Here is a 72,089-nt window from a genome sequence, read left to right as displayed (position 1 = left end):
GAAAACGCGGAACTTAAGAAGCAGCTGCAGCTTAAGATCCAGATAGATAAGAAACGACCGAACCCGAAAAACCCAGAAATAATACCCATGAGAGTACGATGGTGGTGGACAAATCCCTACCACCACCCAGCAAGAGCAAGTCGTTAGAGGGCGCACGACCCGAACTTACGCTAGAGGAAGTCTGCCATAAACTGGGGACCAACATTCAGGCCCAGATTCAGGCCCTGGATAACAAAATGCAAGCGCAATTTCAGGCATTGGAAACCAACATGCAGAGCCAAATTCAGTCGATTCTCTCCGCAATACAGGGACTCAAAGACGTAACACAAGGACACAGGAATGAGCTCTTAGCCATCAACATATGGCAGCAAACTGTGGAAAATACCATTCAGCAAATTCAATATGGCCATTTACACAAAGAATAACAACTACTCGCTGTGGCAATGGAACTGCCGGAGGTTTCGACGGAAACGTCCGATCTTCCAGCAGCTCCTTGCGTCTCTGAAGGTCCACCCAGAGGTTATTGCCCTCCAGGAAACTGAAGGCGCGTCAAAATTAATTGGTTATCAAGCTTTTAACTCCGCAGGCGACAAACCTAATGTTACCACATTCGCTAGAAGGAACATTACGGCCATTGAGCATGACACGGGCATCTGCTACATACAGCACGTCCTCGTCGAACATATTCCGGCCAAAAAGACCCAACGCAGTTTTTTCATTCTTAATATTTATAGCACTCCAAGTCAAAAGAAAGTTAAATTCGACTCGCTGTTCAGAAAAGCGATGCGTATCGGCAACAAGCACGCGCTGGTTATTCTAGGTGACTTCAATTCCCACCACCCTGCGTGGGGCTCCCCGCGGCACTGTACGAAGGGGAGAGAGCTATGGCTCGACATACAGCAAATGGGCTTCACCCTGCTCACGACCCCTCTCACCCCCACAAGAATGGGTAACAGCATGTGCGCTGACACGTCCCCAGACCTCACCCCGGTGAAGAATACGGGTACAGCTGATTGGTCAAAATCCTTGCTAAACCTCGGCAGTGACCCTTACATACTTGTCACGGAAAATGACGTTGGCCCTGCCAAGCGCCAAATGCGCTCCCCGCGTATTATCGAATGGGACGCTTTCCGCGACGCTCGTAACCAGGACGGGAGAAAGGCAGAAATCACCAACATAGAACAATGGGCGGAGGAACCCCGAAGTGATGCTAAGAATGCGACTAAAACACTCGACGACAATGCGGAACTTGAAGTACTAGACAGCCGCCTTCTTCATTTGTGGGAGGCCAAAGCTAGTATGGAAAAGCGATTAAAGCGACAAAAGTGGAATCGCTGTCTAGAAGACGCCTAGCGCGCCACAACAAAGAGATTGAGGAATATGCACTTAGACTGTGCGATCAGAATTGGGAAGCAATGTGTGACCAGCTTGAGGGCAATATCGGCCTATCCAAAACATGGAACCTCCTTCGCCACCTCCTCGATCCAGAAGGTAGTAAATTCACACAGCGACAAAATTTACAGAAATTATGTTATAAATTTGAAGGTTCGGAACAGGAACTCCTCGATGCAATTCGTTGTCGATATATAGGCTCCGCCACCAAAATTCCTTACCACGTTATGAGGGTAAATCCAACAGCAAACTTTACGCCCCTATTCACGAATTCGAGGTCCTAGCAGAAATACTAAAGCTGAAAACCAAATCAGCCCCGGACCCGAAGGTGTAACCAACAAAATTCTAAGAAACCTAGATGACAAATCTATAATAGCGCTGACCAATTTCATGCAAGAATGCTGGGAGAAGGGTGAGATTCCCAATCAGTGGGAAACCGCTGAGGTAATTTTCATACCTAAGCCAGGGAAACCGCTCAATCTAGAAAATCTAAGGCCTATATCCCTCACATCTAGCGTCGGCAAACTGATGGAACATGTGATACAAACGCGACTAAATTTCATCGAAGACAATGACTTATACCCCCCTTCGATGATAGGTTTTAGATCTAATTTGTCCACGCAGGATTTCATGATACAGCTCAAACATGACATATTAGGCAATAAGTCGCTCGATGCGAAAGTAATAGTGGGACTTGACCTCACTAAAGCTTTCGATAATGTAAAACACGAGGCGATACTAGAAATCTTGGCTCTTTTAAACGTCGGGGAACACATACAACTACATTGCCAATTTTCCTTCAGTCAGGATAGCGCGCATCCACTATGGTGAAAGTGAAAGGCAGCATAGGCACCTCGCAGGGTTCGGGACTTTCACCTCTTCTCTTCAACGTGGCTATGATACGGCTAACCGAAGGGGCTGGAGGGGATAGATGGCTTGAACTTCTGCATGTATGCGGACGACATCACCATGTGGATGACCCATGGACACGACGCGCACATCGAACGTACGCTACAGAAGGCCATAAATGAGGTAGAAAACTATGGCAGCCGTAGGGGCTTGCAATGCTCGCCGCAGAGGTCTGAACTTCTTTTTTATCGAGCGCTGCATCAAAGACAAACTAGAACCATCCCTAACATCAGATTAGAAACGCAAGGGGCGGAGATTCCTCATGTTGAAAAAATCAGAATTGTAGGCATGATTATACAAAGCAACGGGCATAACGGTGATGCAATAACTAAGATGGAAAATTGCGTGCAACAAACGATGCGACTCATACAGCGGATTGCCAACAGGAGACACGGCATGAAAGAGCAGAATCTCCTGCGGCTGGTACAGGCGTTCGTAGTAAGCTTTATCTCGTATGCTGCCCCGTTCCTTGATCTTAAAGTTTCAGAAAAGGAAAAGATAGATGGAGTTATCAGCGGTGCACGAAACAAGCTCTAGGATTGCCCATCCGTACATCCACTCACCGCCTCCTAGAGATAGGCATGCATAATTCCCTGGAAGAAATTACGGAAGCAGTGATTACGTCCAAATCGAACGCTTAGCCGGGACCACAACCTGTAGGGCCATTCTAGAAAAACTCAATCTGGGCCGAGATAACAGAACGAAAGCCAAAGTTGACATGCTCGGAGAAATTCGGGACAATATAGTTGTACCCCCAATACCGAGGAATATGCATCCTATTCATCACTCACTGCGCCGGGCCCAACGGACAGAGGCGCTAGAGAAACGCTTCCGTTCCTACAAAGACGAGGACGTGGTCTACGTGGATGCCGCTGAGTATGGTAAGAACACGATGACCATTGCGGTCGTCAATATTAAACAACTCCTCAAAATAAGTGCCTCCATACTCTCGGGTAACCCAGAGACTGCCGAGGAAGCTGCCATAGCACTGGCTTATGTAGGCACAAAAGCGAGGTACATCATCAGTGACTCCAAAGTAGCCATACTAAATTTCAGCAGGGGCCGGGTCTCCCCTCTAACGAATACAATTCTAAGCCGTCATGTAATAGACCGGAAGATTACACCAGTCTGGACACCAGCACATGCATCCCTGCCTGGCAATGAAACGGCCCACGAGTTCGCCCGAGGCTTTTCCTTCCGGGCGGACCCGACCGAGGTGGTCTTTACAGACAGGGATCGCATGGTGACATACACAGAAATTACACAGCACTATCGTTTGCAACGAGCTAGACTTTCTCCAGCAGATAGATCCTTGTCCAGATACCAACCGTCAACTGGCGCCGGTTACAAACTTACGCCTTTCCAAACCCGGCCCTCTGGAGTCTAATGTACCCAGGGCAATTTTCAGACAAATGCGCAAACTGCGACCTTAGGGCCACCTTGGACCACATACTATGGGAATGTCCTCAGGACCCCCGGGATGGACGAGGTAAAACACGAAAGATCAATGGGAGACCTTACTACTGAGCTCCGACCCGGCGACTCAGCTACAACTGGTCCGACTGCCCGAAGCCGCCGCCGAGAGTCAAGACCTTTCGGCCCTCGTCTAGGCGGGTAGCCCTCTGGCTACCCTCTGTCTGTTGGACAATAAGTTTTCCTATCCTATCCTATCGCCCCTTGACGCGGATTCACAGTTACTGGGATTCGCCGCTAGGGGGCCAACGGGAGCGGATGCCTGCAACGTCGGCTCCTGCAAACGGCACGTGCGTCTCCTACCCAATCTTTCCTACGGCCACTAATCTGCTCGAAAATCGTCATAAGTGTCTAAGGAGGACACGGAAGCCGCCCATTACGGGCAAATTCGGACCTTTTCTGAGAGAAGAGCGACTATCGGACCGAGACGCCAGGCCGCACAGCAAGGCCGAACTCGGATTCCTCCCCTCCGCCGACTCCGTCGGCGACGGCAGCCGTTGTCATGGAGGTAACGGATGAAGGCCGCACCATCACCGCGGAAGAGCAAAACTCAAGCGACTGGACACCGGTTATATACAAAGCCTACGCCTCCCGACCGGCCAGCTCGCCGAAGCCTTAACGCTCCGACAACGCAACCTCAGACGCAGCTCACCCGAACGCCAACAACGCGTCGCGCGACGCAGCAGCCGTAACCGGCAGCGGCAAGACGCCGGCCCGTCTACCACCTGCGACTAAGGAGGCTCGCCTCGCAGTGCAGCGCAGCAAGCGGTTACCACTGCTCCCACCTAACGCTATTCGAGTAGTCGTTCGCCCGCGAGGTGAACTACGACTCCAAGATGTCCCAAGACCCCGGCTCTTGAAGACAGCGCAGACCCAGCTCGATATCATTCCACGGACGACTTCTGCCTGCGCATCCACCCGACCAACAATACTTTCACCATGGCAACCACACATTTCCCAACAGTCGAGACTCTCAAGACGCTGGACTCCCTCACCATCGGAGACAAAACATGTCCGTGCGCGACATACGTGGCACCACCACCGGGGGCTGCCAGAGAAGTCATCACGAACGTCTATGACGACGAGACGCCAACGCAACTCTACCAAGGCATGGTCATCAGAAATCCGGAATACACCATACTAGCAGCACGACGCATGGGAAAGACACACTCCATCCCGATCATCCCCCTCCATCAAATACACGGGAGCCATCCACCGCTGCACCCCATACCGTGGCAGTCCGGATGCCTATACTAACTGCAGACAGCCGGGCCACCGCCACGACGTATGCCCGAGCCCCAAGACAAATATCTGCCCCCGTTCTGGAACACAACACTCCGAACAAGGCACTCTTTGCGCGCCCAAGTGTATTCTGTACGAGGGCCCACACCTGACAGGCACGGGATCCTGCAAGGACGAAACCTCCACCAGCCTCAGAAACAGCCAAACCACCAACAAACGCAGCTTGAAGACTTGGTCCTATCCAAAGACAATTTTCCCCAGTTGTCGTCCGGACTCACCCAGCCCAACCAAAACAAACAAGCGTGGACAGTACCGTTGAAACAAGTCTGGGACACTTCCCCCTCTTCACACAGGCACATGACATCCTTGACAGTACTACCCAGTCTGCAACAAGCCCTGGAAAAATCACGGGACGAGGCAGCAGTGTCTAAAGTAGAAGCTACAGCAGCCCGAGCACAAGTCGCTGCCCTCCGTCAGCATATCGCCAAGCTGGAAGCCCAGATAAGTGCTCTTGCCGCTGGTTCTACCATTCCACCTGCCCCCGTTCTACCACATCCCAAACTCCGCCCCCCCCCACCCCGCCTACCGCCCATGCCTCGTCCACCCACTCCGAGCCTAATTCCTCTCCTGATTTGCTAGCAATAGAGGTTGACACTGATTCCTTTACAAATTCACCTCCGTGCACAACGCCCCTTCCCTCCACACCCATCTCACTAAACAACATACCAACCCTGCTTAAAACCTTTGCAGCTCGCTTTGAGGCAAAATTGCAGGACGGTTTAACTCGCATCAACGAGGAATGCGGACCCCTCAAAGACGCAGTAATCCGCATAACAGAAGACAACGCTGTTCTTAACCATCGATTCGACGTGCTCACGCAAGGATTCTCTGACCGCTGTAAAGATCTTGAGTCCCGGCTCCCAAAGCGTGACCTCACACCAAACAGACGCAAGAAGCCCAAAGCACCAGAAGAACAGGGCAACCCTATCCCTTCCATAGTTCAGGGCTCCCAACCCCCCGCTACAGCTCCCTCCTCCATAGATTGTCCTGATGGCAGTTCCAATCCGTAGTCTTACCCTCTGGCAGTGTAACTGCCGGGGATTTGGCCAGAAGCGTCAGGTGATCCACCAAATGCTGTCCTGCGCTACAGGACCCGACATCCTTGCCCTGAAGGAACCCTCAAACGCACTCACCCTACTCGGCTATGCTCCTGTTCTGCCCACATCTCCTACACCCCCTCGGGTAGCATTTCTGGTTCGTCGTTCAATCACCACCATCTCCAACTCTAAAGTCATTGAAGACATTGACCACCTTCTAATTGAGCTTGTGCCGCAACACGCTCGAGAGAACAGTATCCTCATCCTATATGTATATAGCCACCCTAAGTGCCTTCAAGATAACTTCGAACACCTCTTTACCCTCGCGAAGCGCATAGCCAACAAGTGTCCCTTACTCGTCGTGGGAGACTTTAACACCCCACATACAGCCTGGGGTTACCCACACGACACACCTAAAGGACGACGGGTATGGTCAGCCGCTCAACAAGCCTGTCTCTCCCTGCTCACAGACCCCACCTTTCCTACACGCACGGGAAACAGTCTGTGTAAAGACACTGCGCCAGACCTCAGCTTCGCACATCGCCTCCCTCACGCCACATGGTGCAACACACAAGAGAATCTAGGTAGCGACCGCTTCATCATCGAGATTCTCTTAAACATTCAACTACACCGCAGGCCTCCCAGGGACTCGACTCTCACAAAGTGGGACTCTTCCCGCTCATGTAGAACAGCTCGCGCCCATCACGGACATAACCGAATGGAGCGAGCAGCTGAAAAGCTATGTCCGATCCGTAACTCGTACTCTACCCGAAGACCGCCCAAGCGACACAATTGACTCCCGCCTCCTCCATTTATGGAAGGCTAAAACAGGCCTAGAGCGACGCTGGCAAAGGCAGAGATGGAACCGGACACTTAAGCGTCGCCTCGCCCGCCTTAACAAAGAGATAGAAACAGCGTAACTTTCACATCAAAAGTGGGAATCAATCTGCAAAAAGCTTGATGGCAATATGAGTCTGCCTCAGATCTGGAACCCCTTTAAGCACTTAATAGGCTCTGTTAAGTGTAATGTTGTAGGTACGAATTGCGCAGAAAAGACACACACAGGAAAAACACGAGGGAGACTGAAAGAGACTGAAAGAGCACTCTTTCAGTCTTCCTCGTGTTTTTCCTGTGTGTGTAGGTGAAGGAGTGCGATGTTGAATAAAATAGGGGAGAGGATGGCTCCCTGGGGCGTACCTCGTGCTTCCAGCGTGATCCTTGGCAGGCTGTAGTCGCCGAAGGTAAGCGTGGCTGTGCTGAGGCTGAGGAAGGCTCGGATGTAGTTGTACATCCTGGCGCCGACTCCAAGGTTCGTAAGGTTTTCTAGGTTAGCTTAGTGTGTACCTCAATAGCAAGCTCAAATTCCCGACATCCATTTCAGCCTCTACGCCGACAACATCACCGTCTGGGCAAACCATGGTAGTGATGCCCAAATAGAAGAATGCGTACAATTGGAACTAACCACCATCGACGCATATGTACGGAGCGTGGCCTGACCTGCTCCCCTTCAAAATCGGTGCTCTTTCTCTTCCGGCCCAAGCAACAAGAGTCAGTCAATGCACCCATCTCCCTCGCCCTAGGTACCCATCCCATCCCGCTAGTACACAAAATCCGCGTGCTAGGACTGGTTCTCCACTCCCACGGTGCGCACGGAGAAGTCATAAAGACACTTCAAACACGCGCTGAACACACCACTCGACTGATTCGCCGCATACCGAACCGCTGGGCTGGCCTACGCGAGCGGAACACGACTCGCCTCACCCAGGCTTACATCATAAGCCGCACAACATATGCCCTTCCATACTTACCCCTCAAACAGAAGGAGAGAGACCGGGTTAATGCGCTCCTACGTAGTTGCACGAGAACGGCTCTCCGTCTTCCCCCCAGCACATCCAACGACCGACTCCTCAAATTCGGTGTGCACAACACCTTTTAGGAGCTCAAGGAAGCTACCTTTAAGGCACAAATATCCCGTCTATCCAACTCAGCGGCTGGCCGTACTTTATTGTCCCAGTTGAGCCTGACCCCAATTACAGAGCTACCGAGGGGGTCCCCATTTCTGTTACCTTCCGCTCTAACCCCAACGTAACCCCCATCCCCAAGAACATGCACCCTGAGCGAGACAGAACGCCGAGCAGCAAGGGCTCGGTCCCTCCACAAACAGTATAGCGAGGACCATGAGGTGGTCTATGTGGACGCAGCGGAATATACGACAGGCTCCCGTATGGCCCTGGTGGTAGCCGAAATAATGCAAAGCTTATAACCTCCAGCTCAATCATTACCAATTCGACCACGGAGGCAGAAGGGGCAGCCGTCGCACTTGCTCTCATTTCTACATCTACCATAAAAACTATCTCCGATTTCAAATCTGCCATTTTAAATTATGCCAAGAGCTACATATCCAGCACCGCTGCTCGTTTACTACGTTTCTGGCAGCCCCGGCGCCTCATAACCCTCATCTCAACGCCAGCACATGCTGACCTCCCTGGCAACTAGGAGGCTTATTCCCTAGCCCGAGATCTCACATTCTGGGCAGGAGTCGAGCCCCCTCTACGAGCATCGGAGCGCCTGCTCTCCTTCCGTGATATTCTCTCGTACTACCTAGACAAACGAAGGGAATACGCACCCCCATCTCCATCCCTCACCATAGCGCAGGCTGCACATTGGCGACAACTACAAACCCGGACTGCTCCATGCCCAATACTGCTGCATGCACAATACCCAGACCAATTCCCGTCATCATGCAAACTTTGCGGCAAACCAGGATACTTCTTATACACCCTCCTATATGCCCCACGTCCCTCATCCCCCATCACCAAACGCGGCGGAGTCTTACTGGGAGTCTCTTCTGACCAGCTCGTCCGCTGAAGACAAGCGCCGGATGGTGGTGAAAACTTTTATTTTGTGAAAAAGAGTTTGGGAGCCACAGAGTGGCCCCGCTACATGGTCGGCGTCCCTAGTCCGGGACACCGCATGACGAGGCCCCGTCTCTCGCCCGTTTCACCAGAGCCCTTTGGGACTCAAGCGAGGAGCAGTTGAGGAGGGCAGTCTGCCATGCCTCTCTGGAAGGGGTAGGGGAAGGGGGAAGGTGGGGATTTTGAGTACATGCCCACATCATGTGGAAGATATCACAGGCCTCCCCACAGTGTGGGCATCGCCCATCCGTGTTAGGATCGTAATGTTTTATTATTGCAGGACAGAGTAGAGTACCTGTCTGCAGGCGCCTTAAAGTTCGCTCCTCCTTCTTACTCAGCCCTTTTGCCGGGGCCGGGAAAAGGCGGTGGTTGTCGCTATAATGTGTTAATATTTCCCTGAATCGCAGCAGCGGCTGGTTAGTCTCCGAGCCAGAAGAGCTGGTATGAGGAGCCCGGTGAGTAAGCAAGCGCTCGGGCAGCCGCGTCAGCGGCCTCATTACCTCGTAAGCCCTGGTGGCCAGGAGCCCAAATGATTCGTTTGGGTGTTGGATCAGTGGCAGTCCGTCGTAGAATACAAGCAGCTAAGGGGGAGATCTCCCCTGCCAAGTAATGTTCACATGCTTTTCGGGAGTCCGTGATGATTATTCTCGAATTGGCGTGGGCGGCAGCAAGCGCTATCGCTACTTCCTCGGCCCGCATTGAATTCGGGGCTCGAAAGGAGAGTCCATCAACGTCCATTTCCTGGTGAACGACAGCGGCCGAGTAAAATCCCGTGGGCGATGGCCCTGCTACGTCTACATAGTATACACCGGGTCGGGAGCCGTGTTGTCTCTCAAGAGCCCGAGCCCGCGCTTGTCGTCTGTTTTCATGCATGTCGGTGTCCATGTTACGGGGGAGCGGGGAGACCCAGAGCATATGGCGCCGTAGTACTGGAATACGCTCCGCCTCCTCTGGAGTGCAGTCGTGTTGAATGTGTAAGCGGTTTAACAGGCGGCGCCCAGGAGCCGTCTGCGTGAGCCGCGTGTATTGGTTCACGAGGTGGGCCTCCCGCAGCTCCTGGTAGGAGTTTAGCACCCCCAATGCCTTGAGTTTGGCATTAGAGGTAGCCACCGGGAGATCCAGGGCTCGCTTAGTTGCCTTGCGGATGATGGCGTCTATTCGCGCCTCGTCTTGCTTAGTAGTGCGGAGATATGGACGGCGTAGAGGATCCGGCTAGTCACGAAGGCATAGACGAGCCGAAGTGCGTCCCTTCCCCGCAGACCACTCCGCTTGTTGGAAACGCGGCGGATCATGCGCCCTACCTGTTCGCCTACTCTCTTGAATTTCGCAATAGTGGAGTCCGGTCTGAGTCTCTGGTGAATGAAAAGGCCCAGAATACGGAGCTCCTCCACCTCTCTAATAGGACCTCCTCACAGAGAGATGTGTATTGCTGTCCTATCCTTTGGGTTCGCTCTGACATGCAGAAGCTCTGATTTCGCTGGAACACATTGGAGCCCACAGTCATTAGCATACGCATCGACTATGGAAGCAGCCTGCTGAAGGCGGTCCTCCATGTCCCCAAAGCTCCCCTGAGTGGTCCAAATTGTAATATCATCTGCATATAACGCGTGTTGAATGCCTTCCACCCGGGCCAATTGGCTTGGGAGGCGCATCATAGAAATGTTGAACAGGAGCGGTGATAACACTGCTCCCTGAGGGGTACCCCGTGTTCCCATCATGTAAGGGCCGTATTCCTCGCCCTCAATCCGAAGAAAGGCCTGGCGATTAGACAAGAAATCTCTTACATACGCGTAGGTCCTAGCCCCACAATCGGTAGAACTCAAGTTGGCCAGGATGCTTCCGTGTTTCACATTGTCGAAAGCCCCTTTTAAATCAAGGGCGAGGATGGCTTTGTCATGGTGTTGCATAGTTGTGGGTCGTATTACATCCCTGTGCAGCTGGAGAAGGACATCCTGTGCAGACATGTGAGGGCGAAACCCGAACATGGTGACTGCAAAGAAGCCCTTACTCTCCAGGTATGGAGAGAGGCGATCCCGTACCATCGTCTCCATAAGCTTGCCCGCACATGAGATCAGTGATATGGGCCTCAGGTTGTCCGTATTCACGGCCTTACCTGCTTTAGGGATAAACGTCACAAGTGACGTTTTCCACTCGGGAGGGAGTGGACGCCCGTTCCAGATCTGGTTGATGTATTCTAATAAATGAAGGTAGGCTGAGTCCGGTAGGTTCGCCAACAGGTTCACTGTTATGTGGTCCCGTCCCGGAGCCGTACCCCGGCGCATTTTTGCTAAGGCCGCCTTAAGGTCGTGCAACTCAAAAGGGGCATCGAGTGTTTCATTAGGCCTGCCAGAGTACATGTACTCTGGCCCAGGCGGGTCCTCCATACCACAGAGATATCTGTCGCACAGAGTGTCCGCAAGTTGCGCCCTCGTACCTTGGAACCCTTGCAGAGCCCGCCGGAGCTGCTTTTGCGTCTCCCCTCTCGTTTGGGAGGGGTCGATTAGACTGCGAAAGAGACGCCACGTCCCCTTCGAGCTCATCTGATGAGCTGCGGCGTCGCAGCGTGCTATGAAATTTGAATCTGAGAGCTCGGCAGCATACGCTGCAGCCTGCTCTGTGAGTTTGGCTATGCGGTCGCGTAATTTGCGATTAGTTTTCTGCTTTTTCCACCGTTTAGTTAAGCTCCTTCATACTGGTGAACAGCGCAAAAAAGGCGGGACAACAACAAGACAAGCGCTGACTATCAACTGGGTTTATTGAAGGATGGAAGTTAAGCTCCGGCGCGCCTCCCACAAATGCAGGAGTTGGGTGTCCACTGCGGGGATCTCTTCGGTGGTTTGTAGTGTTGTGACGTGTCGTTTCTGAATGTTGTATATGTGGTTAGCCCACTCCGCGTAGCCGCCGGAAAATAGTACGGCAGGGATAGTGTGATTCCGGAATTTCTGCCAATCGGTCAGCTTGGCCTGACCCCATTTTTTGCGCGCTGCCTTTGCCTCGAGTGTAATCCGAAGAAGGAGGTGATCGCTGCCTAGAGAATCTCCCAAGTTCTCCCAGGCAGCCTCTCTAGCATTTTTAACGAGAGAATGGTCTGGACACGTGTCGCGGGTTACCGAATTCCCCACTCGAGTGGGATACGCCGGGTCCGTGAGCAACGTGAGGCTGAGGGTGGAGATGAGCTCCGCCCGCTTACGTCCTCTTGCCTGTTCGAAGTGGTAGCCCCAATGAAGGCTGGGAGCATTGAAGTCTCCAACGATCACTAGAGGCTCTTTGGCTGCCAATTTTATCGCGCGAAGGAAGATTTCATTGAAAGTTACGCGCGGCTTACGCTGAGGGCAGTATATGTTGAGGATATGTATTGACGGGTCGCGGCGTCTGAGAGGCAGTACTCGGACCATTGTATATTCTTGCTCGGTACTCAAGTCTAAGTCGACCTGAACCACAGTGTAAGCCTTATTCACCAGGATGCACGTAGAGGGGCCCCCTGAAAGGTGCTGTAGCCTGATAATTTAGCGTCTATGCCGGGCTCCTGCAGGGCAATGAGCGCCGGCATGTCACCTAGCGACTGCAGGTAAAGCTGGAGGTGTGACCGCTTTTTCCAAGCTCTGAAACCCCTGCAGTTCCATTGGATGATCTGGAATTTTTCAAAATTTTTAGCATTCCTATCAGATCTGCTAGCCATCTTGTTGTATTTATTTAAGGGCGATCGGATTAGCTCTGGCCGGGAGGCGGCGCAACCCCAGTGAGGGGCCGCACCCTCCCACCAGCTGCCGAGCCTGAACCATGTTCCTCCGCTGCCTGGCGGGAGGCTGTCTTACGTTTAAGGTGAGGGGAATCGCAGCTTGTGGCGTTCTTAATTTGGGTGCTGACCCAGGGCTGCACGGCTTTAAGGACCGAGTCAGTGACCTGGGCCATAAGGTCGGGAAGTGCTTGCGTTAAAGCTGCCTTGAACATGTCCTGGAAGGACTCGCGGACTGCCGACATGATTTGATTCGGGAGGGCCGCCACTTGCTCCTCCAGTTGCTCGGTTTGGCGCTGCAGTGCCTCTAGGCCGGCAACGCGACCAGTAGATCCAACTACCGTGTCCCCGCTCTGTCGCGAGACGCTAGTGAGGCAAGATGCTATGGATGATCCGTCATCCTCGTCGTCTGGCTCAGCTTCTTGCAATGGTTCGGATGACCCGGCCTGTTTGGCCTCTAATTCCTGAATTTTGCGCGCTAGAATTTGGTTCTGGCGCCTGAGCTCCTCTACCTGCTGCTGTAGGGCGGTTTCGGTAGGGGAGGGACGGGTAGGGGAGGGACGGGTAGGGGGCCCGGAGACTGCCCTACTCCAACTGCTCACCTGTGGTTGGACGGGTGCCAAGGGCGGGAAGTCCCTGGCGTTGAAGACCGGGAGCACCGCCTGGGTCGCGGACTTGACTGGTTTCGATGGCCCGGCTTTGGCCTTGGTTTCCTGATCAGCTGGCGCTTTCTTGGCCTTGGGCGGAGGAGCCTGCTTGGGCCCCGTCTTTCTCTTCGATTTGGATCCTGATGGGGAGCTGGGTTTGATGGCTTTCCGGAACCGCCCGGCACAGCCAGGAGCTCCGGTAGGGTGGCCGCCTCTGCAGATGAGGCAGCTCGGAACACAGTCATGTTCCGCCGGGCCGTCAGGAGTGGCATCGGAAACCTGGACTCCGCAGCGTTTGCAGCGCCCCGGCTGCGGTCGCGGGCACGCATCGGCCCGATGGCCCACTGTGCCACAGCGGTGGCATGCAGGCACTGTTTTCTTGTACAGGCGAACAGGGAGCCGTTCGTAGCTGTACAACACCGTCCGTGGCACCTTAGTCCCCGCGAAGGTGATCACCGCAACCGGGGTTCCCCCAGCTTGCGCACAGACACCACATTTGGTTCCGCACAGAGTTTTCTTTTAACACTTTCAGATGTTTCGTCAGGCGAAACACTCACGACCCCGCGACAGAACGCACCGGAGAGTTTGGGGTGTCCCCGGAACGGTAGCTCGCGTTCCCCAACCCGCAGCACAATATCCCGGAGTAGCTTCTCCGCGGCGTCGACTGATTTCAACGCCATACTAGCACGTTTTGTTCCCAAACAGGCCACACCGCAAGTCCTGCATTTGCGTCGTCCCCGAGGATGCTGCGGATTGCAGCGCCGGCTTGTCCAGGACCAAAAGTTGCTCTTAGGTCGACCGTGTTTCGCGGTTTCAGCACCACGACGATGTCGTCTTTTTCGATACGCGGCGTGTACTGCGGCCGCCACCGGGGTTGCTTGGAGCGCTTCGAGGCTGCGTTCAGCGCACTCCCGCCCTGCGTATGCGTAGAGCTAGCCGGCGCCTGTTGCTGGGTGGCACCAGCACCAGCGTCCCTCGATGCCGCCGCCGCGTTCTTCTTTCCGCGCCAGACGCGAACCATATCTTCAAGGTAATCGTCCTCGGTTGGTAGAGGATCCTCGCCTTGAGTCGTACCCTGGGATTGGTTGGTATCCATCGTTACGATCCGCAAGGACTGCGGGTCGTACCCGGTGACTTGATTTGGAGCCGCCGGAGCCGAGGGATCTCCGACCGGGGCCATCGCAGGCCCCGGCGCCGTTAGGCTTAGCACCACCGCGGCGTGACGAAAACTTGAAATGCCCGAAAAGTGGTCAAAAATTGGCCCCACCTTTACAAACGTGGTGTATACGGGTGCCGCTGAGGTTCCTGGAGACGATGGTACCAGGCTTACAGGGGGAAAATTTGATGTATCGCAATTGATTGCGATCTATCACGGAGCCGACGCGGCATGCGACCGCTCCCGTCACCGACGCTCGTGGCGCCTCAGCGCCGGATGACATCTAGAGCTCACAGAAGGATTGCGCTCCAGGGGCTATCCTTCGCGCTGTGAGGGTGCCTCCTCCTCACATTGAGGAGGCATCTAAGTGTCATGAAGGGGGCTTCGCTCCCACGATTTACATCATTGGCAATAAACATATCCACCACCACGACCACCGCAGGTACTGCGCAATTTCCTTTCCTAAAATCCATTTTCTTCATTACGGCCCGCTTTTTGTTTGTTCTTCCGCTGCCACTTCCTCCCTGCCTCTACAAAATGATGACGGGTGTCCATTGAGATATGCCAGAAAGTTACTGCGTGATTTCCTTTCCTCAGATTCATTTTTTCCCTACGGCCCCTCTTTGTCTTTCTTCTTTCACTCCCACTTCCTGTCTTCCTGTACGGTGCGGTTCAGGTGTCCACCGCGGCGGTTGCTAGGCAATGGTTCTTGCGGCGTCTCCGGCGCACAGCTGCAGCCACGGGCATACGGCCGAGGTGCGACCGCGCTCGACGGGGCGAAGTGGCTGGCGTAGTGAAGCTATCGCTTTAATAATAGTATCAACACACGTCGCAGCCATCGACCAAGCTGAAACAATGACGACGACCAATGTGTGCAAGCCACTGAACTGCATTTAACCGAAAAGAACTGACTCGTTATGCAAATATACTAGCCTCAACGCGAAGGAGGCTTCGCGTCCACAACCTCGCGCAGATGTAAATGCAGAATGAAACTAAACATAGGCGCCATTACAAATGTACAAACCAATGCGGTAGGTCGACTACTCAAAACTCATGTGACCATCTTTTTGCAATCAAAACAACACCTTTGTGGACTAACGGTTGGCCTGCCGCTATATACTTCCCGATCACATATGTCCACTGTTCAAGCCGTTGCGGAAAGCACACTTTTATTTTGTTTTTCTTATTTGCATGGCCCTCCTAGCATAGAGTGAAGCCATCAGGCTCATTTTAGCTGACTCTACTAACGTTTTCAACCCGCCGCGGTGGCTCAGTGGTAAGGCGCTCGTCTACCGAGCCGTAGTACCCGGGTTCGAACCCGACCGCGGCGGCCGCGTTTCGATGGAGGCGAAACGCAAGAGGCGTCCGTCCGTGCGCTGTGCGATGTTAGTGCACGTTAAAGATCCCCAGGTGGTCGAAATTATTCCGGAGACCTCCACTACGGCACCTCTTTCTCTCTTTCTTCTTTCACTTCTACCTTCCTCCCTTCCCTTACGGCGCGGTTCAGGTGTCCGCCGATATATGTGAGACAGATACTGCGCCATTTCATTTCCTCAAAAAAAACCAATTTACAATTTACTAACGTTTTCATATTCTGTCAGGGAGGTAGCTTCAAGCCGCAGTCCCCTTCCCGTGTCCTCTTCTGTCTGCAAGATGAGCCTCGCTAGGCAGAGCTGTCGGCCTCCTCATCTCTTGCTTTCACGACATAGGCCGGCAAACCTCCTTCAGCCTCGAAAAGCAACTGAACATCTACACTTCTCCATTATTTGCGGGATTTATCGGACGTCCTTCAGTCTCCGCGCTGCAGACACCATTCCCATACTTTACCCTTCTGTCTGGGCCTGCTCACTTATCCGCTATCTCCTCCATCCCTCCCACTACAGGAATGCTGTGGGAGAATCAGCTGACTTGAGCGGCAACAAATCCTGCTTTCCGGGCGGCGGCGGTCTGCTAGCGCAAGTGAAGGCCTTGCCTCTGTGCTTCTCTGGCCTTTCTTTCACCAATATTTTTTTTCCACTCTTTCAAGCAGCCAGATATGTGTTTTTCATTTTGAATTCATTTATTTCGGCGAATATAGAACGCAATCCGGGGGAAAAGACTAAAACTGTTGAGAAGCACCTTTTTTCGCATTTTTCAACACATCTTTTACTTTCCTGTTTTTATTTTTTTACGTGCTTTATTGTGACTGTCTAACATCTGTAGCCGTAATTCCACTCCTTTTTTTTTTGTCTGGTAGCAGTTGTAGTAGCGTGATTCTCAAGTTGTTCGTATGGCGGCATTCAGAGCGCTTAGCAAGTATTTTGTTCTTTTAACAGCTCCCAGGTTAAAGCATTGTCGATGTTCCACATGCCTCTTTTGCCCGTTGCCTGAAATTTGCAGCCTCGCGTTCTTTTCTGTATTGAAAATTGAAGGCATAAAGAAATTATCTAAGGGCGGCAGTCCATTGCTATAAAATGACGTTATTGCGAAACTCTCACGTGGAATACTTCAGAGAGTAAGAAAAACTTAACTCCGGCAGTCGGTATAGCCCTTAGCTGCACCTCTAAACATAGTTTTTCGCCAAATAAATTGCACTCAAGACATAAAGACTCCTTCGTAAAAATCTCTGCCCGATGTACGTACAGAAGCTATGGCCTCGCTGGTCTTCTGGAAGCTTAGATGCCACGGTATCGTTTAGCAGATACGCCAGCGATTGTACCTCGTCACCTTGTCGTCTGTGTCGGAGATAATGCACTGAAAAAAAAACACAAGGAATTATTGAGGACAAATCTTTAGTTTACTCAGCTCGTGCCCATTCGAAATGAATGATAAATGTACGCAGCCTGAGAATAAAGTTCCAGTTTCGTTATCTGCGTGCGAAGATGCAATTTTCGTTGCACTAGATAACAGAATATGGAATTCAATGGCTTCTTTTTTTTTCAAAGAACTCACTCTTATCAGATCGCGAAATTTCTCTGCATCCTTCTCCTGAAATGAGAAGACCAGTATGCGACAAAAATTAAACCCAGTTTCAAAGCCTACGTGCTCACTCCGAAATCTTGCGGTATGAATTATGGCCAAAACGTGTTAAAACTAGCGATAAAAAAACAATCACTTACGTTGAAAGGGGTGCAAATATCGATGGTCTTGTTCTCGTAACAGTCGCTCTGGCAGAAAAGCGCAGTTCGTTAGACTGGAGAGTACATTTGCGTTGTGTATATGGGTAACGTCAATGTTCCGAAAATTGAACATTCGGAAGACGAGACTAGTTATTATCACACTGACTAAAAAGTCATTGAAACATTGCTTTTAAACATTACTTCATAGCGGCATTTAAAATAGTCAGTATTGTAGGTCATCATTCTGTGTTCATTAATAATAGCCAATGGAAAAGGGAATGCAAGATTCCTAACTTAAATGTGAATATTTGCTATATTTCTTGTGCAGTAATGAAGAGTTTCATGATTTTGCATAAATTAAATGCGTAAATGGACCTACCGCACTGATAGTAAGGAAATCAGGCGAAGTAACGGTAATGCAAGACGGTGCAAGAAAAGGAACCGTATGCATATATTGTAACGGCATAAGAGTGTCTAGGAAGCATGTTCGGACTTGATTTCAGGCGTAGTCAGCAGATATACATCGACCACAACGTAAGCACAAGGAATAGGCAACTTTCGGTTCAAAAAAGTAGCGAGCTTAGCCATTTGGTAGATGGGCACGCCCAACACAACCAACCGGAAGCTATCCCTTTGCTCTCGGTCATGGGAGTGTTAGTAGATCTTGGTGCAGAGCTATTTGGTCACTCATTCTCTTGAATTGAAGTTAGCGCTATTAGGAAGACAATAGGCAGAGGACGACGCAACGAAAACGAACTCTTCTTTTTGTCGAAAGAAGAACGACTACAAAGAACAACTTTCTTGTTTGCTGTGTCGTCCTCTTTCTGTGGGTTTCCTTACAGCACCAGCTTCAATACCATAGGAGTTACCACTGTGCGTGGAATGCCAAAAGACATTTTTGCTACCAAAGGTCTAAAGACGAGCCCTGATGAGACGGAATTAAAGATCTGGAAACACTCCATAGACACTAATTTTAACTGCATATTTTCTTCTTTCAAATAATGCCCTTCTTTTAATGCACTAGCCATTAAAATACATAGTTTACCACGTGGTATTCAGCTACAAGCACTATATAATTGAATTTCTTCTCTACGCTTTTTTCAGTTTCGTTTTCTTCAACCGACCGATGGCTTTGACGCGTAGTGCGTCACTTCAGCCACAAAAGAAAACATAAAATACTGTCTTTGATACGTACTTCTAATTCACTACAACACTTCAATTAACATGCATCAAGAGCTGGAATGACAATGAACGACTTATCATCAGTTATATGCTGTTTGTTTTTTTCTATCTGACGTGACCTAAACACTACCTATAACACTATCGTTCAGCCCATAGAGTTACTATGTTCAGCCACGGGGGTAAAGCTGAGCTAGCAAAGCGGTCCACGCTTGTAAGTTGCCATCTTGGACGCCATCTTAAAACACGCTTTTGTGGCCAGCATAGTTTTTTCTCGCAATGTCAAGGATGGGTGAAGTATGAACTTGAATTCGGAAAACTGCGGCAGAGAAATTAATTATATGTCACTCTTACTACGCATATTTTCAATGTTTTAAACATATTTTGTAATCTTTAGCTTACTGGTTGTGGTCATTTCTTTTAATGTCGGACGATTGTGAACATGTTCCGGAGTGAACGCTTTCGGAGTTTCGATTTCAAACTTCTGCTTTCGAATCTGATTACAAGTTGCTTAAGCTATGGAATCAAGGCACTTAATGCAAGGAGCTGCATACGACAAAGAGTAATTAGCGTCTCGTGCACCGCGCTGCAATCTTCGTGCGTTGATGCATGGAAAAAGCTCCAAAAGGATTGGGCATTTCGCATCATTTGTGAGTAAACGCGGGAAGTGATACAAATACACGTTTCGCGAGAACTGTGTACTGCATAGCGTGTGAACGAAAATCTCCCGCTCTCGGGACTTTCTTTAAAGGCGGATGACACCAGGCGAATGAACCTTGCTGCCGTTTACTTTTTCACGGTATTTGTGTTTCTTAACGCCATGTCCTCAGTCTGCTTGAAAGGGTACACATTGGTGCTACTTATAAAGGATGTAGGTGTTCTTGCTTAAATGCGTTTTTATTACCTTTACGTTTTTTAGCTGCATGCGGTAATTAAAGGCAACGCTGTTGAAAGACGCGGGTTCGATCCCGGCCGCGGCGGCTAGAATTTCTTTGGAGGAGAAATTCTAGAGGCCCGTGTACTGTGCGATGTCAGTGCACGTTAAAGAACCCCAGGTGGTCGAAATTTCCGGAGCCCTCCACTACGGCGTCTCTCATAGCCTTAGTCGCTTTTGGACGTTAAACACCATAAACCATAAACCAAACCGTAACGCTGTTGAAATGAACGGCCGCGCAACGACAACGGCGCAAGGACAATGCATGCGCACTCTACCAACATGTTTATTATACGGAGAAGAGGCACACTTATGATCTTCAGCTCAAGCATGTGACACCGCGCATTATCCCTCCGAACAGAGCCAGTGACAGGAAATGGGGCATGAAAACAAGACAGCATACATGTAATCGCAAGACCCATTTTATCCCATGCGTATAAAGCACTAGCGGCAGTAGATTCTCATAAATAGGCTTTGAAACCAGAGGAATAAAAAACAATCTCAGGAAAAACGTAGAGCGCTCCTGTCGTTCTTTTTTCGTACTTTGTGCCGTCTTTTTGCGCTTTAATTCTGGTCAGTGTTTTACCGTAGAGTCATACATTAGCAGCAAAAGCACACACACAAAAGCACCATGACAACCAACCAAGCACCCATAATTTAGTGCGCACAATGCTAGACATGAAACGGGAAGATTCCGGAGCGGTACATGCTGTTGCATACGTTTCCACCTCCACCTTGTTTCAGTCGTTCGTGATGAAGCTTTGAGCGTTGCTGCGTACTAAAAAAACCATTACGAGCTCGTCCCTCGCCAGAAAAAACACAGCACAGTCTTCCTCGGCGAAGGAGAAAGATAAAAAAAATGCGAGAGGCCCGCGGCAATTTAACAAACCTTCGACATTTAATATAACAAAATGCTGAACATTCAAAACAAACCAGGCAGAGCAGTTGCTCCATTTACCTTGGGCATACGTCTCTTTTGCGAATTGTGTTTGTCCTCTTGGGGCTAAAGCAAATTTCAGACGTGTATTTGCACTCGGCAACAGAGGACATACAAAATCCCACGCGCTCTACGGACGAAATACACTCCGAGCGCGTCACAATAGCGGTACTTGCCTTCGAATAACAACTCACTAGACACAAGCCACCTGTATGAAATTACGGTCGGTATGCGACACTACATGCAATTGGAAATGATCCAAACGCGGCGATTTTCGCGGTGTTTACAGCAGTTTAGCGCCGTCGAGAGCTACTGCGCATACCGCCATCTTCCCACGGATTACGTTGCCAGGTTCCAACTCCGTTCTTTGTCCAGATTTAGCAAGCGTCAAAACAGCTGGCAACACACGCAAACCATTGGATCATGGCGGCGTTCATGCGTTGCCTACTGGTACGCATGGGCTCAAAGTAAGCTTTCCCGTTCAGCTCATGAAAACGAAACCGAAACAGCATCAAGAAGTTATAAATAATTTAGCGGTCGTAGGTGGCTTCAAAAGGTTGATCACGTACACTACTCTCTAACGCGTCACTTGAAAGAAGAAAGCACCCAAGCAAAAATTTGTTGTCTCTGCCCCTTTCAGAAGCACAAGAAGCTTTAGTTCATTAGGGAATTGAAGCATATCTCAGTTCAGTTGCCTCAGTAGCATGGCGGTTATTCTTATGCAGGTACTTGGTTTATCGATTACTGGCCAATAGGCAAGCTTAACTCCAAACCATATTGCAGTGTGAAAAATAACGAGCAAAAAATTATATTCTTTCACCAACAAAAGTTCACCCTTTTCTTGCACTATTCATGCTCTACATCTACTTCGATAGCGCACCAACAATATAGAAATTTTGGATGACTTACCTCGGGAAGCAGATTCCGCGCGCATGAAAGCGGCAAACACTAACACGAAGAAAGACGTGGTTCTCATGTTTCCTTGTCGACAAAGATGACTGCACACAGGGTGTCTTAATACCTATAGCGACAATGCTTTTGTACGACGCTGGCTTCCAGTACACGCAAGTGCAGCCGCGTGCAACGTCCTACAAAAATAGAATCACGTGGTCCGTACTAACGGCGGTCGCTGCGAACGTAGCAGGTGCAGTGATAACCAGATGAAAATTAGAAAGAATATTTTTTGTCTGCGTCGATTTATATCTCTCTGTCATAACAACTCACCAAGGTGAAGCCGCGCTATGTGGCAGGATAGCCTGTAAAAACATCTGCGCAGTGAACTGCTGCCGGCTCATCCTCGTGCGTCAGCGAGAAAAAATCATCACGCCCGTGCCCATTTGGCCGAATTGCTCCTCGAAGTGCGCTCAGCTGCCACTGCCATTGGCAACTTGCCAATGCAAGTCACTCCTTACAGCGCGTATGGCTCTGTATACCGGTGCCTTATACGGAAACGCATAACTCAAGAAAAGAACTGTTGATACTGTTAAAAAGGAAGATAAACACTAAGTCTGGTGCAGTATATTTTGTAATGCGTTAGTCCCGTGGTACCTTAAAATAAAGCAAGCAACTATTTCCTTGAGGTGTATGCTGTGTTCGTTCAACGGCGCTTTACGTCCTGGAATGACTCGGGCAATGAGGGACACCGCAGTGGAGGGATGCGCGTAATTTCGACCACCTGGGTTTCCTTAATGAACGTGCACTGATGTTGCGCAGTATGCGTTCCTCTAGCATTTCGCCTCGAAAGCAATGCGAGTGCCGTGTGCGAAGTTATTTGTAGAATAAAGAGCTTAATGCGTATTTTAGGGCTGCCGCAAAATAATGGTTCGTTGAGAAATATTGTAGGTTAGTTTTTTTTTTAACTCTTTTAGGTCTGTTTCAATATTTCATCTAACTTGTAGATTGCTTGGGTGACGGCCTTTTTCATACTTTCCGGGCTTACTCTTCAGATAATGTACAGCCTTTGACCAAATAAAAGAGCCGAAACACTTTGGTTGTAAGGAGCGCAGCGGAGCTCTTATTTGCAACACTCTCGAAGTATTAGCTCTCGGAAGGGTAAGAGGGAGAGTTCCTCCCATCTTCAAGAAGGTTAATATTTTAGGATAACGATATCCTCACAGCATGGCTCAGAATGCGAAGCCCTTGGGATCTAAGCGTATGAAAAAAGACTGTATACTTACGAAACATATACAATATTCGGTCTACACTCTGAACGCGATTTTAGTGGCACCGACTCTTGACGGGTCACTCAGGACGAATAGAATTTTGCCTGTACCAATTGGGTAATACGCTCCAATTTAAAAAGAGACCACACACCGAAAAAGGAGCCCGTTTAAGTTAGAAAAGACCAAGAAATGGAAGTACCGGTTCCGCAATCAGCGGCCGGTTATGCAAGTAAATTATACTTCAATCGATCGACATCAATGTTTGGGCGCGAATTCCAGATGCAACCGTTGCGACGACACTGGCAGCATCGTTTGGATGAGCGAATGTCGATGGACGGCTCCGGAATAATTTAACTGAAAAAAAAGGGCAGCAGTTGCTAACACTGAGCGGCTGTATCCTGTAATACTTCGGTGGCCAATCGCAACTGTCAACAAAATTATCTTTTAATGTTTCACTACATCAAACAATACACATATCAAAATTCTAGACCTCGTAATTTTTTCTTGTGATGAGCTTCTTGTTTAAGTAACAAGAAACGTTTAAGCAGTGGACTATACTTTTTCGTCGAGGAGGAATTCTGTGCGCGGAGGCTGATTTTGGGCGGTGCTTCACTGCGGAATTAAGTTGTATCCGACTATAGAGATCTTCAACGTGCCCCAGTATCGCACAGCACACGGGCGCCGAGACGCATGGGAGCAACAAAAGGTGCATCGGAGAAGCCGAGATGCCGAGCCGGACGCTGCACGTGGGCACGAGGCCAGAGCCATAAACGTGCGGGGGGTGGAACCGAGGGCGAAAACGCTCTAGCTGAACGCTGGCCGCAGATGCGCTGCACGGCAAGATCCGGCAAATTCTAACATCAGATGTACCTGCCGGCGACTGTACGGCAGTGTGACGTAGGCAATAGCATTCAGCACCGCGTTACGCCGAAACTGCCGCTGAAATCCGCTTTACAGGTGGTGACCGTCCCGCAAGTTATGCAGCACAGCTGCTAATGACGCTTTCGTTGGTCGGGCAGCGTTGAACACGATGGTGAAGTAACCAGATCACGTCATCACTCGCAGATAGCTGAGGGGTGCGCTCACGTCTATCACGGCAGAAATCGGCCGCAACAACTCCGATCTGACAACGCATTACCGAGTATATCGTGACAAGCTTTTTTCCCAAGGCTGCTCTGCGCATGCGTACGTATTCTCCTTCAGATACACTGCTTAAAAATGAAACCGCCTGCTACCGCTATGCATGCGCAGATCACGTTAGTGAAAGGCACATGCGGCAGCTGTCAAGCACACACTTACCACTTCGCACGCGCAACTGGCGTCTTCCACGTGCGTTTTCAACAAGTAGCAAACGAATTTTGTCCACTTCCCAGAGGGCGCCACGTCTTGTGAAAAATGCGGATTGTGAAGAGTTTCCCTTTGCGTGCTAGCACATCCCTGCTGAACTGCAGCACAAGAACTGTAGGTTCCACACTTTCCTTCATACTTGCCCCGCATAGACCCTCTACAGGCTGTGACGTCAGACCACGTGACTCGCGGCTGCTCCGACCGCTGTGCGCCTACCGCCGCTTCGCCACATGCGGTCATGTGATTATGCACCTTGTGGTGGTGGTTGAAACATTTACTGCAAGCAATGCAGAAGGGGCAAACCCTGCCTCCCCTTACATGGCACGAGGCAAACCTTAGGGGGTTGCACCTCACTCGACGTTCGCTTAAGGAGACGACGTCGCTCTAGCATGCAGTTTTGACATGAATGAGAGCGCGGTTGATACTGTGGCTGAAACGCCTGCGAGGCATTTCAAGCGTCTAATCAAGCTAGCCAAGCGTAATGGAGCTTTCTTTCTGTCTGAATAGATTTCGAAGCATACGAGAGAAAAGAGGTGCTGGTTATGGCACACATGACGTAGGCCAACAGGGGATGTCTTTTTTTTAATTTGTAGTTTTTCATCAAACGGGAGATTAATAAAAACAGAAGAAAGAAACAACCACATGCCGCCGGTGAGATCTGAACCCATGACCTGCGAGTTTTGCGTTCGACCGCGTTCCTACGCAGCGCTCGTAGTATTAAAGGACGTAGCACGTCCGCCGCTGGGGATGATGGCGGCGCTGGTGAACACACTAAAGTTTCGCTTACACTACACATCAATACCATCCAATGCAGCAGATTGGACAGCCGTCGTCCTAGCAGTTTGTGAAGCACCAGAAGCTAAATTCGGAGATCATGGACTCGGACCCCACCGGCGGCATGTAGTTGTTGTTTTTCTGCTTTTATTAATCTCCCATTTGATTAAAAACTACAAACTAAAAAAGACATCCCTTTCCTCGTTGGTTTCAAAGGATGTTAGTTTCCGGCATGTAGCTTTAGAAGAATTAAGCAACTAGCAATTTTCTTATTGCAGACGTCATTAGCAACTTTCTACAGTATTACAAGTTTATCCGGCGCAACAAACACAATTCAGGCGCTGCATTTCCCATGCCACATTTTTTTAAGTCGGTGTGTCACCGGTTCAGCTACCGTTTCTGGTGAGCTACAGTTTCGTATTCCCAACCAACCCCCTATCCTGAAGCGTCGTTCACAGAATCGGACCCGGCGACGGCAGAAGCCATCGCTATAGCCATCACGATCAAAATTAGCAATACCCAAAAACACAGCTGTGACATTTTTAGGATCCCAAGCCACCTGCGGAGCCCACTGTAGTGGTCGTGTACCGCGCGCCACTCTCCGCGTTCTGAGCAGCCATCTCCAGCATAATCACGTCATCACCTGAGCCCCAGGACATGCACTTGTCTAAGGCAGTATTAGGGCCGACGCGCTAGCTCGAGAATATAGCTTCTGAACGGCGTACAGAAACGGCATCTTCTACCGCGTCTCAACCCATTTTTCAACCCGCCTAGAGACCGTTCGCCTAAATCAGCGACTCTACACCTCGCCACATAAACAGCATTCCCCGGCGGACTCCTATCAACCAAAACGCATCCAAACACTGACTTTTCCGAATCTCCACCACCCAAACCGCATTCACCCTACATTATGCGCAGATACATGACCCTGATGTGGCCTTATTAATATGTTCACACATAATACATGGACATGCACAGCAAACCCCAGCCTCTTAAGCAGCCCATCGTGGCGCAGAAGTTGGAGGTGACGCTCCCTATGCCACCCTGGGAAACCAGGGGGCGCTAGTCACCAAAGCGTCGGCGGAAGCTGCTGGAGTCCTGAACTGAGCGCCCCACCCACAATCATCTCCGGCCACCTTTTTTACAATAAAATTTTATTCTCCGTTTCTCTCTCTTGATGCAGTGGGAGGTTCGGTTCACCAGCGCCACCCTGGCATCCCAAGGGGCGTTCATCGCCATCTCCACGACGCCGGCCAGAGGCACAGGAGTCTTGGGCTGAAGATGCTGATGGTGATGATGTCCACAGTCTTAATGGCACACACCCATGGCGGGATTTTGGCAGGACTCCGCCTGCTTGCCTTCAACCAACTTCTTCTTCCCTCTGAATAAACGTTTTTTTTCTTTCCTTCCTATGGGAAGTTTTTCAACTATTAGCATGAACGGGCGCTGACATCTGCGAGGAGATAAAAAAAATTCTTCTTTCTAGTCACCCACTGTGGGCGAACAAGCGACATTAGTAGCTGCACTGTGACCACAACCCCAAACTCACCTTATATAAGCGCCTACAACCAAACAGAAAATGAGCCGAGGCAACGCACATCTCATATGCTTGAAGTCAGGCCGCAATGAAAGGCACTCGTGCGACTCCTCAACTAAACGCGGTAAACGTCGCCGTTACTACAGACTTCCATTTTTTCAGAACTACCACAATCTGGTTTAAATAAATTTCATGGACATTAGAAGAATCTGGAAATTTTGGATCTCAAAACACTTAACTAATGTGGACGCCCAACGGTTCCATTCAGAGAGCGGAAGTTAGCGGAAGTTATCTAAAAGCGCTGTCAAAACTGTGAATGAAATAGGTCGTTCTTTCTTTCATGCGAGAAGTCAGAGGGCTAAGAGACGCTGTTTTTTTTTTTCTCAGCCGACCTTGAAAATTACAGAAGGGCAGCTCCCGCAGGAGCACGAGCCGTATAGCAGACAACACTTCCACAAGAGGGCGCTGGACCCTAACAGCGTCACGCGCTCCTCGAGGCCTTCTTCCAGACGAAGAAGAAGAAGACAGCTACGATGGAAGCTCGGCCGACGAGAGAAAACCTACCTTCGCCAACTGGCACCGGTCGCCCCGCGACTCGGACTTCCATCTTGCGAAGTAAGGATCTACGATCGGCAGGCTTCTGCCTGAGCTGCGCATCTGGGGCCGCTTTAGCCACCGCCACCACCGCGCTGGCCTGGCTCGCTGTTCACTGGGCTGCCAAGAGGGTGAACACAAGTGACACTGGGCCGAAGTTCTGCTGCCCCAGCGAGGCAGCCACGCTGTTCGCCGCCATCGACGCCAACCAGCAGCCGTGCACAAATTTCTTCGCGTACATCTGCAAGAACGCCCTCGAGGAAGGCTTCGTCCAGCGCGACGTGGCACGCGACTTGCTGGTGAGCCGCTTGCGCACGGAGACCACACTTCTAATTTCCGCGAGGGTGTACTAGCAAAAAAAAAAAGAACCGCAACACAAAAAGAGAAATATTATGTCCGAAGCACTAGACACGTCAGGTTTACAGTGTTTCCGGTCGTATCCCTGCTGGTTTATACCGTTGCAGTGAAGCAACGTCTGGCACGCCTTACAATATCATGGTTTATGGGGTTTTAACGTCCCAAAGCGACTCGGGCTATGAAGGATGCCGTAGTGAAGGGCTCCGGAAATTTCGACCACCTGGGGTTCTTCAACGCGCACTGACATCGTACAGTACACGGGCCTCTAGAATGTTTGCTTCATCGAAATTCGACCACCGCGGCCGGGTTCAAACCCGCGTCCTCCGGGTCAGCAGCTGAGCGCCATAACCACTGAGCCACCACGGCGGTTCTTACAATATTCATGTTTCGTCGGCAGCGCCAGTAGTAACGCCTGCTTCAGAAATACGTTGCAATTTTCTGCCCTTCCCGTGTATTTGGAAGTGGCTGCTGTGGTGTTCTAGTCGCAAAAGCCCTCCTGTCATAAGTATCGGAAGCGAAGATAGCACAAACTGTTTCGGATTTATGGGAAAAAAAATGGCGCAGTAACTGTCTGACATTTTGGTGAACACCCGAACCGCGCCGCAAGAAAGAAATAGAGGAGAGAGTGACAGAAGAAAGGATGAGATTGGTTTATTAGTATATAAGGGTGTACCGCCGCAAAGCGACTCAGGCTATGAGAGAAGCCGTAGTGAAGGGCTCCGGAAATTTCGACCACCTGGGGTTCTTTACCATGCACTGACATTGCACAGCACACGGGCGTCTTTTACGTTTCGCCTCCATCAACACGCGGCCGCCGCGGTCGGGTTCGATCCCGGGTACTCCGGCTCAGTAGCCGAGCGCTCTAACAACTGAGCCACCGCAGCGGGAGCTATGGTGCGGCAATTTTAAAATATGGCTTTGAATCGAGTCTGCAGCCAATACTTCTGACTGGTATTGATTTGCAAACAATTTGCATTCCTTATCGATTCGCTCATTTTTGGAGAATTTTGACGCCATAAAAATCTCCCACCGCCCAGGTGGTTGCACGAGACAGTTTTGTGAAATGCCGCCTGGCGTGATAGATATCAAATTCACCACTTAGTTAACACTCTCGAGATTGAGGATCTCAGACTATGATAGCTGAAACCATGTGCCCTTTATACTTGGAAGAAGAAAACAAACTCCGTGTTTCTGTAAAATTTGCCGAGAAATCGTTCACTATTCAAAAAGGCCTTCCCTTTCTCAGTGCTTCCATATGTATGTTAGATAATCAAAGCATGCTTGCTCATTACGGGTAGTGTTGCGAACTGTTCGGTATATATTTGGACCTGATAGGATATTGAATTGCTACTGTACTTTTTGAGAAGAAGCCTAACATTTTTCAAAAGAAGCTCTGTTCAGATTCAATTGGCCGCAGTCAACAGACACCTTCATCTGCTGATCCCAAAGTTACGGGTTCTATCCCGGCCGTGGCGGCCATATTTCTACATATGCAATATTCAAAAACGTCAGCGCGCTGCGCGATGTCGGCGCCCGTTCAGGAACTGGAGGTTTGAACTCCATCCGTATTCACAGGGCGGCGGTGCGAGCGCTAGCGAACAATGCCTTCGTTGAGGGGATCCTCATTTTCTATCGGACAAGAATTTGTATGCCAACTAGCTCCACTGAATCCATTGGAGATCAAAAAGTTGGAGAAGGCGACTACGACGCATGCTTTTGAAGCTGGGTGTAAAAGTTTCTCAGCCTGCTTGTGCATGCGCAGTAAGCGTCGCGTGGTAACGGACTGCAACTCAATGGCCGGCAGCTGACAGATGCGGCGATGGTGCACACGCTTTCACCGCTACGGAGTCTCATTGGCCATGTGTACTTCGGGGTGATAAAACCACACCATTCGCAGTTTACATGTAACAAAGATAACTCGCAGACGCTCCTCAAGAAACGAAAAGGTCGGATTAGTGCACTCGGTTCAATCAGAGATGGAATGTCACAGAAAAAAGGCGAAAGCTTTAGAAAACTACGGTCTCAGGTTTTTTCGCGTGGTTCGGAAGGTTAGAAAATAAATATGGGAGCTGGTCTATAAGTCCTTGCCAAACACAGACAGCAATTATTGAAATCAACAGTGAGAATGGGATGAGAAAACGTGAGTAAGTGAACTTACCTACTTTGCACGTTATTATCATTGAGCACAAAAATAACTCGCAGTTTAGACATGATATCATGATTTGTTGTCAATTCATAACACTCTTAAAAGAATGCGGGAAGAAATATTTGGCGTGCCGTATTCTCGCAAGCTGCCTTTTTCATTCCATTCTAACTAAGGCAGAGCAAAACTTATATCGGAGTTCTGCTCATCTTGAGAAGGCAGCTACAGGCGGCGCAAACTTCAAGACTGGATTTTTAAATCAGCTGGCATTCTCTCTCTACAACTTATCAAGGCATAAAAACATGGTTCATAAAAAAAGGGGGTGGCACTTTTTTTAGGCCTGTAAAAATTTCGGCACATCTGTTTTTTATATCTCAAGATACTCAAATCTGGTAATTGCGAAGTGCGGGGATGAGAGAGAAAGAATGAACAATTGCAAAGTGGACACACGTGAGTGTTGTTTTGCGTGATCACACAATTCGAATTGGTATCTACTTATAGCCTAATTAGCTCACATTAGACAAAAGCAAGTTAGATGTGCGGTCGTAGAAGCCCAGTACTTTTACGTGAGACAATAGAATGCAAGCTTTCAATTTGCTCACAATGTGTTTATTTATATTGTAAACTCTTCCCTACTGGCCAACTCTTGACATCTCTATATTTATATGCACTGTACTGTTCGTTGGTCCAGCAGCTATCTATACCGGTTAATAATCGGGGAGAACTAAAAGCGCACAGCAATTTTCTGTTAGCTTCGCCACCCTGTCTTATTCAAGCTCCTGGAGTACCCCGCCCGGAAGGGGGAGGGGGGTTAATTTCTTAACTTAAATTCAGCAAACCTCAGCGACCAAAGGACACGAAAATTATAGGTGTACAGTTAAAGGCGCGATGAAAGCACAGTGGGTTAATGATAGTAAAACACGGGTTATTGATATTCCTACTCGAAATCAAGAACATGAGAAACATGAAATGGCCATAAACAGAACATGTAATGCGAAGGCAAGATAACCGACGATCGTCAAGGGTAACGGACCGGATTCCAATAAAGGGCAAGCGTAGCAGGGGGCGACAGAGAGCTAAGTGGACGGAGGAGACTAAGAATTTTGCGGGGATAATGTAACCACAGCTGGCACAAGATGAGGTTAAGTGGCCAGTCACGAGACAGCCTTTTGCCTTGCTGTGGGTATATTTAGGCTGATAATGATGCTTTCAGAATTTTAATTTTTCTTTTTTGCGTACCGCCGACGGCATACCCGGCAGTTTCTCACCACCTAAAATTGAAAAAGAGAGTTCCATGCTACTGTCAGCAGGCAAGCTCAGGCAAACTTCTGGAGTGTTTAAGCGCTCGAGCTCGAAACTTCTGCTGCACTTTACTCGAAGCCTCCATTTCAAAGCCGCTGTGCGCGAACCTACTCAGTCACATGACCTCAGTTGACCAGTCGGAACTAGCGCCCACTTTCCTAACCACGTTGGTAATATTTTGATTTCTTAGCAAATGAAGGCGGAGGTTTACACATTTGACAAGCTGTAAGAATGGTGAGGCCAGCTTTACCCTGGGCAGTTCCCGGAAAAACTGGCCAGCGTAGTTCCTGTTGAATATCAATCAACCACAACCTGCATGTAAGTATCATCAACGGACTAACCAGTGGCTACGAACAGGAGCAGCTCCACATGACAGCTGTGTCATGAAAAGGTCTAGTGTCGAGACACCGCGTCTTGTCCTACTTAAGACATGTGGGAACAATAACATTATCTTCGCTTTAGCTTTTCTCGAGCTTGCAACATTGTTAGTACTGCGCTGCCTACAAAGCGCACCCAAAAGGTGGCTACCGACAACTCTGTTCTTGATTACTACTAGATGTCCTTAACTACGGTGAATGACGCAATGGTGTAACGCCAGTGTCCTTGAATGGCTGCGTTTCGGAGATTTGGGTTCCTGGAGGGCATCGTTGTAAGTTTCCGAAGAGGTCTTGAATTAGGCGCTTAGCTCTATGCCCCTATTGAGTTTTGGAGCAAGAGCTCTACTCCTCGTGGCACAACTTCCGATTGCGATACGGATGGGAAAGTGACCTTCAATGCCTCACAAGGTCAAACCAAACATAACGGCAATTCGCCGCGGTAGCTGAGTGGTTATGGCGCTTGGCGGCTGACCCAATAGAAGCGGGTTCAATCCCGGCCGCGGTGGTAAAATTTCGATGGAGGCAAAATTCCAAAGGTCAGTGTACTGTGCGATATCAGTGCACGTTAAAGAACCCCAGGTGGTCGAAAGTTCCAGAGCCCTTCACTACGGCGTCCCTCAGAGCCTGAGTCGCTTTGGGACGTTAAACCCATTAAACCAAACCAAACCGAACATAACTGCGGGGTGGTATGATCCCAAGATGTGGTAGTATGTGATCACATTATTGTGACTACTGGGTACCGGACCTTAACCTTTACCGATGACCTCGGACTTGACCTTTGATATGATACAGTAGACGCCACATCGACAATGTCCTTCCATGTCTCCCAAGTTCAAACAGAACATAACTGTCGTGGTATGGCCCAATCTATGTTAGTACGACCACGTGATCATATGGCTTTCAACATTGGGAACCTGACCTTAGCCTTGGATATTGACCTTGAAATTTGATTTTAGACGTGGACACCATACTTAACAGAGATTACGCTCGTATAACATGCTTCGAGCCAAGTTGAATGCCAGCCATTTTTTTTGCAGTTGGATGTCACCTCTGAAATCATCAAGGGCACCCAGGACTACGGCAGTGAGGCTGCAGCCGCACTTCACACCCTTTACACATCATGCATCAAAGAGATATGGCAGGAGGACCAGCGAGTCCGGGATGTTGCGGCGGCCGTGCTAGAAATCACCAACACCACCACGCGTACAAGTGGCGCAAGCTTACTTCGTTTGGGCCTTGCGGTGAATAAGCGGTACGGCCTGCCGTTCATCTTCGAAGTATTCAGCTCAGTAAGCCAGAGACCATGGGTTATGTTCGTTCGAAGGAACCCTCGACTCGGCGACTACAAAAATAATTGCGATGTTTCCTGCTACGGTGTCACTCTCTCCATCCTTAATTCCCACTTTGGCACTAATTATACCAATGCGGACGTCTCGAAGTTGGAAAAGAAATTTCCGGCTGCCTCGCCAAGACGATCATTCGTGCCTTTGAAGCAGATTAGAGATGCTTTCGGACATCTTGAAGCGTCCCAATTCAAGACCATATTGCTCGAGTTCCTTATACATGTCGACCGTGCGAAAATAATTTATGTCATAGCTAAAGCGGGCCTCTTTGCTGACATTCGGCTTCTGATAGACGCGCATCATCAGCCGCTGGCGTCATTTTACCTGTTGCTTCTTGTCACTCTGCAAGCCATGCGCTACATTACACAGGACAGCACGCTAAGTTCGCCTAATATGCGTAGCGAGGACGTCTGTCAAAAGCACGTACGCCGGAGCTACCACCTATGGCGCATAACGTACGTCGCGGCACTCGCGACTCCCGCGAAAGACCGGCAGCTGCACAAAATTTTCGAAGCCACACGGCGACGGTTCATTGACTATGACCCACTTCGGCGGCTGATGGCAGCGGGAAACGACACTGACCATTTCCGGGCCGTAGTCGCCAACGTAACGCTCATGCTACCTGGAGATCTGGTCTTCATAGAGCCAGCCGTGCCCCACCTGACCTCCCAGGGATTCCCCCGGAACTTGTTCTTGTCTTTGAACTTCGAGTTCGAAGCTAGAAAGGAGACATTTCGACGGGGCGTGCCCTGGTTTCGTGACAACCCGGACAGCAGAACGGCGGACCGCATGTTCTTTGCCAATGAGACCAGTCTGTACGTGTCATCACTGAGCTACGGGTGGCTGAGTTCCGGGACTACTGACCCACTGCTCGCCGACGCTGCGGTCATTGCGAGTCGCATGGCCGCCTTGATGTGGCTCAAACTGATCAACTGGAAGGACTGGTCACGAGAAACGAAGACAGCTCTAGAATCCCACAGGTGAAGTTAATACGGAAAGGAAGCGATCGCTCCTGAAAGAACGCGTTCTTGCATGCAGCAGACTGTTTTTGTTGCGGCTCCCGTCACGTTTGAGATGAAGTTTACTCTATTCCTTGCACGCTAGCGGCGTGAAAATGGTTACAGAGTAAGTGGCGTCGGAGGCATTCGCCTTCGCTGCGAACGTATTTTCAGGCGCCTCTGGGGCACCGCTTCTGGCAAATTGCACATGCTTTAGTCGAGAGTTTGACGGCCTACCGTCTGGTCAGGTATTATGGGGATGAGGTCTGGTCAGCGGCCAAGGTCAATAAAGATGCAATTTTTTTGCACGTTTCAGGAGCGCTGTGGCTCTCTTGTTCACTATCGTAACAATTACAGTGAACAATTATAATGAACAAGGGAGCCGTAGTGCTCCCGAATCTTCAAAATTTTCTTCTTTATTTACCTTGGACAGTGACCAGTACTCATGATTGTACATGGTTGACATGAAACCAGTGATTATCATTTCTTTGGTAACAGCTAAGCTTTAATCGCTTACGATAGCGTCCGTTGCTTATGCGCCGTGAAACCAAAAAAACACTTCGCTTCACAAATTGTGGCAGTAAAACGAGTCCGTTCTTCCTTTCTGTCCTTTAGTTTTCGCGCGTCTGTAATTCGGCAGTGTAGACCATAGTACGAAGTTTCTTTGAGAAAGCACTGTCGGGCTTCTAACCTGAAAAATGCCGTTTTGTGATGTAGGCTCTGAAGTTAGTCACGCGATGCGGAAAACTGCCGGAAATAAACGCGACTTTGAAAGAGGGTCACCTTGACGAACGCGGAGAAATAAAATTGCCGTGAGTGAGTTTCGAAACAGCCGCGGCGCGAACAGATCAGCTTCGCTGGCCACTGCCCGAGAGCGCTGTGCCATCGCCGCAGCCGATCAGGCCTCGTGTTAAACTGCAACACACACTCGCGTTGCGGATTGGTAGTCGGCGTCATCAACTTTCATATGTACGCAAGTCGGTTAGTTTGTGCGTAAATTCCGCATCTGTTCCCTGAAATGCGTGCCTGGCTTTTGATAATGTAATTCCCGATTAGGTTTTTGAATTGGTCGGATCTAACAGGTGTCTCAGCAGACCCCACATTCTGGAAAGGCTCATGCTCCTTTCCATCTCGTCACATCTGCTACACCAGTTTTGTTCCCATAATTTGATCGCATAATTTTCAATTTCCTTGCTATGTCTAGCGACCCTCCTTCTAAGATTACGGTTCCATTTTTCCTTCTTTAGTCTGCGCTCCATGCCATGTTTTGCCTCCCACATGTGAAGCAGTTTGCTATCAACTATCTTTGGGGCATATACCCCTTCAAGTATCTTTGTTGCATCTCCAACGTGACGCATGAGGGTCTCCGTCCATTTCTCTATGTTAGTGATCTTCCCAGTGGCAGCTTTTTCTCGCTTCTTCCTAAATATTTCCTATTCCGTTACTCGCGGTTGACGCGCACGACGCGTCTTAACTCCTTTTTTAAGGATCGAGGCCAGAATGAAAAGATCCCTGCCGAAATTTTTCTCTGAATTGTGCCATTTTAGATGTCACATTTTTAGAGAACGTCAGGTCAGGGGAGGTGTCTGCGCACACGCTGTTACCCACCCTGGATGGACTACTAGGGTCCGTGTGTAGGGTGAGTCCCAGCTCATGCGCGTCCTCCCATAGCTGCCTGCCTTTAGGATCTTGTTTAGCGTAACCCCATTCCGGGTGCCCGGCATTAAAGTCACTGACTTTAAGTCACTTCACGGGGTTAGTCTCGGCTGCCTTAATCGCGTTGCGAAAGAGGGCCCTGAATCTCACCTTTCTCTGCTGTGGGGTACTGTACAGATTTAAGAGGAACACGCTCGGCTCCTCTTTTCGTCCAGTAAGGATTTCTAATAGCACTGCTTCAATTTCGCTCGAGTTGACTTCGTGCTCAATTGCCGCAATGTTCCTCTTAATCAACGTTGTGACGCGAGATCTCTCACCTCTGTCACTTGAAAAAGCTTAGTATCCCGACAGTTTTGGTGTTTTGCGCGTCTCCTGCAGGGCTATAGCTAGCGGTTTCTCATGTAATAGCGTCAGATATTGTTGCACTAACGCCCGCTTGCGTTGGAATTCTCGACATTTCCACTGCCAGATTAAAGACTCAGTTGGTGCGCCTCTAACCATTTTGGAGCTGGTCAAATTGCTCCTCTGCTTTTTGCTGCCATACTCCGATGGCAACTAATTCTGCCCGTTGCCTTTGCACTTCAACCGTAAGGGCTTGTACCTGGCTTTGCGTCTGATTTATTGCTCCCAGAATTTGGGCCATGAACGAATCAAATTTAGCTTCCATTTTGGCTTCTAATCTTTTCTCTAGTGCCACCAACGAATCAGCGTCCTCCCCTTTTCGTTTAGTAGGAGGCGGCCTAGCCGATTCTACAATCATTTTTTCCTCCTCCGGTGTCGCAGGCTGTGTGGGAGTCACAGCCTTAGGCGCCGGGGATGTTGATCTCGAAACCAATTTTGGTGGCGCGCTGTGGGGTGAGGGGGACTGCGTACGCGCCTACAATTTTGGTTTATTCAATTCCTGAGTGAGCTTATTAATGATCTCTTTAAGCTCCCCAACCTCTTTCCTTAATTTATCGATCTCCTCGTCCTTGTCTTTAGCCTGGGAAGCCCCCCTGTCAAAGTTCACCCTTTTACGGTCCCCGCTCGGACTCCGCTTCTTAGTCCATGGGTTCGCCGGGTCTCTGGAACACGATCTCCCCCTGTTCTGTATCCGGAGCGGCCCCTGGTGCGGGAGCTCGAGCGGCCGCGCTGCTGCGGCTTGCTTCCTGTAGTGTCCTCCTCCTTGGGTCTAGGAGGTTACGTAGGCCCTCTGGATCCGGAGCGCCCTCTGCTCTAGGAGCGCGTACTGCCCCGACGATGGTGCTGTCCGCGATGCCTTCCCGTGGTCTCTTCCAGGCTCGGGAAATCTTCGGCACGGAAACCCTCGTAGTTGTTGCCGCGCTTGTCTCTGGGGCGACCTTGGCGGGTGGAATTCATCTCCAATGTTTGCCGGGTCCCGTGTTTTGGCGAACTGCCGCCGCTTTGCTCCCACCGCCTCTTCACCTCGTAGGGCGTGCGGTAGAGCTCCTTGCATTTCTTATCGCCGAGCAGATGTCCTTTGGCGCACAGCTGACACTTGGTCTCGCATTGACGATTTTCGAGCGGGTTTTTCGCCCCACAACCGCGGCACTTTACGTTTTTAGGGTCCGGGCAGAGATCGGCTCGGTGGCTCATTCTTCCGCATGCGTTGCACACTTCGTATTTTTTCCGGTAGACCGCGCACCGTTGAGCCAATGGCGTGATGAGCACCCACATCGGGACTTTCCTGTCTTCGAACAGTATCAGGACTGTCTTCGATTCCTTGCCTAATCTTCGGACAACCAGCACCGGAGGGTTGCCGTGCGTCTTGAGACGGTGCAATATGTGCGCCTCCGAGAAGCAGAGGGGGACGTCGTGAATTACGCCCTTTCCGCAGTCCTCCGGCATGGCGACGTAGGTGGTTATATCTATTCGCTCCCCTTCGAAAGTGAGTTGCTTCAGCTCTACGTATTTTCTTTTTCGCCCGGCGTCTCTCGTCGCCACGAGAATAGACTGTTGGCGTGTATTGATGGAGACGATGTCCTCTCCCGCTGCGTCTTGGTCGACTCCGGCAGCCTGGATTATAGCGTTCGCCAAGTGCGCGTTCCCGTGTTTCGTCAGCAGCGTGACGCCGCCGCTGGGTCTCATGATTATCTTTTCGGCGTCGCTGGGGAGCCTGATGTTTTGCCTTTCCACCGACTTCGCCGCCATTTTCCTTCTCGCGAGCTTCTCGGCAGCCTGCCGCCGCTCCACGATGCGCGTCTCTTGGTTGGGGCTAAGGTTAGGATTAGCCTCATTCGGCGCCGCTTTGCCTGTTTTTTTGCTAGTGTACCACTGCCCGGGCACATTTAGCTCGCTCGGATCAATGTGCGTCCCTTCGACGGTTTCCATCATCGTGCCTCAGCAAAACGGCCATCTATAATTTTGGAAGGGGCGGGATCTCGCCGGAAGCGGCAAGGATTCTCGCCAGTAGACAGCTAAACGGAAAAGTTAGCCTAATTTGGACTCCCGCACACGCGTCCATTCCTGGCAACGACGCGGCCCACGAGTTAGCCCGAGCTTTCTACTTCCGGCTAGCTGTGGAGCCGCTCGACTGCCAGAACATGGACGAGCGTCTGCAAAATTATACGGAAATTATTGAAAGTTATAGGTTACAGAGGAAACTGGTGCCACCACCGGATAAAAGTCTAAACAACAGGGAGGCAATCGCATGGCGACGCCTCCAAGCTGGGAACTTCGTAAACCCGGTCTGGGCCTATCATGTTCATAGAGATAAAGAAAACGATACGTGCAAGCACTGTGGGTCGAGAGGGCCTCTCGACCACATAATCTGGGAATGCGCTAGCTCCCCAGGGGCTAACGAAAACATAAATTGTAAAGAAACCTGGGAAGCCCTGCTGCGGAGCAAGGCCCCTGCTTCACAGCAACAAGCCATCCGCCTGGCGGAAGGAGCCGCGAGGAATCAAGACCTCTTCGCCCGCTTCTAATCGCGGAGGTCCCGGCCCCCGTCACCAAGGCCTGTGTGCCGGGGACGGGGAGTAGGGGGCTTCCTTATCTGGCGGAAAATAAAGTTATCATAATCATCATCATGTGCGCAAGTCACGAAAGGAAAAGAAAGGCGCTTTCAATCAAGTTTTCAGGTATACGTGGCTTTGGTGTCCACCTGCAAAAACCTGTTTTCGCACAATGTTTCGTGCTTAACTGCCTGCAATGCTTTTCACCTTTATCGAAGGACTAGACACTGCGTACAACAGAAAACTGGCCTTTGTGTAGCGTGGCACACAGCTACACACGAGACATGCCCTTAGAAAGCAGCGATTACATTCAGGGACGTAGTGATTCCAACTGATAGAGCTCACAGTTCGCGAACGGCTGAGATACATACCGCAATAATAAAGCTGGTCTGGTTTCGTCAAAGAGCCTCTACCAGACTGCAACAAGAAAACACGATACTCCCCCTCTTATTGCCACATAACGTGTACGTGTTAATAGCGCTGAGCGTACAGCAGTGAACAAAGATATATTTCAGTTTTCAGAATTTAAATTCGTTTTACTGTGCTGGAGGTTTCGCTCAACTTTGGGAGGGCGATAATTTCATACTTCTTGCATAATAGCAACCAATTTTATCGTCATAACAAGCGAAGTGTTCCAACTAAACTTTTAGTGTGTGAGCACTTATCCGATGGGTAGCAACCCCGGGAAAAATCGTTCGTTCTGTTACATTGTTTGTTCTCAGTTGGCCTAGCGTGAGCGCTCCTTCCCGCGCATTGCCGGCTGATCGTCATCTTTTACGTAGCACAAATCGATGCTTTCTCACTGATGCGAGTGTAGTGAACATTCTGTGTAGTTTTTTGAAGTACTGCTTTCTGCGCTGTTCGTAGTTATAAATGCGTAGTATCTGTCTCGCATATCTCGGTGGACACCTGATCCGCGCCGTAACGGAAGGGAGGAAGGTGGGAGTGGAGGCAGAAACAGAGAAAGAGGTGCCGTAGTGGAGGTCCCCGGTATAATTTCGACCACCTGGGGATCTTCAACGTGCACTGACATCACACAGCACACGGGCGCCTATTGCGTTCCGCCTCCATCGAAACGCGGCCGCCGCGGTCGGGTTCGAACCCGGGTACTCCGGCTCGGTAGGCGAGCGCCTTAACCTCTAAGCCACCGGGGCGGATGATCGCTGGGATTTCATCTAGACCTTCATGAATTAGGGGTTGTAGAGGGGGTTGAGTGGGGACCTGGTAAAAAGTCACATTACATATTTGTCACGTGTCTAGGTATGTGGTTACATTACGCCATTGTCCCTTGATCTGGTGTGACGTCACATTACGTCGTTGTCACGTGACCTGTCATGACGACACACTCGTAGGATGTCGTCACTGGTCCTACCAATTAGTCTTGGCGTTACCTAATTAGATTTATTTAGGTGTGACGTCATCTTCATCGCGAGACTTCTCAGCTCGTGACGTCACATGGTGCCGTTTCTTGCAGACATGACATTGAAAGTGAGTCATCTAATGATTTCGCATTAAAACAGTCTCGTAATTCCTATTTTAAGGTTATTTCTAGCAATACTTTCCATGCAGGGAATGCGTGCTGAATGCCTCACACGCCGAGTACTTCGACGACATGCGCCGTGTGGTAGGGCTGAAGATGGGGCTACAAATCGCCGCCATTGTCGGGGCTGCGGGCACAGCCCGTGGTGACGCCGTCAGACCAGCGGACGCAAGAGCTAGCTGGTACACAGTACAGGACGCCTGGAGCCTCTACCGGATATCCGAAGCCCAGTTCTTCTACGCCCGCTTCGCCTACTACCGTTGCAGCATCGCTTCGCAGGCTAGAGCTTTAGTGAACGAACTTGTCAGGGACAACGCCGACTTTGCCACAGCGTTTCAGTGCCCCGTGGTTGATTACGGTGACTGCGTGAACATTACTAGGCCGAATGATTAACATAGAATTATCTGAATGTGTGGTAGTGAAGGACATACCCGCCTGGTTATATTGCTGGATCTTATTTAGTTCCCACCTTGTTTATCGTTTATTTTTGGTCTTGTTTGCAGAGGCTCTTAGAGTAGGTTGCTTTGCAGATGTGCGGCCACTGGACTGTAGAAATCTAAAATCTGATGATAATCTTAATTGCTCTTTCCTGTTCATGTATGCTGCTTAGCTTGGTTTAGCTTTTTACGCTTTGGAGACATCTCTAATTTGTTATATCCACGAAGGTTCAAAGACATTTCACGTTACGAGCTCTTCCGCCACCTGAGGGGGTTTAAAAAATTTACCTGGTTTCGTCACCAACCATCAAGTGAACAAATATCACTCCAAGCAATTTTGACCATTTATGAGCGTGAAAATTATGCATCATTTAACGACCCTTAAACGTGTAATTTTCTTCTACTATAAATGTTCTGAGGAGCAAGCTTGAGAGATCAGAAGTCTTATGGGGCTTTAAATACGCCAAATTAATATTGCCGTGCGTGGAATTTCCCCGTGCTGTTATTCTGCTCTGTGATCTTCGGGTGCTGAGGCCAGCGTGTGTACGAGCATCTCTGTGAGGCTCACCCATAATCCAGCAATAACAGTTATTCGGGCTCTTTTTTTTTGTCACAGGTAATGCGGGATATACTGTAGCTCCACGAATGCAAGTTGCGCTTTAGATTCACTGCTATATTTGAAATAAATGAGAGAAACTGTTCTGCCGATGGCAACACAGAATCACAGTCGTATGCCGTCATAATAGAGCAGCTTTTGGCGCCCAACCTTTGTTTTTGTGTTTGTGGCACCAGACAGAATCACCTCGCCGAAGTCCCTGCATGATTCCTTCAACATCGCAAGGCATTAAATGTGGCGCCCAACAGTAAACCGCCGTTGAGGCGGAAGAAATCTATGCGAGGTGCTCTGCGCACTTCCGCTGTCTAAGCCTTCGCGAAAGCAACAGAACACGCAACAGAAGCGGGCTTCAAAAAATGTGACGTAACTGCCTTTTCTAAGTTATTTCGCTCCTCCATGGTGCAAAATTGATGAATGAATGAATGAATGAATGAATGAATGAATGAATGAATGAATGAATGAATGAATGAATGAATGAATGAATGAATGAATGAATGCTCAGTCGCGAGTGTCTCACTGTGTTTCATTTGGGTGGCACAGAATTTAGGTCCATTAGCAGTGCATGGCCAGGTTAATTAGAAACAATTAAAAATAAAAAAAACAGCCGACAACTTAAATTTTCTATGACTCACTACTTTTTATACTCTTTGCACTTTTGTACTCTACTAGCTAGTTTCGTACTTTCTCCACTCCAAGATCTTGAAAGTAATTAGGCGTGGTAGTATTCCACGAACGGCAGAAGTGGCATGATGCTGGAGTGAATGCACTAAAAAAAAAACAGAGTTGTCACTGGTAGGCTCAACTATTTGTATTCGTGAATCGCTGCATCCAGTGAATTTTACTTTAAAACAGTGTCTTCGGATAACTTACACGTGAACCAACGCTTGTGCTACGTTTTTTGTGCAAGTTCAGTGTAAGTAGAAAAACACCTTTATGTAATTTAATGAACAGTGTGTGGAGGTAGCCATGAAGGAACAAGCGCATTCCATTTCTAGAAATTCCATTTCTAGAATATAATATAATTATATTATAAAATATAATTCCATTTCTAGAATATAATAACGCTGGCAAAAAGACTGTTTTCTTTAATCCGATATTAAACCGCTAAAAGAACTTAATGTACCGCCAACAGTCCTGAATAAAACCAAAGCGCAGTTTTTAAGGTGCCGTGGTAAATGGTGCATGTAGGCTCCACATAGGGCCATCTGCATATGCCAAGCTCTTTAAGGGTTGCCTTGTGGTTTTATGTCAGGGCTGAAGGCTGCCTGACCTTGGACGCCAGCCTTGAGCCAAGCAGCCTGGCATGTGCTCACGGTGCGATGATTTGCCGAGCTTCTTAAGCCGATTTAGTCGGCTGCCGACGAGGAGCCACTTAACAGCCCATGGTCGGCAGTCGGCCTGCGCCGCCTGGGATGTCGCAATAACGTCCGTTAACCGTGTGGTTTATTGAAAAGTATCGTAGGATCCTTTCAGCTGGCAACATTTCTCCGCGGATACTGAAGCAGACAACCGTCTCAGCGAAAAAAAAAGAGTATTTCTCTCTTCCAATCTCCCATATGCAGTGACGTCTACATAAAGTGGAACGGTAGACGAGAAGTAGTCCTACGCCATCGCTAGCAACGACAACAGCGTTCGCCACTTTTTGTAAATTGTAACCTTATTCTATACCACCCAGAAAAAAGTAGTTAAAAATTTCTCTCCCAGAAGTTATCTTGGATAAAGTTCAGATTTCGTGAGGTACATTAGTTTATTAGTTATCGCTATCATAAGGAACTGTCATCTTTATGTCGCCGGTCAAAAGGCTAATTTAGCGGTAATTAATGTTTTTCATGCCAGTGGAATAATGTGAAGTAATCGTCACGAAACACCGTATCAGGACCTTTTTCATAAAAGAAGCAGTCGAAACTTGAGGGTCCCCCTTTATCCGTGTCCAACATTCTTGGACCACATTTTTTAGTATTGGGATATTGTAATGTGCTGTTTTCTAAATATTGAAGGCAATAGTTCATTCTTCGAATGTTAGCAAAATCTTTCAGAGTTTTTCCATCGCTTGCATTGAGCAGTCAAGATCGCCATAGAACATAGAAAGACAATGGCGAAGATTTCTGACGATAGCAAAAACAATAATGGCAAAACAATTGCCAGTCTGCTGACGGGAGAGTTGAATATATATTGAGTGTTATAGCAATATCTCACAATATATAAAAAAATGCGCTCATAAAATATTTCCCGCTAAAAAATGCTTTTCTCCAGAATTTCTGGGTATGATAGCAACAAATTTGTTTGGTTTGTAGCATATAACATGTATAGCAAGACTATTACTTACCCTTAGTTGGTTAACCAAGTCAGAGAAGGTTCTCCGCTGCAAATAATGCGTGTCATTTATGACTAGCGGTCACGATTAGCAAAGCTTCGACGAATATTCCCGTCCAGCTGGCTTTTTAGTGCGAGCATCGATGTATCTGAAACTGACTCCGCATTTTGAGCGAAACGTTTTATTTACCTTGCTGTCTAAGGCACCTTAACGTTATTAATAAGTTAATATTGAAAGGGTCAATGCAAATAGGAACGGCAAGCTCCGTCTGTCCATATACATGGTGGCAGGTGGCGACGAACTTTCACATGTTAATCTCGGATATAACAAACTTTCGTTCTTACCTCGGATATAAAGAACTCTTGTGTGTGGACCTCAGATGTAACGTACTTAGTGCGTTGATCTCGGATATAACCAACCTAATTGTACCAGCTCGGATATAACGAACACTTGGCTTCTAACGCATTCAAACGATTCACCGAAGGTCGCCTAGGCTTTTTTTTTTCGCAATATTCACTTCAAGATCCCCTGCAGATGCGCGTTCCAACCTTGTCGCCACAGGCGACGGATATCCATACTTTGTCCCTCGCTATACTCGCTATGCTATCCATACTTTGACCCTCGCGGAGGCTAACGAAAAGGGTTTAACTTAAGGACAACGCAGTGAGCTGTGGAAAGAAAAATGATTGGTGTAAGGTTAGGAGACCGCAAGCGAGCAGAGTGGGTGAGAGAATTAACGCGGGTTAATGATATCCCAGTGGAAATCAAAAGGAAGAAATGGGCTTGGGCAGGGCACGTAATGCGAAGGCAAGATAACCGCTGGTTCTTAAGGAGTAACGGAGTGGATTCCAAGAGAAGGCAAACGTAGCAGGGCGCGGCAGAAAGTTAGGTGGGCGGATGAGATTAAGAAATTTGCGGGGATACGGTGGCCGCAGCTGGCAAAGCCACAGGGTTAATTGGAGAGACATGGGAGAGGCATTTGACCTGGAGTGGGCGTAGTCCGGCTGATGATGATGATAAAGATGATATCTGGAGACAGCTTTTTAAGTTGTTCTGGTGCAGAAGGAGAGATCGCTTATTTTTACAGCGACACACGTCGGCCTAGTAGTAGTCCCTGGAATATCGAATCAGTGCGTTGCCATGGAAACCACTCGGAAGACAGTTACTATGGACGGAGGATGGTCTGACGTGAGCCGAGTAATGCGTACCCGGTAAGTGATTACCACCAGAGCCGTACGGAAGGCGATTACCGTGCAACAAGGAGGGTAGAGTGAGAGCGGAGGATTGTAGCACGGTGTATCTGTGGTAACTGCTGCTAAACGCGCCGCTAGAGGGCGGGGGGCCATCGGCGGCACTGCGCGCCTTTTAAAGGGCTACGGTCTGGAGAGGAGAGCCAGTCAAAAAGCAAGTACGCGTGTAAAACCAAAAGAGCTCTCTAGAACTACGAAGATATGAAGTCCCTTTCATAGTTACTACCTCAATATATCGCTAAATATAAATGCATTGTCAGCTGTCACTGAATCTCGGGATACCCAGTGGTAATCATCCTGTCACTTTTTTTCTGAATTTTTTAAAGTTATCTTTGCGCCGAAATAGTTCCAAGGAAGTCCTTTGCGATTTTTATGGGCGTTATTTAAGGCTCAGCAATCAACCACACACAATTATTTTTATTCACAAAATTCAATAGCGTCTAGACTGTGGTACTTTATACTGCAGAGTTGCAATCGTTTCTGTTCATTTTATATCAAATGTATTTAATTCTACTTACATGAATCTTGCTCTAAATATTTAAGCAGAACTAGTGGCAGCTTCCATGCAATGCGGTAAATGTAAATGTGCTTTTTCTCAATCAAAAATTTTTAAGAGCAGTGCTACACATTGATCTAAGCCGCAACAAACAACTGAATTCTATATTTAGATACTGTATATGGTTGAAAGGAGGAACAATCTTCAAGTGACAGTTACTTCCGCTTTTGCAGAGCTCATAATTCTGCATTTCGTTGTAGCGACGCTTATGTTATGAGTATTTGCCACTTCGATATAGAAAACCGCTCTTAACTGCTTTTTAGCAGCCGACTGCGACATGTATAAGAATGAAAACTTGTTACAAGAGATAAAACAAGTGTTGAATATTGTGGTTCTAGCAACTGTTCCTAAGTGTACAGACGGCAATAGCTGGCCATACTTACTGTGAAAGATTGTCCTTCCGTACACAGCGGCTCGATTTCATGGTTCTGGGAGCACTTCAAAATAAGAAAAACACACACGCATTCAGGTCATATTCAGGTCTGCGAAAGTGAATAAAAAAAAAAAGATGTTGTACACGGCAATAAAAAGTGGAGATTTCCCAAGCTTGTGTTAATTAACCAGCTATTTAGTCAGATAAGAAATGTTGTTCAGCGTCTTCTAGCCCGCTCTCACCGCCATCTCATCGGTGATATCAACAATGAGCATCAGAATCGACCTTTAAGAATCAGGATGAAAGCACATTAGTCGTGCATAGTTTGCTAACTGAGCGCCAGAAAAACGGAAGTGTAAAATTCATTACCCGTAGCCTGCGAAAAAAATCTCTGCCACTGCCGTAACCGAGAGTAGAAAGCATGAAATGTTTACGGGCATAACACATTGGTTGCAGATGGTACTTGTCAAAATCTTGAAATGGCTCCAGTGTTCAACACACCACACCACACTCTTCTTGTTGCGTCGAAGCGATCGCCGGCAATAGTGCGGGCTTAGGTAGGCAGCCGCGAATCGTGGCGGCCTTGTCGGTTTCGGGAGCGGCTGCATAATCATGGCGATGTCGGCAGGGGCGAGCAGTCTTCTGCTGTGGCGTATCGCTTTCCGCAAGACGCTTCCTATCTCTCCTTTCATCAGGCTCCATTGCTCGGCTTAAGCAGCTGTGACGGTGGCGGCAGTGAAATGCAGTACGATGCAGAAGCGTACGCGGCCACGACGAGACGCAGGCCTGACAAGAATGTATCTGCAGCGCGTTCGAATACTCCTCGAGCGTGTATATATCTGCCTGCCAAAGGGGAAACCTTCATGAGCTAAAGGCACAGCGGCCGGTATTTTACATTCGTGAGTGTGGGACCGCAGCGCCATCCTTGGGGACGGCGCGGAAGCGCGGCGCTCTCTCTTAGAGAGTCTCGTTAAATCTCGTAAGGTGCCCGGATGCTCTCGTTTCAGTGCCCGGATGCTGGCTCTCGGTCTCGGCGTGACGTCACCACACTGCCGACAACGGGAGCTAAAAGCATTTCATGCTTAATACGAGGGACACTCCACCTGCGCCTCAAGGGTATGGCGCGATAGTTTGAAAGGCTCCCTTCAGCGGTCTTGCATTCTCGTCATATCACTTCGGAGACACGAACACTTAACGACGCAGGCCCTAGCTTGAAGAGCTGAGGCCTGAGACTTTACGCAGGCCCAGGGTGCCTTGATGCTGTATTCCAGTGAACCTGCTTACGCAGTTATATGCACGTCAGTAACTAGAATGCGAAAGCCAAGTGGACGAAGTTGCGGATGTGATAACAACCACAGTCGTCATTTGCTAGTTTCTATGCCGTGTTTAAATAATGATTTTATTTTGTTTTCACAGCGGGACCTGCAAAAAAATTCACAGCACACCTAATTACATACTTTCTTGCAACGCGATAGCAAGAAACTGTTGGTGCATTCATCGCACGTGACGTCAGTTCCGGTCTGGTGACGACACTTCGCGGCAGTTAATAGGAATAACCCGGTCTGAGCCGGACGCCGTATGGGTGGACGCTGCCTACACGGGTGATGAAGCGACAGCAGCTGTGATGGACTCCTTTTTATCCACCCTCCTCACACTACCTCTCCCTCCAGACACCTCCCCAGAGGCTGCAGAGGAAGCCGCCATTGCACTTGCTGTCACCCGCACGGAAGCCCGGTACATTTTAAGTGACTCTAAAACTGCGATTCTAAATTTTGCTCGAGGCCGACTCCATGTCCCAGCTTTTGGCATACTGGACTCGCCCGATGCACCCCCACCCCGCCTTGTGGAGCTGATATGGGTGCCTGCGCACTCCGGGAATCCCGGAAACGAGGCCGCCAACCTTTTAGCCCGAGAGAGAAAAGGAATTTTAATGAGGGAAAGGTGGAGAGGTCGGCCGGTGGTAACGTGGCCCTGGCCCGAGGTTCTTTAAACCGGGCTCAGGTGGCCTCGGATCGGGGATTCACGAAGGAGCGCATGCACTCATTCAGCGAGCTGACGCAGGCCTACAGAGCCTCACGCCAGCTCTACCCCCCCCCCGCCGCATCCCTCCCTAGATAACAAACAAGCAACACTCTGGTGCAGACTACAGACACACTATCTCGCCTCACCCCTTATCCTAGCCCACTATCATCCCTCCTTCCCACTCCGGCATGCGCCCTATGCCCAGAACCCTTCGCTTCTTCCCTCCACATCCTTTCCCTCTGCCCGACGGACCCTCCCGCGCGGGATCTAGAGAACCTCAAGACCTGGGAGGACTGGGAGACACTGCTGCGCTCGAAGGGCCCGGCCGTGCAGACCATCGCCACCGGCCGGGCTGCCAGTGTTATGGACCTTAGGAACATAAACACTTGAGTGCAGTGGGGTAGTGCAGGGACCCTGGGCCATGCCCCAAATTCTTCTTCAAATAAAGTTTTTCTCTCTCTCTGTCTGGCCACTGCACTGCAGCACTGCGGCATCATCGCGCGCACTGAACTGGCTATCTCTACTCCTCTTCGCCACCGTTTGACCTTTCGATGGAGCCGCTCGCCACTTCAAAAGAAACTGCGTCAAGGGCGGGAATCGAACTAGCGCCTTTGGCATTTGAAGTGGAGAAGCTACCACTCCGCCACGAAGGCTTTTTTTTCTTTATTGCATTTTCACAACGGGTACAAAGAAGTAAAACATGTCAGCAACACTTGCACTGACACGGCAGGTTAAAATTTCTTCAGTTCAACCAAGTCATCCAACACATTTAACCTTAACTGCCTTATGATCTGATATAGCGGTAGCAACATTAAAGAGATGTTTCCCATAATGTTGCCATTTAGAAAAAACAAGAGATCTAGGATGGACATCGAACCGTGCTGTATTCTTGTAGGCTCATTTACAACACGCAGCAGATCAAAGTTTAAGGCAAGGTTCAGCATTTCGTTTTACATCAAATTACAGGACTGGGAAGAAAAAGTGCACCAATGAGTATTCGGGAAATTGAAATCACTGGTCATAATTATTCTGTCTTTCGGTTTTACGTGACCTCTAGATATACTATTTTAAATGGTTCAAGACAATGACAGGAGAGTTAGGGGGCCTGTAAATGGTGCCTAAATACTTGATGTTATCAGCATAAACTTTGCAGAATATGCCCTTGACTCCGGTGACATCAGGTAATCTTGTAAGTTGTAGAGATGCCATGTATAGTATGCCAACTCCCCCACCTCTTCTGTCACGATCTTTTCTAAAGACCTGGTAGTTATTTGGGAGAAATTCATTGTCATATATATCTTCACTTAACCACGTCTCAGTCAGCACTACTACATCAGGGTCATGCGTAAGCAAGAGACCTTCCAACTCAACGACTTTATTAACAACACTGCGACAGTTAGTATTTAAAACTCGAAAACAATTTTTTTTAGTTTTGTTCTGTAAACTGTGCTCGGTAATCCTGTAACGCTTGTTTTCAGTTTTGTCCCAGGCAAAAAAAGTCCCGTTCACACTTAATTTATCGAAGAATAACTTGACCTTCGCACCGTTCGACCTTTTCTCTGCAGAGCTTTCCCATAGTTCTTGCCTCATCTGACGAACGCCAAGAGAAAAATCCTCTCAAATCGATATTTGAGAGCCCTTGAGTTTGGGACAGGCTTTCATTATCGATACTTCTTCACGGTAGTCTAAAAACTTCACAATTACTGGACGATCATCATCTTTCTTCTTTCCCAGCCTATGAGAGCGTTCAATTCTACTAATGGTAAAATCAAGCTTTTCAAGAAACACACTCTCTGTTATCTTCTTGCTAAGATCATCAAATGTTTCAGCGCTCTCTTCTTTAACGCCATATATTATGAGATTATTCCTTCGACTCCGGTTTTCTAACTCATCAACCTTATTCAAGAGGCTGGAAACATTCTGCTCTAGTTCAGCTATAGTTGATTTCAGGCCACTTACTTCTGCTTTCAATGTACCAAGAGAAGCCATTTGAGTTTCTATGCCACTTATTCGTTCATGTAAGCTTGCTATATTTTTTTCGAGTTTTTCTTGTCTAGACAGGACATTGTTGATTGAAGCAGTTATGTTATTTTGCCCCAAGAGAGGTTGTAGCAACATTTCCTGGTCTGTAGGCCCCAGATTCGACTCGATGTCATCACAGATCAAAAGGCTTATTTTGAAAGAAGCAGCATAGACAACGCTTTGTAAGCCAAGTGGGCATGGCAGCAGCAATAGAAAACGGTCATCACTGCGAAAACAATTCATTCGAGAATAATCACTAACCTGCACGATAAAGCAGAACAGATTGTGCATCATATCCGATGTGCTGCTGCCTAGCCCACTGGTTGAGATGACCAGGGGACAACTTCTTATAGCCGCTGGTATGTCCACGTGACTTGACGTCACCGATGTGGCGGCAACAAGTGAAACGAAGAAAGGCTGGACGATCTCGATGACGGGGCAACGGCTGGCTCGTGCGAATGACTTGATGTCTGGTTGATACGGAAGAGCATCAGTAAATCCTTCTTCACCGCAACCAAGGGAAGGCTCAACTTAAAGAAAGAGCGCCAAGGCCTGCACGATAAAGCAGACCTGACTGCGCATCATGTCCGATGTGCTGCTGCCTAGCCCACTGGTTGAGATGGCCAGGGGACAACTTCTTATAGCCGCTGGTATGTCCACGTGACTTGGCGTCACCGATGTGGTGGCAGGAGGTGAAACGAAGAAAGGCTGGACGATCTCGATGACGGGGCAACGGCTTGCTCGTGCGAATGACTTGATGTCTGGTTGATACAGAAGAGCAGCACTAAATCCTTCTTCAGCGCAACCAAGGTAAGGCTGAAATTGAAGAAAGAGCGCCAAGGCCTGCACGATAAAGCAGAACTGATTGAGCATCATGTCCGACGTGCTGCTGCCTAGCCCACACTGTATTTATGTGTTTTTTTCTTTTTTTTACGAGGAAAGAAAATCGCGCAGTATCTGTCTCATATATCTCGGCGGACACCTGAACCGCCCTATTAGGGAAAGGAAGAAGGTAGGAGTGAAAGAAGAAAGAGAACGAGGTGCCGTAGTGGAGGTCTCCGGAATAATTTCGAGAGAGAGAGAGAGAGAAAAGACTTTATTTACACAGGAATTCGGGGCACGCCCCAGGGTCCCCGCACGACCCCACTGCACTCAAGTGTTTATGTTCCGAAGGTCCATAACACTGGCAGCACGGCCGGTGGCGATGGTCTGCACGGCCGGGTCCTCCGAGCGCAGCAGGGTCTCCCAGTCCTCCCAGGTCTTGAGATTCTCTAGGTTCCGCGGAGGAGGGTCCGCCGGGCAGAGGGAAATGATGTGGAGGGTTCTGGGCATAGAGCGCATGCCGGAGTGGCGAAGGAGGGATGATAGTTGGCTAGGTTAAGGGTGAAGGGAGAGTATGTGTTTGTAATCTGCGCCAGAGTGTTGCGTGTTTGTTATCTAGGGAGGGGTGGTGCGGGGGGTAGAGCTGGCGTGAGGCTCTGTATGCCTGGGTCAGCTCACTGAATTAGTGCATGCGCTCCTTCGTGAATCCCCGATCAGCGGCCACCTGAGCCCGGTTTGAAGAACCTCGGGCTAAAAGGTTGGCGGCCTCGTTTCCGGGATTCCTGGAGTGCGCAGGCACCCATATCAGCTCCAAATGGCGGGGCGGGGGTACATCGGGCGAGTCCAGTATGTCAAAAGCAGGGATATGAACACGGCCTCGAGCAAAATTTTGTATCGCAGTGTTTCGCCCCTATCGGAATGCGTCCGCCAAGGTCGGGTTCGAACCCGGGTACTCGGGCTCGGTAGACGAGTGCCTTACCACTCAGCCACCGCGGCATTTAACTGCGCCGATTTCCGTCTCTTCGGGCAGTGTGTGGACGGCCGAAAGCCTCCATCGTTATTGTGGTGCTTCCAGTGCATTGTGCGCCCACTGCGACAGCCATGACGTCAAACAAAGCGTAACTGAAGCTTTTCGCTTGTATATGCAGGGCTAACCAGAGCTAGGCCACTGCCAAATTTTTTGCACATCAACTGCATAGTGTCGGCCTGCCCCTCCAACACTGCAATCCCCTCTCACTCCCACACCACCCGGGAGGTTTGGGAGGCGACCCTGCTCAGTGCTTATAAGCTACAGGTGCAAAAGGCCCTGCTTAAGCCTGCCCTGGCTGCGATCCACGCCACTGTGGACCCGAAATTGGTAAAGCACTCGGCCAATCATGCTTGTGGTCACTCTTTTCGAGGCAGTAAAAAGGCGTTAGCAGAATGTCAAGGCTATCGCCCCACCCCGGTGACTCCGAAGGGGAGGTGTGAAAACCGGTCGGGAACAGCTGGCCCCTTCCGCGTGACTGCCGCGCGGCGACGCTGTTGTCAGCGGCCCCGTCAGCACGCGCAGCGCGTCTGTTTGCGCGAGCACGGAGAAGGCTGTAGCGGAAACGCGCATTATTGAATTTTCGAAGTTTAGGCAAGCGCCACAGTTCTTAAGACATTATAAAACTGAAGCTACGCTGCTGTTGACATAAAAACGCGGAGAAACCAGCACTATCTTTGGGCATCTGTGCGAACTTTGCGCGAGTTTTCTGCAGGCCGAAGGCACGTATTTTATGAATCTCTGCTAAGGTCAGTGAATTTTTGTGGTGCGTATCTAGGGCGGAATGTGTTCTGCGCAACTCTATAAGCGATTTTTTTTGCTCCTCAATGAACGCTATAGTTAACGCCAGGATTACCGGATTTTTTCGGACGTTACCTTTCGCGACGGTGTTATGTTCGAAAACGGTTGATTCCGTTTCTAGCTTCCAAAGCAGCACTAACCCGTCACAAACACGGCGTTGAGAGACTTCAGAGCCATTTCAACTACTTTTTGCTCGAAAATTTGCTGCCTTTGTTCTGGGGGGCGTCATTGAGCCTATGTGAACGAAATTAAGCGCACTACCCGTACAGCTACAAGATCGGGTGTTGCAACCACGGTTCGTGCATTTTGGATATGATACAATAACCCAGTAAACACATCCAGTATGTTCTTGTACAAGCAAGCCTTATTGCCAGCCAGCAGATCAGTTTTGCTGCTTGGGTCACATCAGACAAGGCTTTGTTCTTTTTCCTTTTTTTCATTAATTTCTTGGTTGAGGTCCTTGTAAAGAAAGTGAATCTGGTGAGGCAGAAAAACCTGACTACGTGTTTTGTGAGCTTGGAACAGTGCTCCACACAATCAATTTGTGGCGCGTTTGTGCTCACCTTGTAAAATATGCTGAAAGCAAAAATTAGAATGCAGATGGGTTCTGCATAATTGGTGGGTTAGCCTCCTTTCAAGAGCATGAATCAAATCGCATAGTGAGGTCGATGGGTACAGAAGCCCACCCAACTCCCACTGTTTACAGACATCAGCTCAATTCTCTTGCAGCGACTTGTCTGCGCTTGGCATGGCGCGAACCCACTTCGAGAACTTATCGGGGCAAGACGGCGTACAGAAAAGAGACTTTTTCCGATCATGATCGCGCCCAGGAACAAAACACCACCTCTGACTTTTTTCTTCGAAGTCGGAGGCATTTCTGCCAGCACGCAGCAAGGGTATTCATCAAACAGCGCACGCCGGAGATCGCACCGAAACACACTATGACGACGGGTCAAACCACGCGGTGACAACGTGCACCATGCCGCCTCCTCCGGAATTCGCTCGGTTTGGCCCTGGCGGCAGTAACGCGCAGGGGGCCACCACTCTCTATGGGCAGCGCGCCGCGTTCTTCACACCTCCCCTTCTAGACACCCTAGCTCCGTTGTTACTGCGCTCAGCTGCTGACCCGAAAGACGCGGGTTCGATCCCGGCCGCGGCGGCTGAATTTCAATGAAGGCGAAATTCTAGAGACCCGTGTGCTGTGCGATTTCAGTGCACGTTAAATAACCCCGGGTGGTCGAAATTTCCGGAGCCCTCCACTACGGCGTCCCTCCTAGCCTGAGTTGCTTCGGGACGTTACACTCCAATAAGGCAAGCAATCACAGGATACAATGCCTGAAGAAAAGTTTACTTGGACCCAAGAGCATAAAAGGGACAGCCGTCCCTCTACAAAACAGAAAAACACATTACGGTGACAGATGTCGCCCGATGCGCACACGCAACGTGTGTGTCCAAAGTACGAGTTCAAGAGGGTCCATACGCGCAGAGAACAACGAGATATACAAACGTTGCAGCAGGAGCCGCGAAATCATTTGAGTTGCCAGCTTGCCATTCGGACTAGCGCACGCATATTCACGCAGTTCGAACTAAGCCATTCGCATTACATTCTGCTCAATGCCCAAAGCGAGCAGGAAATAAAGGCGCCTACAGTGCGTGGCTCGCACTGCGGAGAACTTTAAATTCTATTTCCTTTTTAATCAGCCAAGCGGTAGCGAAGCATACCGAAGACATTTTTCCCTAAGCGGTTTAACGCAGTGCTCCGTTTTGTTCTCTCCTCACTCTGAAAGGCTTAAAATTGAGTTGGTTGGAAATTGTTTTTAAGGAAAAGAAATGGCGCAGCGTCTCTCTCACATCTCGGCTGACACCTGATTCTTAAAGAAAGGAGGAAGGTGGCAGTGAAAAAAAAGAAAGAAGAAAGAAAGAGTTACCACTAGTGAAGGGCCCCAGAATAATTTCGACCAACTGGAGATCTTCAGCGTGCACTGATATTGCACAGCGCACGACCGCCTTGTGCATTTCTTCTCCATTGAAACGCGGCCGCTGTGGTGTGGTTCGAGCCCGTACACTCCGGCTCGGAAGCCGGGCGCCCTAGTAGCATTCTGTGCCCGGCAGCAGTATACCTTTTTGACCCCTCCTTCAACGGCAGCTGCCCGTACTGTTGTGCGGTGTCTTCTGACACCTATCACATGGTGTAGGCCTGCCCCTCCAGCCCGGCTATTCCCCCATCACCAACCCAACCCGGGAGGACTGGGACACGACCCTGCTCGGCTGCCACGACTTACAGGCCCAACAAGCCTTGGTCGGGCGACCAGGCTGCGGTCACCGCTACTGGGGTGCCATACTAGGGACCTCTACCTAGTGCTTGTAAGGATCGGTCCCTTAGGGGCTGATCCAAACGTACCTCCTGTCCCTTCTAAACAAATGTTTTCCGCACCTCCACCACCACCACCCCTGAGAAGTGAGCCACAGTGGCGGGCTGGCTTAAGATAAAAATTGGTTTTGAGGAAGCAAAATCACGCACGGACTGTCTCACATACCTCGGGGTACATCCGAATCGCGCCCTAAGGGAAGGGATAAACGAGGTAGTGTCTTTCAGTCAGCTCCGTGGAGGCTTTCTTTTCGCTTTGGTTGCTCCTGCAGAACCTCCAACTCATTGCGCACAACACGTTTCAGACGCCTACACGGATCGGCAACAGTGTCAGCATGGACACCAGTCAGGACCTGACACTGAGCCGCTATATCCGCGGTGTTGCCTGGTACAGAACACACCATACACTGGGCAGTGATCATTGCATTACGCAAATAACTGTCCCATACAAACCACCCCCTCACGCAAATACAACACACAAACTCATTAACTGGGATGCCCTTCGCGCTGCACGCACTGCCCTCCTAGAAACACCCATCGCAGACATCGACGCATGGGTGCAATCACTCAAGCATGATGTTCACCACAACACGCGACACAATGAAACTACAACCGAAACCCCTACCCTCGACACACGCCTAGCCCACCTCTGGGAGGCTTATCACAGCCTTCTGGAACTCTGGAAAGGCGAAAAAAATAACAAGACTCTTAAAAAGCGGATGGCCGCGCTGCAGACACAAATCCAACAACACTCTGAGGAGCTCTGCCGGTTCAACTGGGGACAGATGTGTGACGGCATCGCCGTAAACCTGTCCAGCAAACGTGCATGGCAACTCCTCCGACACCTCATTGACCGCACACACACCACATCCGCAACTCAACACCACGTGATGCGCCTGACACACGTGCACAATGACGATCCCGACACCCTCCTAGACACACTTCAAAATAAGTACACCTCTCCAGGCGCCCCCATACCTTTACCCCGCTACACAGGACAAGCCAATCCCACACTCGACACCGACATCACGGAGACGGAAGTCAGAGCGGCCCTCCTGATTCTCCGCGCCAACTCCGCACCTGGTACAGACCAAATCACAAACTCCATGATCCGTAATCTGGACGACAAATCGATCACCCAGATTACGGAATACTTCAACCAGTGCTGGAGAGAAGGTAACCTGCCGCAGTCCTGGCGCCACGCAAAGGTAATATTCATACCCAAACCCAACAAACCACTTATAATCCAAAACCTTCGCCAGATTTCGCTAACCTCATGCCTCGGGAAGCTCCTCGAGCTTGTTGTGTTAGCGAGACTCACAAGTCACATGGCAGACAAAAATCTTTACCCGCATAGCATGGTGGGATTTCGCCCCCATCTATCCGCACAGGACGCCATGCTGCAACTCACACACGACCTTTGCGACCTTTTCGAACCGCTTCTTCCAGGTCACACCAAGGCACTCTAAGCTTTGGATCTTTCCAAAGCTTTTGATCGCACCGAACATCAGGCGATCATGACTACCCTGTCCCCATTGAATGTGGGTGTGCGTACGTACGCCATCATTCAAGCATTCCTCACTGACTGCACAGCTGAGATACACTTCGGCCCCCTGTCTTCCCCCTCCTACACGCTTCATAGTATCGGCACCCCACAAGGGTCCGTCCTTTCACCCTTTCTGTTTAACGTTACCCTTATCCCCCTCGCCCGAAAGTTGGCAGCTATTGCCCACCTGAAGCACACTCTTCATGCCGACGACATCACCCCGCGGACCACCCACGGCAGTGCCGGCGGCATAGAGAACACCTTACAGGAAGCAGACACACTCACCCAAAATTACGCAGGGACCATCGGACTGTCTTGTTCCCCAGAAAAGTCCGAACCGCTGTCCCCGCTCCCCCATTACCATTGAAATGAATGGTGACCCAGTACCTGAGGTTGCCACCCTGCGTGTATTGGGCCTGCACATCCAGAACGATGGCAACAACAACACCACCCAGAAGAAACTCAAGCAGGTTGTAGGCGAGATATTGCACCTCATCCGCAGGGTTTCGGGACGTCATAGAGGCATGAAGGAGCGCGACCTGTGACGCGTCATTCATGCCTTTGTCCTCAGCTTTGTGTTGTACACTACTCCATGCTTAAAGCTATCCAAACATGACATGAACGCTTTGGATGCTTTGATGAGCAAGGCATTCAAGGTAGCAATTCATCTTCCCGTCAACACACCCACAGACAGATTACTAGGCTTGGGCCTCCACAACACGATCGGATAACTGGTGGAGGCCCACCGACAGGACCTCCACCATCAGGCTCACACAGACCTCCACAGGTCGGTGTATCCTGGGCTCCCTCGGAATCAGAATACCGGCAAACGACCCAACCCTCCTCGCCATCCAACGACCCTTTTCCCGAGAGCTCCTCATCAGGCCGCTCCCGAGGAATATGAATCCGTCCCACCATGAGCAGCGCCGCAGAGCCCGTGCGAAGGAACTCCATCGAGCGTACGGCTCTGAGCCGGACGCCGTATGGGTGGACGTTGCCTTCAGGGATGATGACGCGACAGCAGCTGTGTCGGACTCCTCTTTATGCGCCCTCCTCACTACCTCTCCCTCCAGACACGTCCCCAGAGGCTGCAGAGGAAGCCGCCATGGCACTTGATATCACCCGCACGGAAGCCCGGTACATTTCAAGTGACTCGAAAACTCCGATTCAAAATTTTGCTCGCGGCCGAGTCCATGTCCGTGCTTTTGGCATACTGGACTCCCCGATGCACACCCACCCCGCCATGAGGAGCTGATATGGGTGCCTGCCCACTCCGGGAATCCCGGAAACGAGGACGCCAAACTTTTAGCCCGAGGTTTTTTAAACCGGGCTCAGGTGACCTCGGATCGGGGATTCACGTAGGAGCACATGCACACATTCAGCGAGCTGACGCAGTGCTACAGAGCCTCACGCTAGTTCTACCCCCCGCCCCACTCCTCCCTAGATAACAAACAAGCAACACTCTGCCACAGCCTACAGATACACACTCTCCCCTCATCCCTTCCTTACCCTAGCCCACTATCATCCCTCCTTCCCCATTGCGGCATGCGCCCTATGCCCAGAACCCTTAGCTTCTTCCCTCCAGAGAGAGAGAGAAAAAAAACTTTATTTTAACACGAATTCGGGTCACGCCCCAGGGTTCCCGCACGACCCCACTGCACTCAAGTGTTCATGTTCCTAAGGTCCATAACACTGGCAGCACGGCCGGTGGCGATGGTCTGCTCGGCCGGGTCCTCCGAGCGCAGCAGGGTCTCCCAGTCCTCCCAGGTCTTGAGGTTCTCTACATCTCGCGGGGGAGGTTCCGCCGGGCAGAGGGAAATGATGTGTAGAAAAGAGGCGAAGGGTTCTGGGAGTGGAGAAGGAGGGATGATAGTGGGCTAGGTTAAAGGGTGAGGGGAGAGTGTGTGTCTGTAGTTTGCGCCTTTCTTGTCTGTAGTCTGCGCCTGTAGTCTGTGTGTTTGTTATTTAGACATCCTTTCCCTCTGCCCGCGGACCCTCCCCCGCAGGACCTAGAGAACCTCAAGAGCTGGGAGGACTGGGAGACCCTGCTGCGCTCGGTGGACCCAGCCGTGCAGACCATCGCCCCCGGCCGGGCTGTCAGGGTTATGGACCTTAGGAACATAAACACTTTAGTGTAGTGGGGTCGTGCGGGGACCCTGGGGCGTGCGCCGAATTCCTCTTCAAATAAAGTTTTTTTTTGTCTCTCTCGCTTTCGCTTTATTTTGGTTTTTAGGTTTCCGTGAATAAATAGTTTCATGCTACTACTGATTACTACGTATTGCTCCGCCAATGGCAGAGCGGCAAGCCTCCACGCGGCTGGCTGAAAGGTACTGCACGCGTTGGTCGACTCCTCCCACCGTACAGCGGAAGTTTCTAAGAATGCTTGGAACGTGTAGATTGAGTTTCCGCGGCAAAAACACCAATCAAGATTGCTTTCTAGCGATGCAACAAGCGCCACAGACGGATTGCATTTCTAGCTTGCCATGCGGACTAGCGCACGCATAGTCACGAAGTTTTAAATAAGCCATTCGCGTTATATTCTGCTCAATACCCAAAAAGATCAGGAAATAAAGGGGCATACAGTGCATAGCTCGCGTATTTGCTTTTTAGTCAGCCGAGCGGCCGCGAAGCATACCGAAGACCCGTATTTCCCTCAACGGCTTTTCACAGCGCTCTGTTCTGTTCTCACATCGTTCTGAAAGGCTTAAAATTGGGTTGGTTAGAATTGGTTTTTAAGGAAAGGAAATCGCGCAGTGTCTATCTCACATCTCGGCTGACACGTGATCCTTAACGAGAGAGAGCAAGATACCATAGATGAGGGCTCCAGGATAATTTCGTCCACCTGGTAGTCTTAAGCGTGGACTCATATTGCACAGCACATGACCGCCTTCTGCGTTTCTCCTCCACCGAAACGCGGCCGGTGCGGTTGGGGTTCGAGCGCGGGTTCTGTGGCTCCTAAGCCGAGCGCCCTGAGCAATTGAGGACGCTCTTCGGAGAAAGAGACACAAAAAACTTAATAATATTAAGGCGAAAGCCTTTAATGTCTCATCGTTGTAAGCAGCAGTTGTCGACAGAGAATGTCACGCTTTTCAGTCAGTCGAAACGGTCGTTACGTCACAGTGCGCCATTTTCAAACGGGACCAATTGTACTTTGGCTAGTAACCATGCAACCAATTGAAGGGACCATATAGTGATGCTCCAAGTAAGTGGGACTGAGCTTAGATAATTTCTGAATTACCCAATTAGCCTAATTAACTTGTCTAGTCAGGCCATATAAATAAATAACACCTAGTAAGACATTGGTCGAGCTCGGGAGTGAGTGAGTGAGTGAGTGAGTGAGTAGAAACTTTATTGATTTCTAAGATTTAACCTGCGGTGGAGGTCTTCTTCAAGTCTTCTCTTCAAGTCTTGAGGTTGCCTCCTTAGCCTTGGGTGGTCCCCTAGTCCAGGGCTCCACTGAGTCTGGCCACCTCGCTTGCGTGTGCTATGAGTGCCCTTTGGGCCTCTAGCTCGCAGCTGGTGAGCCGGCTCTCCCCTCCGCACTTGGTGTGTCGTGTTTGTGGAACGATATGTTTCTGTCGCATTCCCATGTTATGTGGTATAGTGTTGGCCTCGCTTCGCACCAAGGGCATGTGGCGCGGTATTGTGTCGGGAACATCTTGCTTAGTATATATAAGTTGGGGAAGGAGCCTGTCTGTAGCTTCCGCCATTTTGCGGCTTCTTCCTTGCTTAGCTCTTTGTGTGGTGGGGGGTATCTGTATCATAGCCCCCTGTATAAACTTAGTGTTTCAGAGTACCCAGCCCCTAGGCTAGTCCAGAGCTCCTCCGGGGCTTGTGACCCCCCAGCTCGGATAGTAAGCCCTCGAGCTAGTTCGTCCGCCCTTTCGTTGCCCCAGACCCCCGCGTGGCCTGGTATCCAAATTATGTTATGTTTCTCTCTCCTCCCCGAGGGTGTCCCCTCGCTGAGGATCCTGAGTGTCGTTTTGCCTACCCTTCCTTTTGTGTAGTTTCGACACGCTTCTTGTGAGTCTGTTAAGATATTCAAGGGTCTCCCCTTTCTATCCCCCTCCCTCATTGCTAGGGCTATCGCTATCTCCTCCGCCTCTGCTACATTTGATGCCCTGGCCGTGAGGCTCGTTATGTGTTCTCCCTGGTGGTTGACGACTACCGCCACCATTTTATTTCCTCGTTCACCATAGTACGGGGAAGCGTCGGTGTATACCGTGCTGTCGCTGTGCCCTATTGTTTTTTCATAGTATTCTGCCCTGGCTCTCCTCCTGCTGGCATGGAGGTTTGGGTCCAAGTTGCGGGGGATGGGTTGTACGCTTATGTTTCTTCTTAGCTCGGGAATCGAACCCCGGTCTTCGGAGTGCGAGACGAGCATGCTATCCACTCCGCCATGCCAGCTCGATCGTTTGGAATGAACAAAGGCACGTCTAGTGAATACGGTGTCTTCGCTCACTGCCATCCTCCTTCCTTTCCTCAAAAACCAATTTACCGACGAGCGAGGCGTAGAACCGAATGGGCGATGGCGTTCTATGGGCTCCCTGGCAGCGTTGCAAGACGCTCTCGGGTTCCACTCTTAGAGGCGAAGCTTAACATCTTAACCACACATCAGTGACCACACTTTAGGTCAAAAAGTGCACCCCCCCCCCTGAATTTTGACGGGTGTCCATCGAGATATGTGAGACAGTTACTGCGTAATTTTCTTTCCTCAAATACATTTTTCATTTTCTTCATAACGGGCCATCTTCGTCTTTCTTCTTTCACTCCCACTTCCTCCGTTCCTCTACGGTGCGGTTCAGGTGTCCACCGAGATGACAGAGATTTACTGCGCCATTTCCTTTCCTCAAAAACCGTTCCGTTGAAACGGCAAGGCATCGCGCCGAACGGGTGGTGGCGTTCCGTGGACTCCCTGGCAGCGCTACAACACGCTGTCGCGTTCCACTCCTAAAGGCGAAGCTTAAGCTTAAGCTTAACTAGCAGTTAATTAGTATTCAGGCATTGATCAGTAATTAACAATTATTTAGTGATTTGTCATCACTTAGTAATTAATACACAATTACATGTCACGCCACCAGTGCCACAGAAGCACTGAAAGTGGTGCGGAAAATGCTTTCGCCTCTACGCACTTTAGACAGTCAAAGTGCTCCCTGAATTTTTTACACAGGAATTCGGGGCACGCCCCAAGGTCCCCGCACGACCCCACTGCACTCAAGTGTTTATGTTCCTGAAGTCTATAACACTGGCAGCACGGCCGGTGGCCGGTGGCGATAGTCTGCACGGCCCAGTCCTCCGAGCGCAGCAGGGTCTCCCAGCCCTCCCAGGTCTTGAGGTTCTCTCGGTTCCACAGGGGAGGGTCCGCCGGGCAGAGGGAAAGGATGTGGAGGGAAAAAGCGAAGGGTTCTGGGCATAGGGCACATGCGGGAGTGGGAAAGGATGGATGATAGTGGGCTAGGTTAAGGGGTGAGGGGAGAGTGTGTGTCTGTAGTCTGCGCCAGAGTGTTGCGTGTTTGTTATCTAGGGAGGGGTGGGTTTCGACTATTTTAGTTCACTTTTCTGCTGCTCCATGCCGCCGACGCGCTAAGCCTAGCGCGCGACGCACTCCTGCGGTCTTCGCCACACCTGCAGCCATCGCGGCCCGGCTTCGCCGCCTGCGCCACTGCCGTTCGCAGACCTCCAACATGGCCTACCAAGTTGAAGGCGCCTCTGTTGCCCCTGCCGAGTTTGCAGCCGACTCACACTAGGTGCGTGCTGCAAAGGCACACCGTGCAGCCGCGGCGCACCAGCCCAGCGTCCCACCACCGCCTGCCTCGAACACCTCCAGGACCTCTCCTCCACCGTCTACCACCACCACCTCCGGTACTGCCACTGTACGTCGTCATGCTCCCCTCCCTTGCCTCTCAGCGGAGGACTTTAAAATCGACTTCATACGGGGGGGGGGGGGGGCCGGATCTCCGCACTACCACCAACGAAACCCTGCTTCAAGTCCTCTGTTCCCTCGCCAACATCGACTAAGCGACTGCCCTCACCGCCCACCCTGTACAGATGAGTGCGTACAACAACTGCCTCATTGTCAGCAGACCATCTGAGCCGCGCGCTAGTCTCTACCTCCAGGTCCCGGAACTCCACTTGGGTTCCAGTTCTTACTCTCTGCGTGCTTACCGCACCCGAGAACGCCGTTCACGGCATCACACACAACGCCGTCGACTCCCAAACTCAGGACAAAATAGTAAAACAACTGCAATCGATGAATGTCAACACCCCCTGCGCCATCGCCGACGCGCGTCAGATGGGACGCTCTAATTTAGTCGTCATCACCTCCGTCGGTACCACCACTCTCACCACCACCATCGTCTTCAACTGCTGGATATACCGTTTCCCCCCGTCCCGCCTTAAACCTGACGCCTGCACGTACTGGGCTACAGGCCACCGCGCGGACGTCTGCACAAAGATCAAGTGGGCCCTCTGCCACTGCTGTGGTGAGGCTCACAAGGCACTCGAACCCCCGACCTGCATGCCCTGCTGCATCTTGTGCAAGCAGGCCCAGATCACAGTCTTGCGCTTGTGCGGCACCGTTTCGACCGGAACAGACCATCGTCACCCCCAGCCACTTCCAAGCACCAACATACCCCAACAACGACTCCGACCGGGCCCATCCTCAAGAACTCCTGGCCTACCCGCCCTCGCCGACACTCTGCCTCCCGTGGTGCCCGGTCTGCCAGCCGCCACCGCTCCGTCTCCTTCCCGCTTCTGCCCAAGTCCCAGGCGTCCACGCACCGCCTCCACCAGCGCACCACTGGTAAGCTGGAAATCGCAGCCCCACACGCCGGACCCCAAAATCACGACCCTCGAGGCCACTATCGCTGCCCAGCAGCTCCAAATTCAGGGTCTGTCTCGTAAGCATCAGGCCGCGCTAGCGCGTCTGTCCTCCTCCGCTCCTCTTCCTTCTACTTCTACATCAGCTCCCGGACCCCTAACACGGCCGCCTCCGCCGGCACCAGATAAGAGCCGATGAGCACGGCAGCTTCGGTTTCGTCATGGCGTGCCTCCTTTCCCACCCGCTTCCCCCCGCACAAACACCGATCCCCTCCTCCGATGCCGTCACGCCCGAGCGTGTCGTTATCCGCTATACAACCTATGGAGGCGTTTGAGCAGCGCATCATGGCCCGCTTCGCGTAAATTGAGGAGCGCGTCACAAGTATCGACACCCGTGTGGTCACCAGCCCTACATTCCCTACATTCATATCCAGACCCAAAACCTCAATGAAATTGGCGCAAAGCGAATGTTTTTCAGCCCCTCAAAAAAATAGGTGTGCCATAAAAAAAAACTTTGCCCGCCGATAAAAGTCCCCAAAAGCTGCTGTGCACCAGTAATCACAGGAAACAATTCGTGAAATGGACTGAAGGCACTGTTTATGACACCCCACTTTCTTGTGGCAAGTAGTATGTTGGTCAATCTGGTCGTTGCTTGAATGAGAGGCTTTGTGAACGCAAAATGAACTTGAAAAACTTTTAACGGCAGTAATCTGGTTTTGCACTGTAAGGAGTGTGGTTGTGTGCAAGTTTTGGATAACTAAAGCCCTTGCTCGTTTGGCAAACTGTAGCAGGTCTAACAAAACCAAAAGCTCAGGTCAAGCAAAGAACAGAATTCGTGAAATAAATTTTTGCTAACTGCCTGCTGCACCTATACAAGAAAGCATGAAGTGAAGGGAAAACACTGTCAGCTGTGAAGAGTGCTTAACAAAACTTTATAAGTTGAGCAGGCCAGGAGGTTCTCTGAAAACCACTGTTGAGCAACTTCTACCTAAATAGAAATGTACAGGATGAATTCATCGGCAACACCAGCTGTGCACACTGCAATGGCTTACGAAAAAATTCAAGGAGGCCTGCCTGCCAAGGGGCTACTTCTTTACATTGTCAAACAGCCAGCACACATACAGAGCAGTACCACCGAGTAGGTTTCCTCAGTGTTGTAGCTATGAATCGTATTGAAACAAATGCTTGACAGGTCCAACAAGTCTATGCAGTTATGCATCCGGATTTTCACAGTTCCCTCAACTCCATTATTTTTTCTCTAAGTTCACAACCAACTGCAGACCTAAGGCAAAACACAACACTTCCATAATACTTAGCAACAAGGCATATACGAGTGCAAACAGCAAATGAAATAGCTCAGGGTAGCCCTGCTCAAATAAACAGATATCAGGTAATCATAGTTAACTGACAAAGTATTATTCCATATTTTCATCAAGACCTGGAACAAAACAAGCCCTCGACACTATATTATGCATGCAGTCACAGAATTTCATGCAACCAATACAATTTACGGCACATGATTACTTGTAAATTTCGGGGTTTAACGTCCCGAAGCGATATATGGGCAACGAAGGTCACCGTAGTGGAGGGCTCCAGATTAATTTGGACGACTAGGGGTTCTCTAACGTGAGATTACTTAAGACAGCACACAGGCGTCTTTGTATTTCGACTTTAAGGACGTGCGCCGCCGCTATCTCCCTGTCCTTGGAAGGGTACTCCCAATCAGACAATCTGGCCATTACATTCAAACAAATCACCGATTACTACAAGGAGGAGCACCGGCGCTACACGGCCCCTTGTAAGGGTCTGGATCGCGCTGACGAGCGCCTCCTCATCAAAATTCTCACTAACACTGTACTGTGCCCGGCGGTGCTTAAACATTTCAATACATCCTTCGATGGCACGTGCCAGTTCTGTGGGGAGGTGTCTGAGACCTTCCACATGGTTTGGGCGTGTCAATCTAACCCATCTATCCCCCCCAACCCCAACCCCACCAGAGAGGACTGGGAGGCGGCCCTGCTCGGCTGTCAAGACCTGAAGAGCCAAAAGGTCTTGGTTCAACGGACGCGGGCGGCGTTGCTTGCCAATGGGGCCCCGGAATAGGGGCTCCACCTAGTACTGTGAGGGGAAAGGGCCATTAGGGTCCTACCCCAATCACCTTTCTGTAAAAAATTTAATTGCTTATAAATGTTTTTCACCACCACCACCGCGGACAGCGTCAGATAGCTTGCGAACGGCAAGCGAACGCACAGCCACACAGCCACCACGACGGGTTTCATGATCACTTCATGATAATGGGCATTGCACATTCTATTCCGCCATTATAATCATAACCAACGCCTTCTTAACAAGAGTGTCACTGGTAGTCATCAAATGAAGTTGAATACGAACATTCGCAAGGACAGAACACGCCGCGGTGGCTTAGTGGCTATGGTGCTCGGCTGCTGGCCCGAAAGACGTGGGTTCGATCCCGGTCGCGGTGGCTGAATTTCGGTGGAGGCGAAATTCTAGAGGCCCGTGTACTGTGCGATGTCAGTGCACGTTAAAGAACCCCAGGTGGTCCCCTCCACTACGGCGTCTCTCATAGCCTTAGTCGCTTTGGGACGTTAAACCCCATAAAACCAACCAACCAACCAAGAACAGAGTTGTTGGCCTGACCTGAGGCGGGCTCCTGAGGCGGGCTCGACGTCCCCTACCCAGCACCTCCACCAGTGTCACGTGGCAGTTGGTACAGGTAGCGCCGCGTCTAGACGGGAGAGGAACGCCAACACCGAGAAGATGCGACACCACACCGCGACGGCCAGGATGGAACGCCAGTTTCGTCTTCTTCACCAGCGAACAGCGTGGCGCACGAGCTGCGCCGAACAGCCGCCGAGCGGCTATTGTTGTAGACGCGGCAATATCTTCGTATTACTCCAAAGATTTAACTTTGTGATGCTTGAACATCTCATCAAATGATCGATACTCAGTTGTACCCAATATCTCATGCATGCCTTCAAATGTCTTCTTAAGCCAGCTGCAACGTTTCATTTCCTCTCCATCGCTTTCCAACAGTTGTTGCAAAGGAGTCAACACTTTGGTCTCTGCCATTGGCCAAAAGGGAGCATTAAATCGACACTTCTTTCGGCCAACTTTATAGCGCGTGTCTGTATGTTGGTGTTTTTGGAAGCGTGGCCTCTGTAAAGCTACATGGTCGACCGATAGAAGATGATGGGCCATATTCACAGTGTTGGGCAAAGAGGCATTATCCTCCTGTTCGTCTGGTGCTTGATTTAGCCACAAGAGTAGGTGAGCGTGACGACTTCCTCTATTCTGAAACTCTATTCTCTTAAAACTTTCCACGACATGGTAAGGGCGAAATGGGCAGATCTTTGGGTTGCGCAAAATTTTCATAATTACTCCAACCATGTGTTCAAAGTAGATTGCACACGCCGCCGGGTCATTATTCACCAGCGTTGCGGCACATTGATTATTCAGTGTGTCTTCGTCCATTTCAAGTTCTGCTGGTCTGACCAGAAACTTTGCTTGCAGATGAAGTAGTTCGGGCCAATGGACTTCCGAAGCAGAGAGTGTTAGAAACACTCTAGGTGTTCCCAACTGCCTAATCACTGCAAAGAGCTCGCTCTTCTTGACATGCCAGTACTTCACAGTGTACGGCACACCTTCCGGAAACTACATGTCTAGGCCCATGAATGCCTTCACCTTTTCAGGATCTTCTACATCTCGCCTAGTTAAAGCACTGGTCGCTTCGTTACTCCGATACATCATAGTCATATTTGATGCAACATGGTGACGCAAGACTTTCATACCCATGTAAAGTACGTGCATGGGTGTTGCGCCCCGTCTGTCCTTCTTCCGAATTTCACTGGATACCATAGTAAAGGGCGTTGGTCTATCTTGGGGATTTATATCTCTACCATGGCCAAGGTAAATTTGAGGAAACGCCAACTCTTCGGCGTGAGTGTAATATAAAATGCTGATCGGTCTCTTTCCCTCGCCTGGTGCCATGGTTAGTGTTAGGTCTTCATCATATATCAGACTATGCTGATCCAATGCTAATGCAATTGCTACATTCATTGGATCTTCTAAATCCTGTCTGTCCTGTCCACCTCTCTAAGAAAGGTGGACAGGCCTCGAAGTTTTGCTTCTCGTTAGGTTCTTGTACTACAGAGTACAACTTTTGCAGCCGCGCAGCGTCTATCTTTATGCCATAGTGCTTGTAAAGTGGAAAGTCTCTAAGCAGCTCAACCCACGGACCAAGCATATCGCGAGACAGCACATAGGTAGATAGACTTGGAGAAGGTCCTCCTTTTCAAATTCACCACTATTGTCTTATTGTCCTCGATGTCGCGTGGCAACTGCTTCAACATCGCATCAGTTTCAACTGAAACGTTAACCACTGGTCCTTTAATCACAAACTGGCCATTTCTCCAATCGAGAAGTCGCCTGATTTGCACAAATGGTATACGCGGACATAACCATTCAGCCATATCGTTCAACACTGGTAAACCTGGGGGCTTGGTGGATAGCGATAACCATTGGTAATGCAGAACAGAGGGACTTTCTGTTTAGCTAAAGACGCTCTGCACGTTGCACACACGTTAGTCGCAGTCTCATCCAATTGTTCAGACGCTAAGTTCAATGTTCCCCACATGGCATCACTTACCGGTCTCACATCCCGCAGTTGCCATAGTCTTTCACAAACGTCACACACATTGCCAAATGTATTGTGTACAAAGTCAGTCCTAAACACCTTTGTCGCACTGGCACTTTCAAAAGTTTCAACGAGTAGTGTGCACACCGGCGACTCGTCTCTTTCATGGCGTCGTCGGTGTCACTCTGTTGGCTGCTCTCACTGGTGGTAGGCGCGGCCAATATTCGCCTTTGAGCCACTTGCCGTCGCCGTTAGCGATGCGTTCCTCTCTTTGCTGAGTTGTTTCGTTCGCTCGTTTCGTCCTGTCCTTTTCATTCTCCTCGTTCTTTCTGAGGCGTAACTGTTCAGCGTCTTCGCTAGTTGCCGCTTCGGCATCCCTTTGCCGTTGTTTGGCGAGGCGAGCCTCGCGTTCTTCTGGCGTTTCAGTCGGCCTTGCTGCCTCTGGGCCAACTTGCAAGCCACCACTTCGGGATCTGCGTTCATGGCGAGGCGTGTGCATTTCATGTGGTTGTTGTTGCGACTAAGAGAAGAATGAAAAGGAAAGTGCATGGGCCTGCCAACTAGCTCCAGCCGAGCCACCACCGCTTCCACGTGCAGATAGAGGAGAGTTAAAAGATCAGAGGAAAAAGAAAAGGGGAAAAAAAACGCGTGTCGCAGTCACAACCGCGTCTGCCGAAGCGGACGCTGGCTGAAAAAACAAATAAGCGGCCGTAGCCGCGCTCGTCACCACCTCCTGACCTTGCACAGCTGCAGCGTGCATTTCTTCTACGAGCGGTTGCGTTGGTTGCGACTGAGAGAAGAATAAAAAGGAAAATGCACGGGCCTTCCAACTGGCTCAAACCGAGCCACCACCGCTGCCACGTGCAGATAGAAGAGTTCAAAGATAAGAGGACAGTGTTATAGAGAGAGTAAAGACGCGCGTCGCAACAACTGCGTCCGCCGGAGCGGACGCTGGCTGAAAAAACAGATACACGGCTGCATCCCAAAGGCTGCAAACCCTTCTTCTACGAGCGCTGGTTGCGGTTGCGACTGAGAGAAGGATGAAAAGGAAAGTGCACGGGCCTGCCAACTGGCTCATGCAGAGCCACCACCGCTGCCACGTGCAGATAGAATACAGTTGAAAGATGAGAGGACAGAATAAAAGACAAGAGTAAAGGCGCGCGTCGCAACAACCGCGTCCGCTGGAGCGGACGCTGGCTGAAAAAACAGATACACGGCCGCAGCCCAAAGGCTGCAAACCCTTCTACGAGCGCTGGTTGCGGTTGCGACTGAGAGAAGGATGAAAAGGAAAGTACACGGGCCTGCCAACTGGCTCATGCAGAGTCACCACCGTTGCCACGTGCAGATAGAATACAGTTGAAAGATGAGAGGACAGAATAAAAGACAAGAGTAAAGGCGTGCGTCGCAACAACCGCGTCCGCCGGAGCGGACGCTAGCTGAAAAATACAGATACACGGCCGCAGCCCGAAGGCTACAAACCGAATGCCACAGATATATATGTTGTTGTTGTTGTTGTTGTGACTGAGAGAAGGATGAAGAGGAAACTGCACGGGCCTGCTACTGGCTCGAGCCAAGCCACCACCGCTGCCACGTGCAGATAGAGGAGAGTTAAAAGATCAGAGGAAAGAGAAAAGGAAAGAAAAGACGCGCGTCGCAGCAACAACTGCGTCCGCCGGAGCGGACGCTGCTCAAAAAGAAGCGGCCGAAGCCGCGCTCGCCGAAGCGAGAACAGATACTCCACCAACCCCGGCTCCGTCGGTCGCCCTTCGCCGTCGTTCCCCGTCGTTTACCGAGTGTGCATCGGCGTGCACTCGGCTTCATCGTCAGACGCTACTGCGCATGCGCCACCTTCTCGCCCTCCTTTCGCCCTTCGTTGCGGCGCATCTCATAGTGCTGCGAGGTATATAAATAGGAGCTCTATATACGAGCGCTGCGAGAGCTCCTATTTATATACCTCGCAGCACTATGAGATGCGCCGCAACGAAGGGCGAAAGGAGGGCGAGAAGGTGGCGCATGCGCAGTAGCGTCTGACGATGAAGCCGAGTGCACGCCGATGCACACTCGGTAAACGACGGGGAACGACGGCGAAGGGCGACCGACGGAGCCGCCGCTGACCACGTGCGCCTCTCCAGTGACATGACGCGGCGAACTCGCGCACGAGCAGATATGGCTAAAATTGATCACGGCGCACGCCAGGCCCGGTGTTGACTAGCCTAGTTAAGCTTTTCGCTACAAAAGCTACAAGCGATTCAACTTCGCTGAGCCGAATTTCCACAAAGCTGAAGCAGAGTACACAGATCTGGTGTAATTACCACATATCCTGAGGTCACAACTGAAAATTGAATCACGTGACACCGCGCAATTACCACGCGTGCTTTATTGCGAAAGCAATACTACGCTAGGTTTTGAGCAGTCAGCGTGGTCCCGGCGGTAACCACGTTTAACCTTTAGACGACCCTCGTAGGGACGTCACACCGAGCGGAGGAAAAACTGAAGACCAGCTCGGCTCGTCGGTGCGGTCCCAGGGTAACCACGCCACGCACCTGTGCTGCGGGCCGCAGCCGCGAGGAGGCGCTCGCTGTGGTGACGTCACACCAAGCGGAGAGAAAACTGGAGACCAGTCCCAGGGTAACCACGCCGCTGCTGCTCTCTCTCCCTCTCTCCTTCCATTCCTCTCTCTGAGAGAAGATTGCGTGTGAATGTGTATATATAAGGTGTTTCGACCAAGGATCGTTTGCTTTCGCAACCTACCGGGCTTAACCAAGCTAAGCCTCTGCCAATTTTTTTTACCGCTGTCTACTGACTAGTGAGGTGAAATGCCGTCATGCTGCACCAAGATGGACCACACATGATAAGGCAGATATACAACCATTACTTTTCTCTGTCGCTGAAAAAAAGTTTTCGAGCACTTTGCCAATGTAAAGTGCGGCAAGGCGAAAGCCTTTGGCCATGCCGACTGCGATTCTAGAGTACATTTGTACGGCGACATACAAGGAGGGTGTTGCGCGCAACCTGGCTCGCTCGACAGCTGAGAGGTGTCTCAAAAAAGGGGGGAGCGCGTGCGCAGGTGGCGCCGCCAGATCGCAGTTACCATAACGACCTGGGTGTGACGTCACCCTCTCTCGTCGCTATATAGACGTCCACACTCTATCGACGCATTTGGTAGCTTTAACGCGACAGTGTTAAGGGCCCCGTGTCACTGAAAGGCCGGTGTCCTCGTCGGTAGGTAGGTATGTAGGAAAGACTTTTATAGAAAGGTCTTGTGCTAGTAGCACACGAGAAAGAAGAGGTCCATCTTCCTTCTCACAGGGTCGGTGCCCCTATTTGAGGGCTCCGCTGAGCTTCGCTGCTTGTTGGGCGTGCTGGATCATACCTTGTTGGCAACCCAGACCGCCGCTGGAGAGCCGGCTCTCCCATTGTTCTGCACTCGGTTCTTAACGAAAGCTGTCGTTCTTACTGCATTCCCTCGTGATGTGGTAAAACGATGGTTTGCTGCCACACCACGGGCAAGTGTCCCGATATTGCGTCGGGTAAACTTGTCGTCGGTGGCGTTAGCCATGAGCGGAAAATCCCAGAAGCATTAATAAATAAAACAAAATAGGAAATTGGTCGAGTTGGGAAATAAAACCAGGGCCTCCGGAGCACGAGACGAGCTCGCTAACCACTCCACCACGCCAGCTCGATGGTTTTGGAAGAACAAAGGCGCGTCTCATGAATACGGTGTTGTCTTAGAAGGGTGCTTTGGAGACGTACTGCGGTGTCCATTTCTTTCGGGTGTACAAGGAGATATGAGAGGCAGGTATTTCCTTGCCTTAAAACCAATTTCCTTTTCATTGTCCCTAAAGCCCCTACCGAGGCGTTCAGGTGTCCAGCGATATATGAGAGAGACAGGCCGTTTCGTTTCCTTAAAACCAATTTCCATTTCATTTACCTTCCCTTACGGCATGTTTCGGGTCTCCACCGAGATATGAGAAATCGTCGTTTCCTGAAAACAAATTTTCATTTAATTTTCCTTCACTTACGGCGCGGTTCGGGTATCCACCGAGATATGAGAGACAGGCGTCGTTTCCTTTCCTTCGGCCAAGGCGTTGCGCCGAACGGGTCATCCGGGAACCCCTTGGCAACGCTGCAACACGCAGTCGCGTCCCACTCTTAAAGACGAAGGTTAAGCGTCCTCTAACTTTCCTTTCCTTTTATTGCGAAAGCCATACTGCTCGAGAGAGAGAGAGAGAAAACTTTATTTACAAAGGAATTCGGGGCACGCCCCAGGGTCCCCGCACGACCCCACTGCACTCAAGTGTTTTTGTTCCTGAGGTCCATAACACTGGCAGCACGGCCGGTGGCGATGGTCTGCACGGCGGGGTCCTCCGAGTGCAGCAGGGTCTCCCAGTCCTCCCAGGTCTTGAGGTTCTCTAGGTCCCGCGGGGGAGGGTCCGCCGGGCAGAGGGAAAGGATGTGGAGGGAAGAAGCGAAGGGTTCTGGGCATAGGGCGCAAGCAGGAGTGGGGATGGAGGGATGATAGTGGGTTAGGGTAAGGGGCGAGGGGAGAGTATGTGTTTGTAATCTGCGCCAGAGTGTTGCGTGTCTGTTATCTAGGGAGGGGTGGGGCGGGGGGTAGAGCTGGCGAGAGGCTCTGTATGCCTGGGTCAGCTCACTGAATGAG

General features: G+C 50.2%; 1 protein-coding gene across 1 annotated transcript; it reads left to right on the top strand.

Moving 5' to 3' along the window:
• The first annotated feature begins 27,068 nt into the window (after positions 1-27,068).
• LOC149328092 (uncharacterized) lies at positions 27,069-40,192 on the top strand. Its single transcript, XM_089561421.1, has 3 exons — positions 27,069-27,428; positions 32,346-33,631; positions 39,829-40,192. Exons 1-3 carry the CDS (start codon positions 27,069-27,071, stop codon positions 40,190-40,192), a joined length of 2,010 nt encoding a protein of 669 aa, XP_089417547.1.
• Positions 40,193-72,089: the final 31,897 nt, after the last annotated feature.

Source organism: Amblyomma mixtum, chromosome 9 (genome assembly GCF_055824585.1).
Source record: "Amblyomma mixtum isolate Tamu chromosome 9, ASM5582458v1, whole genome shotgun sequence".
Classification (NCBI taxonomy): Eukaryota; Metazoa; Arthropoda; class Arachnida; order Ixodida; family Ixodidae; genus Amblyomma; species Amblyomma mixtum.
Note: the sequence above shows the minus strand (reverse complement) of the source record. Positions and strands in the feature narration are given on the sequence as shown.

What these genes read in the sequence shown, in the direction of transcription:
- LOC149328092 (XM_089561421.1), top strand. Translation starts at nt 27,069, where the DNA reads ATGGAAGCTCGGCCGACGAGAGAAAACCTACCTTCGCCAACTGGCACC. An exon ending in ACGTGGCACGCGACTTGCTG is followed by an intron (nt 27,429 to 32,345) that starts GTGAGCCGCTTG and finishes TTTTTTTTGCAG; the next exon opens with TTGGATGTCACCTCTGAAAT. An exon ending in ACAGCTCTAGAATCCCACAG is followed by an intron (nt 33,632 to 39,828) that starts GTGAAGTTAATA and finishes CTTTCCATGCAG; the next exon opens with GGAATGCGTGCTGAATGCCT.